The following is a 56,746-nucleotide window of genomic DNA, read 5'->3' as shown; positions in this document are numbered from 1 at the left end:
CTAAGAACGTGCGCGATTGCATTTTGTTACAATCGCCGATTGTTTTCGTCAGCATGGCGTGTTTTTAAACCTCAAACATCTTTACGCAGGTGTTTATTCTCCCTGAATCAAAATTTCCTTCGTCATATACATGTATTGTTCCACAATGACGACGATAATTGCTTTTTCGTTCTCGTGGGGAATTATGAGTTCAATGTGAAAAACATGTAACCATATTATAATCATCGCCGACCAAATGCTAAAAATAATAGTTAATAAAGAGGTAAATCGGCAATTCAAATTTCTTGATTAAAAAGCGGCATTCTGAAATATTAGAACCAAACCCAAAATGGAAGATAGCACTATAAGTTTTGTTTCAGCAGACTCACGTAAGAAAAAAACGCTCTTATAGACATTGTAAATCACAAAATTTGGTGTTATGTTAGGTTTTCTTCGGTTATGCATCGTAGTAACTGCGAAATTGAAACACAGTCAATTAATTATGCGCGCGATGTACCATTTTTCCATTCTGAAACTACCGACGGAGCCGCATGCGCTAAAATAAATTTCAATCGTTCGTATTTTTCCAAGACCTTGTGATTTTTCAAACTGCGATATCTTGCTTAAAAATAATATCGAGTGCGAAAGAAAAAATCAAGTTTAACAAATCCCAAGATCGCAAAAATACGACTCCAATTTATTTGTAGTTGGCAGTTTATCACACAGTTTATGTTATTTTAGAATAGTATTTTTTCATTTTAGTAATCCTAACAGTAATCTCGAATCGAACGTGAGTAACGATGAGCACAACTAAATTATTACGATAAGATACTTCAAATGCTCGCATCGGACATGAATTGAATATTTTACGCAACAGAAATCTCGTTATCCGTTTTTTTTGAATCGCCAAGAATGTTACGCGTAAATTTCCGATTCCAATTTTTAACTTCCTCCCTCTTAAGAATCCTGGCTGCGCTCCTGCCTATAAATAATGTCATTTTTTAATTCCGCCACTTTGCCATATTTCTTGGCTATATTGTTGCCAAATTTTATCAAAGCTGTTACTGCTTCTAGGAATAGTTTTAAATTAGCCAAGTCGGTATTTTAAAAAGTAATAGAATAGCTCGCGGAGCCCTTGGGCTCCGTACGGAGCACTTTGAGAACCTATGCCCTACTGGATTTGAACCTGCGAATCTAAGCGGGGTAATCTTAGGTTAGAAATCAAGCGTAGTCCTAAGGCTTAGCACGATGCGCCACTCATTGCGAACGTAGTCAACTGCAGTGCACTGGCTGACATAGATACTAAACACATTAATATACGTCTATACCCTTACGCTGGATGACGAAATCTCAAGATTGTTCTTTATGGCCGTACATACCTGTATCATGATCGCTTTTTACCAAGAGGTCTACTGCAGAGACAGACTCAAAGTGCTTCATACAGAACTAGAGTCTCCGCGAACTATTAGTTTACTCAAAATGACATTAATAAAATTTAAGAAGCATCAAATACATCCGAGTTATTAAATAGAGTAATTTCAAATCACTCATTAATGTTAATCGGTAAGTAACAATTTGTTTGTGTCACGTTCTTATTACGGGGCTCCGTAAATAACAGTCTACCTCTTCACGAGCTCCATAACACCAAATATGTGAATCAGTCGTTGTCGTCGGTATGCACTTGTCTTGAGCAGTCAATTACCGTATTTACTTCACATAGAACCGTGATTAATGCTGTTGCTGATGTTATGTCTCTGCCGTTTGGTTTGAGAAATTACTTTTAGAGTAGGCATCGAAACAACGTCACATTGTGACTCCACTTTTAAGGACATCGCCGTCACGTTATTGTATGAAAACATTCTTGGCTGCGAAAGTCAATGAGCTAAGATTTGTACGTCAATTTAGAGAATGCATTGATATAACGCTAAACACGTCGTTATTCTTTCATTGAGTGGAAGGAAGATTACATTTTTGATGACATCCACGTGCGCGTTTACTCGACAAACAAAACAGACAAATATAATGGAAATGCTGGATTCTTTGTACTAAGCTCCCGTCACTGATGTAAAAATGTGAGATCTGAGAAAAACGGTTCCATTACATTTGAACCCGTGTACATTTGAACCCACGACAATTGCGTCTGCGTACTATTGCACTTATGGAAGTTTTTTTGTTTTACGGATATTTGAACCCATACTAACCCCGACCCATGAGTTTTAGCACCCGCATATAGATTGAACCCGCGGATATACACATGGGTTCAAATGTACATGGTTCAAATGTACGTGGGTTCAAATGTACGGTCACCGAGATAAACACCCCCAAAAATACTATGAACTAGGTATTATGCAATCAGAAAATGTATGAAGCAAATCCTAACCGACATCTTCATTCTGCAACTTTGAGATCACGCGTTAGAAGCGTGATCGGCAAGTAACGGCAACCTGGAGTAATTAAAGTAATCAGTTAAAAATATTTGATTACAACAATCAGTTAGCTTTTTTCGTCAAATATTTGTGCGCGGGAAGCCACAAGCGGGAAGCCACATCGCAGTCACAAATGTTCGTCGTAGGATAAGGTTTGTTTTTGTGTAGGATGTATGGATAAGCTGACTGTTGGGTTATGACAGCGAGTTCGAAACAATATTCAGGTGAGCTAAATGTTCTTTATACTTATTGTTTTCATTGCTATTCTATTGCTTTCATTTTTCTATTGTATAAGTGGTAAATTAGAGGTCTTCGGGCTCCCATAGTATTCGTACCAAGATGGCGCACAACCTGAACACAGTAAAAGAACCTGGTTAGGGTTCAGGTTGTGCGCCATCTTGGTACGAATACTGCCGGATCGCCGTGTATAGATTGGATCTTTGTACAAAGACCTTTTCAACGTTCAAAATAAGAGAATTAATAATTATCCAGTTTAAGTTAGGAATGCAGATTGCGCTGGAAATTCAAATTTTCAAATTATTCCTAACCCCAAATGGATAATTACTAATAAGTCATTTCAAAACGTGGCGGGAGCTTTGTGCAAAAGATCCGATAGATTCAGTCCCGCTGTTCATTGAATATGCTAACTACAGTTCTGCGACAGTTTATTTATTAATATTTTATCTTTTTTTCAGATGCAAAACTATTAAAGGTTGGAGATTCAAAGGCACAAAGTAAAGAACGAGGAATAATACAAGTAAATATCATGGGTGTATAGAGTGCTCCCATAGTATTCGTACCAAGATGGCGCACAACCTGAACACAGTATGTGAACCTGGTTATGGTTCAGGTTGTGCGCCATCTTGGTACGAATACTACCGGATCGCCGTGTATAGATTGGATTTTTGTACAAAGACTTTATCAACGTTCAAAATAGGAAAATTAATAATTATCCAGTTTAAGTTAGGAATGCAGATTGCGCTGGAAATTCAAATTTTTAAATCATTCCTAACCCCAAATGGATAATTACTAAAATCTCATTTTAAAACGTGGCGGGAGCTTTGTGCACAAGATCCGATGGATTCAGTCCCACTGTTCATTGAATATGCTAACTACAGTTCTGCGACAGTTTATTTATCAATATTTTAACTTTTTTTCAGATGCAAAACTATTAAAGGTTAGAGATTCAAAGGCACAAAGTAAACAACGAGAAATAATACAAGTAAATATCATTTAAACATTTTATTTGAATTTCGACGCCTATTTTATTCCTGTACACCACTGTTTTCGTTTAGAATGCTAAACAATTAGATGCGAGCGCACCGCGTCTCGGGTCTTGCGATCAGAGTCGGCATCGTTATGCCACTTATTTGATCGCGTGTTTTCCCTCGAAATTGTAAGTTTTATATTTTCACAAGTTTTAATAATTGTCTTTCGAATCAAATTTCCAAAAAAGTAAGACCCACGTTCACGTTTAAAATGCTAAATAGTTCGATGCAAGCCAACATTGTTACGCTGCTTATTTGATCCTGTGCATTCTATCGAAATTGAAGATTTAGATTCTGTACAAGTTTTAATAATTGTGTTTTAAAGCAGAAGTCCGAAATAGTACTATAAATATAATACCTTGTATCAAATTGGTGTCCTATTTGCGACCCTTAAAATTCGTTGCTCGCTTCTCTGCTGGATAGTGATCTCCAGTTTGCGATCCCCATCGTGAACAATGTGATAATTCTACAAGTTACTGATCAGAGGTAATTAATTAGTCATATACTCCATGAAACAGTTATAAAAGTTCATTGGGTGTTTTACTGTTATTGTAATATTTGCAACTCAGTTTGAAAACCACACCTGATATGTTATAAAATATTAAGCTGAATTTATGAAATTGAATGATTACATATACCTGTAACTGTAGAGTCGATGAAAAGCAATTTTAATGGTAATCTATAATATTTGAAATTTAATGGCAATCGCTGAATGAATTTTATTCGTCTAAATTTTCTTAGTTCTGTGTATTTAAAAAAAATCGGAGAAAAGTTTGGCTTTTATGAAATCGAATGTCGAAATTTATCTGTTACGTATTTTATTGAAACTAACGTCTATTTTTTGCTTTGCAGTGTCTCTGTCAAATAGCATTTGTCTGAATTAACTACCTAATGACATAGTTGGCTCAACGAAATTTAGTTTAATTCAAATTTAGAATTGGCTTGCACAAAATCCAGACATATATATTGATTTTCAGCTTTTTAAAACACTGCTTGGAAGGTGACAGGACAATTTATTATTGTACCAAAAGAAATTCGTCAAGTGCCAGCTTTTCAACACTGAGTGAGATGGAGGCCTATCAAGTCTGAAGAGCAAGTATGTAACCAAATCATTTGAAATCTTTTCAATTTAAATGTCTATAGTATAAATAAATGATATATTGTATTTTTTCGGAAAATCTACATACAAATATTACTTTCAATATATTGAGTATGAGCTCAGTTTTGGTTTGTGTGTCAAATAACATTTTCTAAAAATTACAACCTCAAAATTTGATCATAACATGATTCGCACAACTACCGTTTTATTCTGGCTGTTGAGTCGGTCCAGTGAATAAGGCAAGGGCCATGTTTTAGAAATAAAAATTAAGCTTTTTTCCGTTCCCGCCCAATAGTCGAGGTACAAGAATGCATTAAATTGATCTTATTTTTGTCAGTTTGAGCACCAATGCGCGCTCATAATTGTTTATGGCAAAATCTGTTAAACCAAACCATGCTCATTTCGTAGAATCGCGGAATTAAAATATTCTGTCCTACGAATTAACTGTAGCAATATCCGGTGAATAATGGCATAGTCAGTACAGCGCAGGGGCTAACTGCTGTGTTGTCCCATCTGCTGTCGTTTCGTTTAATCGTCCAAACCGAAAGGCGAATTACTATGTTGTAATGTCAGTCTATTTAAAGGTTATTAGGCCAGCATAAATAAAAGGCGTTTCACCGCAATAGGGTGTCACGTTGTGATTACGACAAACAGTGAAATTTTTTCATAGTGATACTTTTAGTTCAGCAGTGTATATCTGCAGAGATACTGAAAGAATTTGAACTTTGCCTCGTTAAGTGCAATTCGGTTAAAACACAACCCCAACTTAATAACCATGCAAATAATAAAACTTATTTTTTAACTTGCTGTTTTATCATAGGGTGCCTATATATACTAATATGTTTGACATGTTTGGAAACGTAGTCCTGGCCTTTTTCATTAATCTGATGAGCGTTTTTGCCACAAATGGTAGGACACTAACTACCATACTATATAAAGTAATCAGGCTAATTTTTTAAATGTAACTGTAGCTCATTGTGACCTGTACGCTCTGGTAGTTCACAGTTGATATTCATGCCAATGATGTTCCCAACTAGTTCAAACTGAAGTCGCCCAAAATTTCCAATAATGATATTATAAGAGTGAGTCATACTATGTGAATTAAAATAGCCGTTAATCTTACACCTTAAAGAACTTGTGTTTCAACTAAAATTTCCAAAAACGATACTGTATAAATTATATTCAACCAAGTGTAAACTCCTTTTTGATTCTTATCCTCTTGCTAAAAGTCCTAAGTTATCATACCATTCATGTTCATAACTATTTAAAAATAGAGACATAGAAATATGCGTCATATTTTCCCTATTGTTAGTGCGGGTCACGTCATGTTATGCCTAATCATGTGTATTAAGAATAGCTTAATTAATGTAAACTCTTCTATATAAATTCTACTGAATGGTCTCTTTCATATACGGCACTCACCGTCAATATAAGATATAGTAGTTTCAAAACTCTAGAATTCTTACATTTTAAATTAGATATTAGGAACTTGGGTGTCGCTGCTCGATAGCCAGTTTGGTTCCCCGCGACGTCCCTTCCCCAGTAAAACGGTGTAAACTTTCTTTGTGTCGTATTTTATGGTTGTGATACTTTTTACTGGTTGGAAAAAATAAACTTGACTTGACTTGATTAATCGTGTATCTTACCCCCTTTGGTACTAGTTAACCATGACATTCGTGTTCACATGTGTTTCGAACTAAAATCGCATTAAGTTTCCAATAACGATATTATATATAAGTGAGTAGAATCAAGTGCATCAATATGCATCAATACAACCGGGAATCGTACACCCTTTAGTACTGGTTAACAATGGGATTTGTGTCCCAAACTAAAATTTCGAAGGTTACTATATATATACATGAGATCCCACCAATTGTAAATCTACTATAGTCAGCCTATATCTCTATTGCTAGTAGCCTTATGTTCATAAGTGTTTCAATCTGGGAATATATTCCTTATTTCTTTATCGTTTATGCCCTAGTTATGATCTGTCATGTTCTCATACTTATATATGTCTAAAATGTCTAAAATATCTTTGGCTGAAGTTATTTATAAATGTATATTTTCAGGTCTCTGGGATGGGAAGGAAAGACTATAGAGAACTTGAAGGTAATATATAACACACTAATAAATAATTCACTAGTTAAAATTTAGATAATGAGATACAACATAGCACACTGACAGATCATTCCGAATAAGTAATATTTATAATATTGAAAATCTGCAAATAATTATCAAGTTGTCGTCCTTGCATCTTTAGAATAAGCATAGCTTATCACAAGAACGTGGACAATTTTTGAGGGGCGTAAATGTAATTAGAAACAGAAATATTTGTTAAATTTTATCTTTTCCGCCTTATTTTTGATATTTACATTTCTTAATAGCCGTATTTCAATGAATAAAAATATAATTTATATGATGTGTTGCAATATTATACACTGACAAATCATTTCAAAGTAATGTTAGTAAATAAGGGGCAAATCTGAATAATTTGTCAATGAACTGAAAATTAATATTTTTATTTTATGTATCCAAAGTATAAGCATAGCTTCTCTGTGCTCCTGTCAAATTACATTTTCCGTAACTTATAAATCTAAAACCTAATAATGACTTAGTTCGAACAACTATATTTATTCAAATCAATATTATACAAAATTTACTTACAGTTCATTATCTCGCATAAAGTTCAGCTTTCTGAAACTCTTCTTGAAAGCGGAAAAGACATGCGGAGTTATTTGCCCGATTATGCATCACTGAGAGAGGTAGATGCATCGAGTCTAAAGAGCAAGTATGTTATTAAAATCTTCTGAATCTTTCTAATTTACATTCATCACAAACAAGTTAGAATACTATATTATAAAAATCGGTGAAGAAATAAATGATAAAGAGGTGACTCCGCAACCCAATTTCTTGATTGCGGCATTATAAAATATTAAAATTAAAATATAAAACGGAAGATATCACCATAAGTTTTGTTTTAGCAGTCTCGCAGCAGATTGAAAACGCTTTTTAGACATTGTAAATCACAAAATTTGGTGTTATGTTAGAATTTCTTCAAAATATATACCATAATAGTAACTGAAATCAAAACACAGTAAAATGTTCACGCGATGTACCTTTTGTCTATTTTAGAACTAACTACCTATTGAGCCGCATACGACTTCTTCTCGTTATGTGACGATATATAAAATAATTAATGCAAAATATATCGATCGATTTTTTTTGCAATAATTTAGGTTACAATCGTTCGTATTTTTCCATATCTTGGGATATTTCAAACGGCGAAACCTTAAAAAGCCTGCGGCGGGGCGTCTTCAGTTTTGTTACAATTGGTTTCATTGTTCTTCATTTCAAGTCCGCTGATTGACGCGGTATTTTTGAGTTGTAATGATTTTATATTGTCGTAAGACGTAAGTCGTCGCAACTGCAGGTTTCATTGAACATAATCAAGCCAATAAATACCGCATTTTAAATATTGCCGCATCCAGGGGCACAGTCAGGATTTTCCAGTGGGGGTTACGATAAAATTAAAAGAGTGCGCCAAAAGTGCAATTCACGACGACGTAATGCGTTTAATAAACTAAAATGTATGGTCGTTCACAGCGAAATTCTTCAGTTACGTTGTAGCCCGTCTCTCTTTGCCTGATGGTGTTGGTGAATCTTTCACAAGTCGTATTTTAAACGTCGACTATTAATCCGTAGTCAGCGGGTACCTGCATTTAGAAATAAAACATGAAAAATTCGGGAAAATAATTTCAGAGAGAAGTAAAACTCGCAGATGTCAGTAGTGTCATAATGGTTTATATGTCCAAAAATACTCTCGCATGTAGCGCCGATCAAATGCATGAAATGTGAAACTATTACATGGAATTTATTGTTATGAAGTTGAACTTTTATTTCCATTCAATGATTATTTACTTGCGCCGTGATCAGTGGCGGGCAAAATCGTATTTTTTAATCGAGTTAATCGAATATTTTTAACGGACACCGAATAATAGCTATTGTCATTTTGAACGACATAAATTGGGATGTCGGCCGCCGAAACCCCCGCCGTGACAATATTTTTTTTTCGGATTTCACTAGAACAGTGCGGCGTTTTTTATTTCATAATTTTGTCGTAATCGAAGGCCTCAGTGAATTATTAGTCACCGCGATCGTTTTAGCGGCCGACATTCCAATTAATGTTGTTAGACTATATTAAAGCACTTTTTTTTATTCACTAGTAAATATTATTTATCACGGCGGATATCGTAGTTTTTATATTTCGTACATGATTGTGAGTTCACATCGGCAAAGAGGGACAACAAGTGCATTCACAACACAAATTAATTTTATTATGATTTCTATCTTCTGTGTATGATTTCTATCACAGTTTGTAAATTACAGTCCCAATTTTAGGCGAACAATACCATCATTATTGACCCCGGGGTGCGATATTTTTGAAGCGGATATTTGGACATTTCTATGCATTTAATTTTAGATCGTGTCGGTGTTACTTTCGTGTTAAATAATAATTAAAGAACTTCGCAAATTGGTAATCACTACAATACTTACTGTTGAATGTTCACGTAACTCAACTTTGTTAAAACACTTTTTTATTGATACTAACCACATGAATAAATCGGCAATAATGGAATTTCTACGTGGTCAAAATAATATTGTTTATGTATTTTTAATATAAGCTTACCTTTGATTTACCTCTGTTAATAAGCATTTTTTCTGATTTGTAACTCCAAAACTTGATAATGAAACTATATATTTATTTTTCAGTTTTCTAAATCACTGCTTGAAAGAGTCATTGCATCAAACGGACATTGTTATTAGTCTGGTGCCTCACGGAGTGAGATGGAAGCCTATATAGTGTAAAAAGTAAGGAGCAAGTATGAAATCTTATAAATCTTTCAATTCATATTTTGTCAGATATAAACTGAAATATCATGTTAAATCCCGCTAGTCAGAAAGAACTGCAAATATTTGAATTATCCTCACAAGATGTCCGTAATATTCCGCCCAATTTTATTTATATAATTTCGTAAAGTCATATAATGCAATGGTTTCCACCCGCTAGTTCACGGGAGGTGCAGTTTTTAGCTGGTATGCAATAAATGTTTCTGCTTTGTTAATTTTGTATGCACAATTCCCGAAAACTTCCTTTTCGGGCATTCTCCCATCGTTTGATAAGTATCGAAGTATGCGGCAGTCCGCCAGCAATTGGGTTATAATACTGGTAATGGGACAATTGCGGCTGCATTAATACAATTGGTCGGGCCTCATTTTATAGTATTTATTGTATTCGTACTTTATGGGTTTATTTCACTGCCATAGCGTTTTGTTAGGTTTTCAATAGTCTAGCTAGAATAGTAGTTTTTAACCAGGGTTTAATCGACTTTTTGTTTTTTGTTGGGGTAACAGGGGTTCGACGAGGTTCCTTTAAATTAAAACAGTTTTCTATTATGGGAATTTCTATCACATCGTCTACTAATTATGCAAATATAACAGCAGTTCATCTCAGATATTTAAACTTACACGTTCAACAACCTTAAATTAGCGTTGCTGTTTGTATAGCGTTGCGCAGTTGTAAGTTTGTAAGTTTTAGTGAACCCGTCATCTCCACAGATGTCGCTTTTCATTTTCTATAACCTTGCACGAAATTATGCTTCCCCTTTATAAAGTCTTAATTGGGTTCCTAATTTCAACCATCTGGTACAATGGGGTTTGGCGGGAGCTTTCAGGATAGCGCAGGGGTTTAACAAGCTCGTTAGGGTTTAGAATTGGGAAAATCTACGGTGTATTATTTTATTTGATGTTGCCATGTCGCTAGAGCAGACAGGTACGAATAGATTTGTTTAAATATATATCCAATTCATATCTAATTTATCAAATTACATTTTCGGTCAATCATAAACCCAAAACTTGACATAGTTCATATAGTTCACATAATGTCATTGTTCGAAAAATTATTGGTACATTCAAATTTTAACCCCCAAGCCGAAATTAGATCGAAATAATTAAACATTTTTCTGAAATCAATCATTTTTTGTAAAATTTACCATCTTCCAATACACCATTGTGCACCGCAAGTTTTTGTTGAATTAAGTTTTTGGACACGTCAGTGTACATAACGATTGTTTCAATATTATGTTGTTGTTCTTGGTAGTATTCTTCTCTTTCATCATGATGAAATCGCTTTTCGTTTCGAATACTGGACCAATTGCTTTGAAATTTTCAGTGGTTAAAGATTGATTTTTTTGCCAGAAGGCTATTACTTTTACTTCTTACAAAAATTTCTGTGGACTTCAAAGATTCGCGTTTTTTATGTGGCAGAATAAAAAATAGCGACACCTTGTGACGTGTCCATATATTTGAGCACAGCTCTTTTGTTTGTATTAGTCCTCGATTTAATGGAATATTCAAATACTTCCCCGCTAGATCGGAAAAGTTCGGAATAATTCAATATTTTTGAAAAAACTTATAGTGCAATATAGCAATTATCTAAGTATATTACCACATTTGTGAATGTTTCTTTGAAAAATGAGAGATTTGATTTGAAATTGATGCTTCCATTGAATTGAATTTAAATCCGTCGTTAACTGAAAGCTTTAAGATAACAAGTTAGTGGTTGTCCAGCTTGGGTTAGGAAAAATTAAAAAATTTTCAATCTGCATTCGGGGGTGTTTTTTGAAATAAATGCTTTCGTTGAATTGAATTTAAATCTGTTGTTAACTTAAATGCCCAACCCAAATTTGTGTTTGGTGAATTTTTATGTAAATACAAAAAATTCTGATAAATAATAATTTATTCATTCATAAGTCATTGTCGCGTGAATGTCCTAGCCGTACAAAAATACATTTGTGAATGCTAAATGATGTGGACTGTTTTTTACTTTGAGTAAAACAGTAAAGATGCAAAGTAAGAATGTTAAGCTAAATAGTGGGGAAATGAAAGAAAACGTATTAACAAAAAAGCGCTGGATGTTTCCACGAATTTAAGAAAGAAATGAAATGATCACTTCTAATTCTCCGATGAAGCGAAATAAATTGGTAGATTCGAAAGTACGCAACATGAGGACTTTTCATTAAATTTTCAGAATTTTCTGATTTTGTCACAACAACACTGATCAGTTTGTTCTTCATTAGGGATTGCGAATACTTTAGAATAGTTCTGTTTTATCAGCTGAATTGTTATTTATCCGAAGCTGACACTGAATATTCATAGTTTCTAATATGTGTATTGAAATGGTTTATTTTTGAACAAAAAGTTAAAATGTCTTAAGCAAGCTGACAAGCTAGAAAAATCTTATTTACACTGCACGTATGCCAGGTCATATTTATTAATCCCTCGCTCAATCGTATGTTTTTCTCTTTTTAGCTGATCCTCTGCTAATGAGTGCTAATACAATACAAAGCAGCAATAATCGCGAAAGTCGTTCAGGTTCATTCGTGGGCCGTTTTTCCGGAGTTCCTAACATTTCAAATTTTTCATTTTGTCAAGGCTAGTTTTTTATTTCACATTTTGTTTTGTCTCTGTACAACACATTTCCTATAGTTTATGATTGTTATCAAATTGCTGTGTAGTTCTTTGCGTTTCATACTTTTTCATTTCTTTTTGTTGTCAAGACTTTATGATAGTTTTTGATTTTACAGTTTTTTGCTCTCGGTTTAAAAAAGACCATAATATTATAGTGTGAATTTTTACACGCATTTTCTACTTGAGTCTCTATCTTATCGTTTGTTCTCCTTTTTTCCCCTAATAATAGGTCATCTATAAACTTGTTTTGGTATCATGATGCCATGAAAAGATAATATCATTTGAACTTACGGGTTATGTTCTGATAGTTGCGTTTTTTTACTGTAACTTGGTTCTAATTTTATTGCTCGATTCAAGTTAGAATGATTTTGAGTCGAATCACGTCCAAATAATAACTCTGAGGACAGCTAAACTAACCCGATATGATATGTTCATTTTGCAATAATATTTTTTACCTTGAATAGTTATTTTTTAACAAATGTTCATATTACTATCGTGTATTATTTACTTGTTTTATTTTATCATTAATTGCGGTATATTGACTTTTCACTTATTTCAATTTCGGTTTGGAATGATTAAAATGAGTGTAGTGCTGGTCAAAACTAATTTAAAAAGCTTTCGGTAAAAGGTATCGGGTATCGGTAATATCGGCAATTTTTTGGTATCGGCATTGGTATCGATATCGGCTAAATGTAGACTGATATTTTCGAAATAATCAACTTTTAATCTATTCCATAATGTTTTAAAAAGTAGGTTGAAATACTGACATGAAAATTATTTTTTTCTCGGAGTGATCGTCTTCGCGCTATTAGCCTCGTTAGGTAGGAGCAATGTAGTTTCCCAACCGCGCGAATAGAAACGAGAATATGATTATGACATGATTTTAGCCATTTATCAGCCCAACTAATTTGGCTATTTTTGAAGTTTTTTTATATTGACATTTTTAACATTCCATGGAAATTATGAAGAAATATATCGGAAGAAATTTTTCGATGTGTAAAATGCAAAATACGACGTCATAATGGCATAAAATTCTACGCACGCAACTCAGACAGAATGAGTGAACATTTATTTATTTTACCACCCACAGTAGCCAAACCCGAATAGATAATGACATAGTTCGAACAACTATATCTCTTCTCTGTATTTCTGTCTTGTGAATTAAATACCTTGATAATGTCTTAGGTCAACGAAATTTAGTTCCACCTAAAGTAAGATGGACTCGGTATGCACATAATATGGCATTAAATTGATATTTTTATGTATTTTTAATATAAGATTAGCTTTGCTTTACCTCTGTCAAACAGCATTTTTTGTGATTTATGACTCCAAAACTTGATAATGAAACTATATATTTATTTTCAGTTTTCTGAAACGCTGCTTGAAAAAGTCATTGCATGAAACGAAATCGACAGTGTTAACAGTATGGTGCATCACAGAGTTAGATGGAAGCCTATTTAGTCTAGAGAGTAAAGAGCAAGTATGTAATCTTATAAATCTTTCAATTCATATTTTGTCCGGTATAAACTGATATATGATGTTAAATCCCGCTAGACATAAAGAGCTGCAAATATGTGAATTATTCTCACAAGATGTTCAAAATATTTCGCCCAATTTTATTTTATAATTTCGTAGAGTCATGTAATGCAATGGTTTCCACCCTCTAGTTCACGGGCGAGTGTGCAGTTTTTAGCTGGTATGCGGTAAATTTTGCTAATTTGGTAATTTCGTATACATAATTCCCGAAAAGACGCGGGTTATGTTCCCTTTTGGGCGTTCTCCCATCGTTTGACAAGTATCGAAATATGCGCCAGTCGCCAACAATGGGGTTATAATACAGGCAATGAGGGCATTTGCGTCTGCATTAATACAATTGGTCGGGCTTCATTTTATAGTGTTTATTGTATTCGTACTTTATGGGTTTATTTCGTTGCCATAGCGTTTTGTTAGTTTTTCAATAGGCTAGAACAGTAGTTTTTAACCAGGGTTAAATCGAATTTTTGGTGTTCGTTGGTGTTGTTCTAGAGATTCGACGAGGTTCCTTTAAATTAAAACAGTTTTATATTATAGGACTTTTCTATCACATCGTCTACTAATTATGCAAATTTAACTACAGTTCATCTCAGATATTCAAACTTACACTTTCAACAACTAATAAATTAGCGCTGCTATTTGTATAGCGTTTGCGCAGTTGTAAGTTTTAGTGAACCCGTCATCTCCGCGGATGTCGCGCGCTCTGGTGTTTGTGCTTATATGACAGGGCCCTTTGATGCTTTCTGATTATGACTTTGAAACATCTTGGGTTGTTATGGCAAGCCAAGGATTTTCAACCTAAATCTTTTAATTTTCTATAACCTTGCACGAAATTATGCTCCCCTTTATAAAGTCGGGAATTGGGCTCCTAATTACAACCATTTGGTACAATGGGGGTTGGCGGTAGCTTTCAGGATAGCGCAGGGGTTCGACAGGCTTGGAATGGTTAGAGTTAAGAATTTGGAAAATCTACGGAGTGTTGTTTTATTTGAGGTTGCCTCTTCGCTAGAGCAGACAGGTACGAATAGATTTGTTGAAATATTTATCTAATTCATATCTAATTTATCAAATTAGATTTTCTGTCATTTATAAACTCAAAACTTCACATAGTTCATATAGTTCACATAATGCCATATTTCGAAAAATTATTGGTACATTCAAATTTTAACCCCCAAGCCGAAATTAGATCGAAATAATTAAATTTTTTTCCGAAATCAATCAATTTTTGTAAAATTTATAACTTTCAAATACCACATTGTTCCACTACAACTTTTTTTTGAATTAAGTTATTTATTCAATTTAAATTTTTCCCCGCTGGGTCGGAAAAGTACGAAATAATTCAATGATTTTGAAAAAACTTATAGTGCAATATACTAATTATTTAGGTATATTACCACAGTTGTAAATGTTTCTTTGAAAAATGAGAGATTTGATTTGAAAAAAATGCCTCCATTGAATTGAATTTAAAACTTAAAGCTTCAAAATAACAAATTAGTGGTTGTCCAGCTTGGGTTAGGATTCGGGTTAGGAATAATTAAAAAAATTGAAATCTGCATTCGGTGGTGTTTTTTGAAATAAATGCTTTCGTTGAATTGAATTTAATTTTGATGTTAACTTGAATGCCCGACCCAGATCTGTCTTTGGTAAATTTTTATTCAAATACAAAAAATTCTGATAAATAATAATTTATTTCTAAGTCATTGTCGCGTTAATGTCTCAGCCGTACAAAAATACATTTGTGAATGCTAAATGATGTTTATTGTAAGAGTAAAACAGTAAAGATGCAAAGTAAGAATGTTAAGCTGTATAGTGGGGAAATGAAAGAAAACGTATCAACAAAAAAGCGTTGGACGTTTCCACAAATTTGAGAAAGAAATGAAATGGTCACTTTTAATTCTCTGATGAAGCGTAATAAATTGGTAGATTTGAAAGCACGCAACATGAGGACTTTTAGGTAAATTTTCAGAATTTTCTGAATTTGTCGCAACGACACTGACCAGTTTGTTCTTCATACTTTTGCAGAGCAATGCTGTATTATATAATGATATTTTGCAAAAAGCTTAAGCTATGTAATAAAGAGAGATAAATAAACTGCAAAATTCTTGTTTCTAACACCCTTTTTTTACAAAATTCTTCACACTATATCTCCGCCATAACAAAAACGCTTGATCATATGTTTGAAAGCTGCACAGCAACAGATTCATAAAAAAACGCAAGTTACTTTTCGGATTTTGTCTCCCTTAGTGAATTCATTAGGAAAGACTTAGTAATGTAGATCAAACAGCAGGGTTGTACAAATTATAATACAGGAGGACCAGATACAAATAACTGGGTGAAAAGTAATTACTTAGTATCTCACGAGCCAACATTGAGTTTCTCGTTGAATTTTATCGTATTTTCAACCCTAAATATTAACTTTTTAATATGCTTGTAGGAAGTAAAATGATATTTTCTGTTGTTTGCTATCTAGTTCTGTTTTATTAGCTGAATTGTTATTTATCCGAAGCTGACACTGAATATTCATAGTTTCTAATATGTGTATTGAAATGGTTTATTTTTGAACGAAAAGTTAACATGTTTTAAGCAAACTGAAAAGCTAGAAAAATCTTAGTTACACTGCACGCATGCCAGGTCATATTTATTAATCCCTCGCTCAATCGTATGTTTTTCTTTTTTTAGCTGATCCTCTGCTAATAAGTGCTAATACAATACAATGCAGCAATAATCGCGAAAGTCGTTCAGGTTCATTCGTGGGCCGTTTTTCCGGAGTTCCTAATATTTCAAATTTTTCATTTTGTCAAGGCTAGTTTTTTATTTCACATTTTGTTTTGTCTCTGTACAACACATTTCATATAGCTTATGTTTGATATCAAATTGCTGTGTAGTTTTTTGCGTTTCATACTTTTTCATTTCTTTTTGTTGTCAAGACTTTATGATAGTTTTTGAATTTACAGTTTTTTGCTCTCGGTTTAAAAAAGACCATAATATTATAGTGTGAATTTTTACACGCATTTTCTACTTGAGTCTCTATCTTATCGTTTGTTCTATTTTTTTCCCCTAATAATAGGTCATCTATAAACTTGTTTTGGTATCATGATGCCATGAAAAGATAATATCATTTGAACTTACGGGTTATGTTCTAATAGTTGCGTTTTTTTACTGTAACTTGGTTCTAATTTTATTGCTCGATTCAAATTAGAATGATTTTAAGTCGAATCACGTCCAAATATTAACTGAGGACAGCTAAACTAACCCAATATGATATGTTCATTTTGCAATAACATTTTTTACCTTGAATAGTAATTTTTTAACAAATGTTCATATTACTATCGTGTATTATTTACTTGTTTTATTTTATCATTAATTGCGGTATATTGACTTTTCACTTATTTCAATTTCGGTTTGGAATGATTAAAATGAGTGTTTTACCTTCTGCTCAAAACAAACATCAATGTCGTTATACAGTCAGTGCTGGTCAAAACTAATTTAAAAAACTTTCGGTAAAAGGTATCGGGTATCGGTAATATCGGCAATTTTTTGGTATCGGCATCCGTATCGATATCGGCTAAATGTAGACTGATATTTTCGAGATAATTACCTTTTAATCTATTCCATAATGTTTTAAAAAGTAGGTTGAAATAATGACATGAAAATTATTTTTTGCTTGGAGTGATCGTGTTCGCGCTATTAGCCTCGTTAGGTAGGAGCAATGTAGTTTCCCAACCGCGCGAATAGAAGCGAGAATATGATTATGACATGATTTTAGCCATTTATCAGCCCAACTAATTTGGCTATATTTGAAGTTTTTTTTTTATATTGACATTTTTAACATTGCATGGAAATTATGAAGAAATATATCGAAAGAAATTTTTCGATGTGTAAAATGCAAAATACGACATCATAATGGCATAAAATTCTACGCACGCAACTCGATGTATCAGTTAGACAGAATGAGTGAACATTTATTTATTTTACCACCCACAGTAGCCAAACCCGAATAGATAATGACATAGTTCGAACAACTATATCTCTTCTCTGTATTTCTGTCTTGTGAATTGAATACCTTGATAATGTCTTAGGTCAACGAAATTTAGTTCCACCTAAAGTAAGATGGACTCGGTATGCACATAACATGGCATTAAATTGATATTTTTATGTATTTTTAATATAAGATTAGCTTTGCTTTACCTCTGTCAAACAGCATTTTTTGTGATTTATGACTACAAAACTTGATAATGAAACTATATATTTATTTTCAGTTTTCTAAAACGCTGCTTGAAAAAGTCATTGCATCAAACGAAATCGACAGTGTTAACAGTATGGTGCATCACAGAGTTAGATGGAAGCCTATTTAGTCTAGAGAGTAAAGAGCAAGTATGTAATCTTATAAATCTTTCAATTCATATTTTGTCCGGTATAAACTGATATATGATGTTAAATCCCGCTAGACATAAAGAGCTGCAAATATGTGAATTATTCTCACAAGATGTTCAAAATATTTCGCCCAATTTTATTTTATAATTTCGTAGAGTCATGTAATGCAATGGTTTCCACCCTCTAGTTTACGGGCGAGTGTGCAGTTTTTAGCTGGTATGCGATAAATTTTGCTAATTTGGTAATTTCGTATACATAATTCCCGAAAAGACGCGGGTTATGTTCCCTTTTGGGCGTTCTCCCATCGTTTAACAAGTATCGAAATATGCGCCAGTCGCCAACAATGGGGTTATAATACAGGCAATGAGGGCATTTGCGTCTGCATTAATACAATTGGTCGGGCTTCATTTTATAGTATTTATTGTACTCGTACTTTATGGGTTTATTTTGTTGCCATAGCGTTTTGTTAGTTTTTCAATAGGCTAGAACAGTAGTTTTTAACCAGGGTTAAATCGAATTCTCGGTGTTCGTTGGTGTTGTTCTAGAGATTCGACGAGGTTCCTTTTAATTTAAACAGTTTTATATTATGGGACTTTTCTACCACATCGTCTACTAATTATGCAAATTTAACTACAGTTCATCTCAGATATTCAACCTTACACTTTCAACAACTAATAAATTAGCGCTGCTATTTGTATAGCGTTTGCGCAGTTGTAAGTTTTAGTGAACCCGTCATCTCCGCGGATGTCGCGCGCTCTGGTGTTTGTGCTTATATGACAGGGCCCTTTGATGCTTTCTGATTATGACTTTGAAACATCTTGGGTTGTTATGGCAAGCCAAGGATTTTCAACCTAAGTCTTTTAATTTTCTATAACCTTGCACGAAATTATGCTCCCCTTTATAAAGTCGGGAATTGGGCTCCTAATTACAACCATTTGGTACAATGGGGGTTGGCGGTAGCTTTCAGGATAGCGCAGGGGTTCGACAGGCTTGGAATGGTTAGGGTTAAGAATTTGGAAAATCTACGGAGTGTTGCTTTATTTGAGGTTGCCTCTTCGCTAGAGCAGACAGGTACGAATAGATTTGTTGAAATATTTATCTAATTCATATCTAATTTATCAAATTACATTTTCTGTCATTTATAAACTCAAAACTTCACATAGTTCATATTGTTCACATAATGTCATATTTCGAAAAATTATTGGTACATTCAAATTTTAACCCCCAAGCCGAAATTAGATCGAAATAATTAAATTTTTTTCTGAAATCAATCAATTTTTGTAAAATTTATAACTTTCAAATACCACATTGTTCCACTACAACTTTTTTTTGAATTAAGTTATTTATTCAATTTAAATTTTTCCCCGCTGGGTCGGAAGAGTACGAAATAATTCAATGATTTTGAAAAAACTTATAGTGCAATATACTAATTATTTAGGTATATTACCACAGTTGTAAATGTTTCTTTGAAAAATGAGAGATTTGATTTGAAAAAAATGCCTCCATTGAATTGAATTTAAAACTTAAAGCTTCAAAATAACAAATTAGTGGTTGTCCAGCTTGGGTTAGGATTCCGGTTAGGAATAATTAAAAAAATTGAAATCTGCATTCGGTGGTGTTTTTTGAAATAAATGCTTTCGTTGAATTGAATTTAATTTTGTTGTTAACTTGAATGCCCGACCCAGATCTGTCCTGGTAAATTTTTATTTAAATACAAAAAATTCTGATAAATAATAATTTATTTCTAAGTCATTGTCGCGATGTCTCAGCCGTACAAAAATACATTTGTGAATGCTAAATGATGTTTATTGTAAGAGTAAAACAGTAAAGATGCAAAGTAAGAATGTTAAGCTGTATAGTGGGGAAATGAAAGAAAACGTATCAACAAAAAAGCGTTGGACGTTTCCACAAATTTGAGAAAGAAATGAAATGGTCACTTTTAATTCTCTGATGAAGCGTAATAAATTGGTAGATTTGAAAGCACGCAACATGAGGACTTTTAGGTAAATTTTCAGAATTTTCTGAATTTGTCGCAACGACACTGATCAGTTTGTTCTTCATACTTTTGCAGAGCAATGCTGTATTATATAATGATATTTTGCAAAAAGCTTAAGCTATGTAATAAAGAGAGATAAATAAACTGCAAAATTCTTGTTTCTAACACCCTTTTTTTACAAAATTCTTCACACTATATCTCCGCCATAACAAAAACGCTTGATCATATGTTTGAAAGCTGCACAGCAACAGATTCATAAAAAAACGCAAGTTACTTTTCGGATTTTGTCTCCCTTAGTGAATTCATTAGGAAAGACTTAGTTTTGGTGGTAAAAAATGTAGATCAAACAGCAGGGTTGTACAAATTATAATACAGGAGGACCAGATACAAATAACTGGGTGAAAAGTAATTACTTAGTATCTCACGAGCCAACATTGAGTTTCTCGTTGAATTTTATCGTATTTTCAACCCTAAATATTAACTTTTTAATATGCTTGTAGGAAGTAAAATGATATTTTCTGTTGTTTGCTATCTAGTTCTGTTTCATTAGCTGAATTGTTATTTATCCGAAGCTGACACTGAATATTCATAGTTTCTAATATGTGTATTGAAATGGTTTATTTTTGAACGAAAAGTTAACATGTTTTAAGCAAACTGAAAAGCTAGAAAAATCTTAGTTACACTGCACGCATGCCAGGTCATATTTATTAATCCCTCGCTCAATCGTATGTTTTTCTTTTTTTAGCTGATCCTCTGCTAATAAGTGCTAATACAATACAATGCAGCAATATATGGTTTCCCAACCGCGCGAATAGAAACGAGAATATGATTATGACATGAATTTAGCCATTTATCAGCCCCACTAATTTGGCTATTTTTGAAGCTTTTTTTTTATATTGACATTTATGAAGAAATGTATCAAAAGAAATTTTCCGATGTGTAAAATGCAAAATACGACGTCATAATGGCATAAAATTCTACGCATGCAACTCGATGTATCAGTTAGACAGAATGAGTGAACATTTATTTATTTTACCACCCACAGCTAAACCCGAATAGATAATGACATAGTTCGAACAACTATATCTCTTCTCTGTATTTCTGTCTTGTGAATTAAATACCTTGATAATGTCTTAGGTCAACGAAATTTAGTTCCACCTAAAGTAAGATGGACTCGGTATGCACACAACATGGCATTAAATTGATATTTTTATGTATTTTTAATATAAGATTAGCTTTGCTTTACCTCTGTCAAACAGCATTTTTTGTGATTTATGACTCCAAAACTTGATAATGAAACTATATATTTATTTTCAGTTTTCTAAAACGCTGCTTGAAAAAGTCATTGCATCAAACGAAATCGACAGTGTTAACAGTATGGTGCATCACAGAGTTAGATGGAAGCCTATTTAGTCTAGAGAGTAAAGAGCAAGTATGTAATCTTATAAATCTTTCAATTCATATTTTGTCCGGTATAAATTGATATATGATGTTAAATCCCGCTAGTCATAAGGAGCTGCAAATGTGTGAATTATTCTCACAAGATGTTCAAAATATTTCGCCCAATTTTATTTTATAATTTCGTAGAGTCATGTAATGCAATGGTTTCCACCCTCTAGTTCACGGGCGAGTGTGCAGTTTTTAGCTGGTATGCGATAAATTTTGCTAATTTGGTAATTTCGTATACATAATTCCCGAAAAGACGCGGGTTATGTTCCCTTTTGGGCGTTCTCCCATCGTTTGACAAATATCGAAATATGCGCCAGTCGCCAACAATGGGGTTATAATACAGGCAATGAGGGCATTTGCGGCATGCATTAATATAATTGGTGGGCCCTCATTTTATAGTATTTATTGTATTTCGTTGCCATAGCGTTTTGTTAGTTTTTCAATAGGCTAGAACAGTAGTTTTTACCCAGGGTTAAATCGAGGTATAAGTGGTCATTTTGTACACGAAACTGGAAAGACTAAAATACAATAATATGCAGCAATAATCGCGAAAGTCGTTCGGGTTCATTCGCGGGCTGTTTATCCGGAGTTCCTAACATTTCAAATTCTTCATTTTGTCAAGGCTAGTTTTTTATTTCACATTTTGTTTTGTCTCTGTACAACACATTTCCTATAGTTTATGATTGTTATCAAATTGCTGTGTAGTTCTTTGCGTTTCATACTTTTTCATTTCTTTTTGTTGTCAAGACTTTATGATATTTTTTGATTTTACAGTTTTTTGCTCTTGGTTTAAAAAAGACCATAATATTATAGTGTGAATTTTTACACGCATTTTCCACTTGAGTCTCTCTCTTGTTGTTTGTTCTCCTTTTCCCCCTAATAATAGCTCATCTATAAACTTGTTTTGGTATCATGATGCCATGAAAAGATAATATCATTTGAACTTACGGGTTATGTTCTGATAGTCGCGTTTTTTTTTACTATAACTTGGTTCTAATTTTATTGCTCGATTCAAATTAGAATGATTTTAAGTCGAATCACGTCCAAATATTAACTGAGAACAGCCAAACAAACCCAATATGATATGTTCATTTTGCAATAATATTTTTTGCCTTGAATAGTAATTTTTTAACAAATGTTCATATTACTATCGTGTATTATTTACTTGTTTTATTTTATCATTAATTGCGGTATATTGACTTTTCACTTATTTCAATTTTGGTTTGGAATGATTGAAATGAGTGTTTTACCTTCTGCTTAAAACAAACATCAATGTCGTTATACAGTTAGTGCTGGTCAAAACTAATGTAAAAAGTGTTCGGTAAAAGGTATCGGGTATCGGTAATATCGGAAATTTTTTGGTATCGGCATTCGTATCGATATCGGCTAAATGTAGACTGATATTTTCAAGATAATTAACTTTTAATCTATTCCATAATGTTTTAAAAAGTAGGTTGAAATACTGACATGAAAATTATTTTTTGCTTGGAGTGATCGTGTTCGCGGTATTAGCCTCGTTAGGTAGAAGCAATGTAGTTTCCCAACCGCGCGAATAGAAACGGGAATATGATTATGACATGATTTTAGCCATTTATCAGCCCAACTAATTTGGCTATTTTTGCAGCCAATTTTTTATATTGACATTTTTAACATTGCATGGAAATTATGAAGAAATATATCGAATGGGAATTTTTCGATGTGTAAAATGCAAAATACGACGTCATAATGGCATAAAATTCTACGCACGCAACTCGATGTATCAGTTAGACAGAATGAGTGAACATTTATTTATTTTACCACCCACAGTAGCCAAACCCGAATAGATAATGACATAGTTCGAACAACTATATCTCTTCTCTGTATTTCTGTCTTGTGAATTAAATACCTTGATAATGTCTTAGGTCAACGAAATTTAGTTCCACCTAAAGTAAGATGGACTCGGTATGCACATAATATGGCATTAAATTGATATTTTTATGTATTTTTAATATAAGATTAGCTTTGCTTTACCTCTGTCAAACAGAATTTTGTGATTTATGACTACAAAACTTGATAATGAAACTATATATTTATTTTCAGTTTTCTGAAACGCTGCTTGAAAAAGTCATTGCATCAAACGAAATCGACAGTGTTAACAGTATGGTGCATCACAGAGTTAGATGGAAGCCTATTTAGTCTAGAGAGCAAAGAGCAAGTATGTAATCTTATAAATCTTTCAATTCATATTTTGTCCGGTATAAACTGATATATGATGTTAAATCCCGCTAGACATAAAGAGCTGCAAATATGTGAATTATTCTCACAAGATGTTCAAAATATTTCGCCCAATTTTATTTTATAATTTCGTAGAGTCGTTCGTTATAATACAGGCAATGAGGGCATTTGCGGCTGCAATAATACAATTGGTCGGGCATCATTTTATAGTATTTATTGTATTCGTACTTTATGGGTTTATTTCGTTGCTATAGCGTTTTGTTAGTTTTCTACTTTGCTAGAACAGTAGTTTTTAACCAGGGTTAAATCGAATTTTTGGTGTTCGTTGGTGTTGTTTCAGGGATTCGACGAGGTTCCTTTAAATTAAAACAGTTTTATATTATGGGACTTTTCTATCACATCGTCTACTAATTATGCAAATTTAACTACAGTTCATCTCAGATATTCAAACTTACACTTTCAACAACTAATAAATTAGCGTTGCTGTTTGTATAGCGTTGCGCAGTTGTAAGTTTTAGTGAACCCGTCATCTCCACGGATGTTGCGCGCTCTGGTGTTTGTGCTTATATGATAGTGCCCTTTGATGCTTTCTGATTACGAATTTGAAACATCTTGAGTTGGTATGGCAAGCCAAGCATTTTCAACCTGAATCTTTTAATTTTCTATAACCTTGCACGAAATTATGCTTCCCCTTTTTAAAGTCGGGAATTGGGCTCCTAATTACAACCATTTGGTACAATGGGGGTTGGCGGTAGCTTTCGGGATAGCGCATGGGTTCGACAGGCTTGGTATGGTTAGAGTTTAGAAATTGCAAAATCTACGGAGTGTTGTTTTATTTGAGGTTGCCTGTTCGCTAGAGCAGACAGGTACGAATAGATTTGTTGGAATATTTATCCAATTCATATCTAATTTATCAAATTACATTTTCTGTCATTTATAAACTCCAAACTTCACATAGTTCATATAGTTCACATAATGTCATAGTTCGAAAAATTATTGGTACATTCAAATTTTAACCCCCAAGTCGAAATTAGATCGAAATATTTAAATTTTTTTCTGAAATCAATCATTTTTTGTAAAATTTATCATTTTCGAATACCACATTGTCCCACCACAGCTTTTTGTTGAATTAAGTTATTTATTCAATCCTCGATTTAATGGAATATTCAATTTTTTCCCCACTGGGTCGGAAAAGTACGAAATAATTCAATGTTTTTGAAAAAACTCATAGTGCAATATACTAATTATTTAGGTATATTACTACAGTTGTAAATGTTTCTTTGAAAATTGAGAGATTTGATTTGAAAAAAAATGCCTCCATTGAATTGAATTTAAAACTTAAAGCTTCAAAATAACAAATTAGTGGTTGTCCAGCTTGGGTTAGGATTCGGGTTAGGAATAATTAAAAAAATTGAAATCTGCATTCGGTGGTGTTTTTTGAAATAATTGCTTTCGTTGAATTGAATTTAATTTTGTTGTTAACTTGAATGCCCGACCCAGATTTGTCATTGGTAAATTTTTATTTAAATACAAAAAATTCTGATAAATAATAATTTATTTCTAAGTCATTGTCGCGTTAATGTCTTAGCCGTACAAAAATACATTTGTGAATGCTAAATGATGTTTATTGTAAGAGTAAAATAGTAAAGATGCAAAGTAAGAATGTTAAGCTGAATAGTGGGGAAATGAAAGAAAACGTATCAACAAAAAAGCGTTGAACGTTTCCACAAATTTAAAAAAGAAATGAAATGGTCACTTCTAATTTTCTGATGAAGCGTAATAAATTGGTAGATTTGAAAGCACGCAACATGAGGACTTTTAGGTAAATTTTCAGAATTTTCTGAATTTGTCGGAACGACACTAATCAGTTTGTTCTTCATTAGGGATTGCGAATACTTTTGCAGAGCAATGCTGTATTATATAATGATATTTTGCAAAAATCTTAAGCTATGTAATGAAGAGAGATAAATGAACTGCAAAATTCTTGTTTCTAACACCCTTTTTTATACAAATTTCTCACACTATATCTCCGCCATAACAAAAACGCTTGATCATATGTTTGAAAGCTGCACAGCAACAGATTCATAAAAAAACGCAAGTTACTTTTCGGATTTTGTCTCCCTTAGTGAATTCATTAGACACGACTTAGTTTTGGTGGTAAAAAATGTAGATCAAACAGCAGGGTTGTACAAATTATAATACAGGAGGACCAGATACAAATAACTGGGTGAAAAGGTATTACTTAGTATCTCACAAGCAAACATTGAGTTTCTCGTGGAATTTTATCGTATTTTCAACCCTAAATATTAACTTTTTAATATGCTTGTAGGAATTAAAATGATATTTTCTGTTGTTTGCTGTCTAGTTCTGTTTTATTAGCTGAATTGTTATTTATCCGAAGCTAACACTGAATATTCATAGTTTCTAATATGTGTATTGAAATGGTTTATTTTTGAACGAAAAGTTAACATGTTTTAAGCAAGCTGACAAGCTAGAAAAATCTTAGTTACACTGCACGCATGCCAGGTCATATTTATTAATCCCTCGCTCAATCGTATGTTTTTTTAGCTGATCCTCTGCTAATAAGTGGTCATTTTTACACGAAACTGGAAATAATAAAATACAATAATATGCAGCAATAATCGCGAAAGTCGTTCGGGTTCATTCGCGGGCCGTTTTTCCGGAGTTCCTAACATTTCAAATTTTTCATTTTGTCAGGCTAGTTTTTTATTTCACATTTTGTTTTGTCTCTGTACAACACATTTTCTATAGTTTATGATTGTTATCAAATTGCTGTGTAGTTCTTTGCGTTTCATACTTTTTCATTTCTTTTTGTTGTCAAGACTTTATGATAGTTTTTGATTTTACAGTTTTTTACTCTTGGTTTAAAAAAGACCATAATATTATAGTGTGAATTTTTACACGCATTTTCTACTTGAGTCTCTCTCTTGTTGTTTGTTCTCCTTTTCCCCCTAAAAATAGGTCATCTATAAACTTGTTTTGGTATCATGATGCCATGAAAAGATAATATCATTTGAACTTACGGGTTATGTTCTGATAGTCGCGTTTTTTTTTACTATAACTAGGTTCTAATTTTATTGCTCGATTCAAATTAGAATGATTTTAAGTCGAATCACGTCCAAATATTAACTGAGGACAGCTAAACTAACCAAATATGATATGTTCATTTTGCAATAATATTTTTTGCCTTGAATAGTAATTTTTTAAAAAATGTTCATATTACTATCGTGTATTATTTACATGTTTTATTTTATCATTAATTGCGGTATATTGACTTTTCACTTATTTCAATTTTGGTTTGGAATGATTGAAATGAGTGTTTTACCTTCTGCTTAAAACAAACATCAATGTCGTTATACAGTTAGTGCTGGTCAAAACTAATGTAAAAAGTGTTCGGTAAAAGGTATCGGGTATCGGTAATATCGGAAATTTTTTGGTATCGGCATTCGTATCGATATCGGCTAAATGTAGACTGATATTTTCAAGATAATTAACTTTTAATCTATTCCATAATGTTTTAAAAAGTAGGTTGAAATAATGACATGAAAATTATTTTTTGCTTGGAGTGATCGTGTTCGCGGTATTAGCCTCGTTAGGTAGGAGCAATGTAGTTTCCCAACCGCGCGAATAGAAACGGGAATATGATTATGACATGATTTTAGCCATTTATCAGCCCAACTAATTTGGCTATTTTTGCAGCCAATTTTTTATATTGACATTTTTAACATTGCATGGAAATTATGAAGAAATATATCGAATGGGAAGTTTTCGATGTGTAAAATGCAAAATACGACGTCATAATGGCATAAAATTCTACGCACGCAACTCGATGTATCAGTTAGACAGAATGAGTGAACATTTATTTATTTTACCACCCACAGTAGCCAAACCCGAATAGATAATGACATAGTTCGAACAACTATATCTCTTCTCTGTATTTCTGTCTTGTGAATTAAATACCTTGATAATGTCTTAGGTCAACGAAATTTAGTTCCACCTAAAGTAAGATGGACTCGGTATGCACATAACATGGCATTAAATTGATATTTTCATGTATTTTTAATATAAGATTAGCTTTGCTTTACCTCTGTCAAACAGCATTTTTGTGATTTATTACACCAAAACTTGATAATGAAACTATATATTTATTTTCAGTTTTCGAAAACACTGATTGAAAAAGTCATTGCATCAAACGGAATCGACAGTGTTAACAGTATGGTGCATCACAGAGTTAGATGGAAGCCTATTTAGTCTAAAGAGTAAAGAGCAAGTATGTAATCTTATAAATCTTTCAATTCATATTTTGTCCGGTATAAACTGATATATGATGTTAAATCCCGCTAGTCATGAAGAGCTGCAAATATATGAATTATTCTCACAAGATGTCCAAAATATTTCGCCCAATTTTATTTTATAATTTCGTAGAGCCATGTAATGCAATGGTTTCCACCCTCTAGTTCACGGGCGAGTGTGCAGTTCTTAGCTGGTATGCGATAAATTTTGCTAATTTGGTAATTTCGTATACATAATTCCCAAAAAGACGCGGGTTATGTTTCCTTTTGGGCGTTCTCCCATCGTTTGACAAGTATCGAAGTATGCGCCAGTAGCCAACAATGGGGTTATAATACAGGCAATGAGGGCATTTGCGGCTGCATTAATACAATTGGTCGGGCATCATTTTATAGTATTTATTGTATTCGTACTTTATGGGTTTATTTCGTTGCCATAGCGTTTTGTTAGTTTTCCAATATGCTAGAACAGTAGTTTTTAACCAGGGTTAAATTTTTGGTGTTCGTTGGTGTTGTTTCAGGGATTCGACGAGGTTCCTTCAAATCAAAACAGTTTTATATTATGGGACTTTTCTATCACATCGTCTACTAATTATGCAAATTTAACTACAGTTCATCTCAGATATTCAAACTTACACTTTCAACAACTAATATATTAGCGTTGCTGTTTGTATAGCGTTGCGCAGTTGTAAGTTTTAGTGAACCCGTCATCTCCACGGATGTCGCGCGCTCTGGTGTTTGTGCTTATATGATAGTGCCCTTTGATGCTTTCTGATTATGAATTTGAAACATCTGGAGTTGGTATGGCAAGCCAAGGATTTTCAACCTAAATCTTTTAATTTTCTATAACCTTGCACGAAATTATGCTTCCCCTTTTTAAAGTCGGGAATTGGGGTCCTAATTACAACCATTTGGTACAATGGGGGTTGGCGGTAGCTTTCAGGATAGCGCAGGGGTTCGACAGGCTTGGAATGGTTAGGGTTTAGAAATTGGAAAATCTACGGAGTGTTGTTTTATTTGAGGTTGCCTGTTCGCTAGAGCAGACAGGTACGAATAGATTTGTTGGAATATTTATCCAATTCATATCTAATTTATCAAATTACATTTTCTGTCATTTATAAACTCCAAACTTAACATAGTTCATATAGTTCACATAATGTCATAGTTCGAAAAATTATTGGTACATTCAAATTTTAACCCCCAAGTCGAAATTAGATCGAAATAATTAAATTTTTTTCTGAAATCAATCAATTTTTGTAAAATTTATCCTTTTCGAATACCACATTGTCCCACCACAGCTTTTTGTTGAATAAAGTTATTTATTCAATCCTCGATTTAATGAAATATTCAATTTTTTCCCCGCTGGGTCGGAAAAGTTTGAAATAATTCAATGTTTTTGAAAAAACTTATAGTGCAATATACTAATTATTTAGGTATATTACTACAGTTGTAAATGTTTCTTTGAAATTTGAGAGATTTGATTTGAAAAAAATGCCTCCATTGAATTGAATTTAAAACTTAAAGCTTCAAAATAACAAATTAGTGGTTGTCTAGTTTGGGTTAGGATTCGGGTTAGGAATAATTAAAAAAATTGAAATCTGCATTCGATGGTGTTTCTTTGAAATAAATGCTTTTGTTGAATTGAATTTGATTTTGTTGTTAACTTGAATGCCCGATCCAGATTTGTCTTTGGTAAATTTTTATTTAAATACAAAAAATTCTGATAAATAATAATTTATTTCTAAGTCATTGTCGCATTAATGTCTCAGCCGTACAAAAATACATTTGTGAATGCTAAATGATGTTTATTGTAAGAGTAAAATAGTAAAGATGCAAAGTAAGAATGTTAAGCTGAATAGTGGGGAAATAAAAGAAAACGTATCAACAAAAAAGCGTTGGACGTTTCCACAAATTTAAGAAAGAAATGAAATGGTCACTTCTAATTTTCTGATGAAGCGTAATAAATTGGTAGATTTGAAAGCACGCAACATGAGGACTTTTAGGTAAATTTTCAGAATTTTCTGAATTTGTCGCAACGACACTGATCAGTTTGTTCTTCATTAGAGATTGCGAATACTTTTGCAGAGCAATGCTGTATTATATAATGATATTTTGCGAAAATCTTAAGCTATGTAATGAAGAGAGATAAATGAACTGCAAAATTCTTGTTTCTAACACCCTTTTTTATACAAATTTCTCACACTATATCCCCGCCATAACAAAAACGCTTGATCTTATGTTTGAAAGTTGCACAGCAACAGATTCATAAAAAAACGCAAGTTACTTTTCGGATTTTGTCTTCTTAGTGAATTCATTAGACACGACTTAGTTTTGGTGGTAAAAAATGTAGATCAAACAGCAGGGTTGTACAAATTATATTACAGAAGGACCAGATACAAATAACTGGGTGAAAAGTAATTACTTAGTATCTCACGAGCCAACATTGAGTTTCTCGTGGAACTTTATCGTATTTTCAACCCTAAATATTAACTTTTTAATATGCTTGTAGGACGTAAAATGATATTTTCTGTTATTTGCTGTCTAGTTCTGTTTTATTAGCTAAATTGTTATTTATCCAACGCTGACACTGAATATTCATGGTTCTTAATATGTGTATTGAAATGGTTTATTTTTGAACGAAAAGTTAACATGTTTTAAGCAAGCTGACAAGCTAGAAAAATCTTAGTTACACTGCTCGCATGCCAGGTCATATTTATTAATCCCTCGCTCAATCGTATGTTTTTCTTTTTTAGCTTATCTTCTGCTAATAAGTGGCCATTTTGTACACGAAACTGTAAATAATAAAATACAATAATATGCAGCAATAATCGCGAAAGTCGTTCGGGTTCATTCGCGGGCCGTTTTTCCGGAGTTCCTAACATTTCAAATTTTTCATTTTGTCAAGGCTAGTTTTTCTTTTCACATTTAGTTTTGTCTCTGTACAAAATATTTTATATAGTTTTTGATTGTGATTTAATTGATGTGTTTGATTATTGCTCGATCTGTTTATCCTCGGTTTGTGCGCTCAATATTCCAACGGTTGTTGTTCCGACTTCTTTGTCCTCCTCTGGCTGTCGGGTATCCAATGTAGTAAAAAAAATGATTTCTAGTGATTGGTTGCTAAATTGGTTGTAGGCTGCATTGTTTTATACTTGACGCTTACATTGGATATTCATATTTTCCAGCGCATAGAAAACAGTCCCAAACAGGCTGGCAAGGCAGAAAATATCCAATTTACATTGCACACATGCCGAGCTATATTATTTAGGCCTTTGCCTAATCGTTTGTTCTTCTATTTTAGCTGATCCTCTGCTAATCCTTTAATGTTGGAGAGTGTTAGAATATTTTAGAATAAAACACGTCCAACTAACTGTTAACTGACGGCGCGTGTTGGATGTAATTGTGCCAAATCATATCAGTTTAAGATTTAAAAAAATAAAAATGTGGGTTCTACTGGCTTCCATGTAGGTACATCCTAAAACTCTTATTCGTAGTGCGATTGTTTTAAAATCATATTCTAAAATATGTTAACGTGACTATAAATATTAAAGAAAACAAATCTCCCAAATCAAATAAACTCTCCTTGGGTTTAGTACAAAATATAGAACGCCGTTAACAATATAAAGAGAAAAATATGGGATACCTGTAAAGAAGAAAAATGTCTGTCAATTACATACTTCTACGAACATTTGTTTCTGTAGTTCTTTACGTTTCATAGTTTTTCATTTTTTTTTGTTGTCAAGACTTTATGATAGTTTTTGACTTACAGTTTTTTGCTCTTGGTTTAAAAAAGAACATAATATTATAGTGGGAATTTTTACACGCAATTTCTACCTGTTGTACTTGTTTCTACTACACGTTCAAATATTAACTGATTCCAAATATTAACAGCCTAATAACCCAATATGATATGTTCATTTTGCAATAATATTGTCTGCCTTGAATAGTGATTTTTTAACAAATGTTCATATTACTATCGTGTATTATTTACTAGTTTTATTTTATCATTAATTGCGGTATATTGACTTTTCTTGTATTTCAATTTCGGTTTGGAATGCTGAAATGAGTGCTTTACCTTCTGCTTAAAACAAACATCAATGTCGTTATACATGCAGTCAGTGCTGGTCAAAACTAATATATAAGAATTTCGGTAAAAGATATCGGGTATCGGTGATATCGACAATATTTTGGTATCGGTATTCGTATCGATATCGGCTAAATGTAGACTGATATTTTCAAGATAATTAACTTTTAATCTATTCCATAATGTTTTAAAAAGTAGGTTGAAATACTGACATGAAAATTATTTTTTGCTTGGAGTGATCGTGTTCGCGGTATTAGCCTCGTTAGGTAGGAGCAATGTAGTTTCCCAACCGCGCGAATAGAAACGGGAATATGATTATGACATGATTTTAGCCATTTATCAGCCCAACTAATTTGGCTATTTTTGCAGCCAATTTTTTATATTGACATTTTTAACATTGCATGGAAATCATGACGAAATATATCGAATGTGAATGTTTCGATGTGCAAAATACAAAATACGACGTTGTCATGGCATAAAATTCTACGCACACAACTCGATTGGCGACAAAAGGTATCGGTAAATCTCTTAGTTGGAATCTCTAGTATAATGTAATGAACGTTAATGGAATGTTTAAAATAGATATACACTTCATGCGTTATTGTATCAAATATATGTTGTAAAACAATGTACTCTTTTACTGCAAACCTAAAAAACTGGTAAGATATCAAATAGCATATTTTTTAAGCCATCTCAAGCATATAATAGTATGTTTCACATACTACTACTAAGATTTATTTCCTCAGCAACAGATTTAATTGTTTTCTTCCGTATATATATCTGACCCGGGGTTATTTCGAAAGTTATCGGGCATTGTACTTTCGAATGACCGCTCATAGACTTCTCTCCTTAAGGCAATTTCATCTTCTGTTTGTGGGAAGAAAAGAGGCATATTGACTTCAACAAAATCTTGTATCGGTCTTGTCTCCTCATATTCTTATTTGTTCATAGTTATTTCGGATCATTGCAGGTCGGCTATTTAAAAGTTAATTTGCATTAGAAGTTTGTCGTTCAAGTAGTGTTAATTTAATTGCTGTAATAATCGGATTGTTTGCTTGTTTTATATTTTGTTTAAATGATAGGGTTTATTTATATTACATAAATTAATGTTGCTATTGTTTGCATCTTTTTGAATTAAGTATGTTGTCGACATACTTAGGTTGGTCGTAAACGTTAGCAACCCAATACATTATGACCAAGTATGACAGATGTCCCAGTATATTGGCATATGTGAAAAGTAGGGTTAATAGTTTTGGCTTCTACATTATGCGTTTCGACCTCTACAATAATCATTTTTATCAGCATACTATTTGACATTTCTCATCACATATTATTCGTTTCTCGTACTTTGTTCATGTAGACTGGATATTTCATTGCCAGTAATAGACTTCAATCATATTCAAAGATGTGGAGTTGTTAATATCGAGAAAACTGGCAGGTTATAAGTCTTAAGGGAGTTGATGTCGCGCAGCGTCACCGCCCAACACGTTATAGGCGTCTTGTAGAGCCTCATCATACAAAATAAGTTGCTAATAATTCACTTCCTCTACTATAAAAGTGCATAATAACTAAATGTATATATATTTTTACAGGATTCTTCAATTATGGAACATGACGAATCTTTCTGTTTTTCAAAAGAAAATACAACTCAATTATTTGAATATGAAGAAGAGTTTTGTTAAAGATAACTGAGATGCGCTAGCCAACAAATGCATCGAGTCCACACACAAGACTTTGATACAGAAAAATAGACTGTTGTTTAAGACTGTATTTCATTGCCATACGTACTTTAAGCTCGTATGTAAGTGCACTGATTACTAATATGTGATCGCAAACAAATGCATTGGGCAGCACATACACATGTCTTTTATATCAAATAAGACTGTTGTTTAAAACTATAACAAAATGTCATGCACACTGTAAAAGGATTATATGCGGATGTTTATAACATGGGTCGACCCGTGAGGAACTAACTATTTATGTAATTTGAATAATTGCAAAAGGATTTTCGATTGTATATTTATTAATGAATTGAATCATAGCTCAGAAAACTATATGCAATTGTTATTTGTATTCTAACAACCTGCAATGCAATCCTGTATTTGATGTCCTGGTAGGATAAGTTTAAAATGGTTCTTTCGTTTTACGTTATTCTTATATTTTTATTACTGTTATTGTATATTACTGATTTATTAATTATATTGTCGTTTATTACTGATATTGTATATTTTTTAATAAGCTTTTTTTGTAATATGCTGTTTCTATATTAAGCTATCTTATTTGTCATATTCATTATTTTCTATTGTATTTTTGGAGATATTTTCAACAGGAAAACAAGATATCGTGACACCGACAACAGAAGAAAAGTATTAACAGATCTTGCCATGGCCTTTTTGTTTTTAATACTTTATTTGGTATAGATAGATTTAGAATCAGACCCATTCCCGCCATTAGGAATAATAGGGTTTTTATTAGGCTTAGATACTTTTAATGTTATTCTAGCTTCTCAGGCACAGAACTATAAAGAAACTGGGAAAATTAGGAAAAGACTGATGCAAGGAAAATCTACAAATTACATGTAAATATTTTTACGAATTTTATTAGGCTTAGATATTGTTATTATTATCTTAGCTTCTCAGGCTCAGAATTTTGAAGGCACTGGAGAAATTGGAAAAAGACAAAATCAGAGACAAATCTGAAATTCCGGTAAGTATGTTACAAGTGTTTCATTAGTCAGGCTTACTTCTTCTATCTAGTGTTTATTTAGATTTTAGTTCGATATAACACTTTTTTTATCATATTAATTCTGATACAGTAATGCGCGAAGTATTATGTTCATTGCTGATATTGAATATTTGATAATAAAGCTTTTTTTTAGTAATATGCTCTATTCATATTTGCCTATCTTATTTATCTTAATCATTATTTTCTCTTCTATTTTTGAGGTATTTTCAACAGGAAACAGAATGTCGTGACACCGACCAAAGAAGAAAAGTATTAACAGGGATTGCCATGGCATTTTTGTTTTTAATATTTTCTTTTGTTAGAGATAGATTTAGACCCATTCCCACCGTTAGAAATACCCGCCATTAGGATTAATAGGGTTTTTATTAGGCTTAGATATTTTTAATGGTATTCTAGACTTTCAGGCAAAGAATTATGAAGGCAATGGGGAAATTAGGAAAAGACTGATACAAGGAAAATCTACAAATTGAATGTAAATATTCTTACGAATTTTATTAGGCTTAGATATTGTTAATGTTATCTCAGCTTCACAGGCAAAAAATTTTGAAGACACGGAAGAAATTGAAAAAAGACGGAATTAGAGACAAATCTGAAATTCCAGTAAGTATGTTAAAAGTGTTTCATTAGTCAGGCTTACTTTTTCTATCTAGTGTTCATTTAGATTTTAGTTCGATATAATACTTTTTTGATCATATTAATTCTGATACAGTAATGCGCGAAGTAATATGTTCATTGCTGATATTGAATATTTGATAATAAAGCTTTTTTAGTAATATGCTCCATTTATATTTGCCCATCTTATTTATCTTAATCATTATTTTCTCTTCTATTTTTGAGGTATTTTCAACAGGAAACAGAATGTCGTGACACCGACCAAAGAAGAAAAGTATTAACAGGGATTGCCATGTTTCATTTCTTTTTAATACTTTATTTGGTATAGATTGATTTAGAATTAGACCCATTCCCGCCATTAGGAATAATAGGGTTTTTATTAGGCTTAGATACTTTTAATGTTATTCTAGCTTCTCAGGCACGGAACTATAAAGGAACTGGAAAAATTAGAAAAAGACTGATGCAAGGAAAATCTACAAATTACATGTAAATATTTTTACGAATTTTATTAGGCTTAGATATTGTTATTATTATCTTAGCTTCTCAGGCTCAGAATTTTAAAGGCACTGGAGAAATTGGAAAAAGACAAAATCAGAGACAAATCTGAAATTCCGGTAAGTATGTTACAAGTGTTTCATTAGTCAGGCTTACTTCTTCTATCTAGTGTTTATTTAGATTTTAGTTCGATATATTACTTTTTTTATCATATTAATTCTGATACAGTTCTGATAAAGTATTATGTTCATTGCTGATATTGAATATTTGATATTAAAGCTTTTTTGAGTAATATGCTCTATTCATATTTGCCTATCTTATTTATCTTAATCATTATTTTCTCTTCTATTTTTGAGGTATTTTCAACAGGAAACAGAATGTCGTGACACCGACCACTAAAGAAAAGAATTAACAGGGATTGCCATGGCATTTTTGTTTTTAATATTTTCTTTTGTTAGAGATAGATTTAGACCCATACCCACCGTTAGAATTACCCGCCATTAGGATTAATAGGGTTTTTATTAGGCTTAGATATTTTTAATGGTATTCTAGACTTTTAGGCAAAGAATTATGAAGGTAATGGGGAAATTAGGAAAAGACTGATACAAGGAAACAATGAAGAAAATAGGAAAAGACTGATACAAGGAAAATCTACAAATTGAATGTAAATATTCTTACGAATTTTATTAGGCTTACATATTGTTAATGTTATCTCAGCTTCACAGGCATAAAATTTTGAAGACACGGAAGAAAATGAAAAAAGACGGAATTAGAGACACATCTGGAATTCCAGTAAGTATGTTAAAAGTGTTTCATTAGTCAGGCTTACTTTTTCTATCTAGTGTTCATTTAGATTTTAGTTGGATATAATAATTTTTTGATCATATTAATTCTGATACAGTAATGCGCTAAGTATTATGTTCATTGCTGATATTGAATATTTGATAATAAAGCTTTTTTAGTAATATGCTCTATTTATATTTGCCCATCTTATTTATCTTAATCATTATTTTCTCTTCTATTATTGAGGTATTTTTAACAGGAAACAGAATGTCGTGACACCGACGAAAGAAGAAAAGTATTAACAGGGATTGCCATGTTTTTTTTGTTTTTAATACTTTATTTGGTATAGATATATTTAGAATTAGACCCATTCCCGCCATTAGGAATAATAGGGTTTTTATTAGGCTTAGATACTTTTAATGTTGTTCTAGCTTCTCAGGCACAGAACTATAAAGGAACTGGGAAAATTAGGAAAAGACTGATGCAAGGAAAATCTACAAATTACATGTAAATATTTTTACAAATTTTATTAGGCTTAGATATTGTTATTATTATCTTAGCTTCTCAGGCTCAGAATTTTGAAGGCACTGGAGAAATTGGAAAAAGAAAAAATCAGAGACAAATCTGAAATTCCGGTAAGTATGTTACAAGTGTTTCATTACTCAGGCTTACTTCCTCTATCTAGTGTTTATTTAGATTTTAGTTCGATATAATACTTTTTTTATCATATAAATTCTGATACAGTAATGCGCGAAGTATTATGTTCATTGCTGATATTGAATATTTGATAATAAAGTTTTTTTTAGTAATATGCTCTATTCATATTTGCCTATCTTATTTATCTTAATCATTATTTTTTCTTCTATTTTTGAGGTATTTTCAACAGGAAACAGAATGTCGTGACACCGACCACTAAAGAAAAGAATTAACAGAGATTGCCATGGCATTTTTGTTTTTAATATTTTCTTTTGTTAGAGATAGATTTAGACCCATTCCCACCGTTAGAAATACCCGCCATTAGGATTAATAGGGTTTTTATTAGGCTTAGATATTTTTAATGGTATGCTAGACTTTCAGGTAAAGAATTATGAAGGCAATGGGGAAATTAGGAAAAGACTGATACAAGGAAATAATGAAAAAAATAGGAAAAGGCTGATACAAGGAAAATCTACAAATCGAATGTAAATATTCTTACGAATTTTATTAGGCTTAGATATTGTTAATGTTATCTCAGATTCACAGGCAAAAAATTTTGAAGACACGGAAGAAATTGAAAAAAGACGGAATTAGAGACAAATCTGAAATTCCAGTAAGTATGTTAAAAGTGTTTCATTAGTCAGGCTTACTTTTTCTATCTAGTGTTCATTTAGATTTTAGTTCGATATAATACTTTTTTGATCATATTAATTCTGATACAGTAATGCGCTAAGTATTATGTTCATTGCTGATATTGAATATTTGATAATAAAGCTTTTTTAGTAATATGCTCTATTTATATTTGCCCATCTTATTTATCTTAATCATTATTTTCTCTTCTATTTTTGAGGTATTTTCAACAGGAAACAGAATGTCGTGACACCGACGAAAGAAGAAAAGTATTAACACGGATTGCCATGTTTTTTTTGTTTTTAATACTTTATTTGGTATAGATAGATTTAGAATTAGACCCATTCCCGCCATTAGGAATAATAGGGTTTTTATTAGGCTCAGATACTTTTAATGTTATTCTAGCTTCTCAGGCACAGAACTATAAAGGAACTGGGAAAATTAGGAAAAGACTGATGCAAGGAAAATCTACAAATTACATGTAAATATTTTTACGAATTTTATTAGGCTTAGATATTGTTATTATTATCTTAGCTTCTCAGGCTCAGAATTTTGAAGGCACTGGAGAAATTGGAAAAAGAAAAAATCAGAGACAAATCTGAAATTCCGGTAAGTATGTTACAAGTGTTTCATTACTCAGGTTTACTTCCTCTATCTAGTGTTTATTTAGATTTTAGTTCGATATAATACTTTTTTTATCATATTAATTCTGATACAGTAATGCGCGAAGTATTATGTTCATTGCTGATATTGAATATTTGATAATAAAGCTTTTTTTAGTAATATGCTCTATTCATATTTGCCTATCTTATTTATCTTAATCATTATTTTCTCTTTTATTTTTGAGGTATTTTCAACAGGAAACAGAATGTCGTGACACCGACCACTAAAGAAAAGAATTAACAGAGATTGCCATGGCATTTTTGTTTTTAATATTTTCTTTTGTTAGAGATAGATTTAGACCCATTCCCACCGTTAGAAATACCCGCCATTAGGATTAATAGGGTTTTTATTAGGCTTAGATATTTTTAATGGTAGGCTAGACTTTCAGGTAAAGAATTATGAAGGCAATGGGGAAATTAGGAAAAGACTGATACAAGGAAACAATGAAGAAAATAGGAAAAGACTGATACAAGGAAAATCTACAAATTGAATGTAAATATTCTTACGAATTTTATTAGGCTCAGATATTGTTAATGTTATCTCAGCTTCACAGGCAAAAAATTTTGAAGACACAGAAGAAATTGAAAAAAGACGGAATTAGAGACAAATCTGAAATTCCAGTAAGTATGTTAAAAGTGTTTTATTAGTCAGGCTTACTTTTTCTATCTAGTGTTCATTTAGATTTTAGTTCGATATAATACTTTTTTGATCATATTAATTCTGATACAGTAATGCGCTAAGTATTATGTTCATTGCTGATATTGAATATTTGATAATAAGTTTTTTAGTGATATGCTCTATTTATATTTGCCCATCTTATTTATCTTAATCATTATTTTCTCTTCTATTTTTGAGGTATTTTAAACAGGAAACAGAATGTCGTGACACTGACGAAAGAAGAAAAGTATTAACAGGGATTGCCATGTTTTTTTTGTTTTTAATACCTCATTTGGTATAGATTGATTTAGAATTAGACCCATTCCCGCCATTAGGAATAATAGGGATTTTATTAGGCTTAGATACTTTTAATGTTATTCTAGCTTCTCAGGCACAGAACTATAAAGAAACTGGGAAAATTAGGAAAAGACTGATGCAAGGAAAATCTACAAATTACATGTAAATATTTTTACGAATTTTATTAGGCTTAGATATTGTTATTATTATTTCAGCTTCTCAGGCTCAGAATTTTGAAGGCACTGGAGAAATTGGAAAAGGACAAAATCAGAGACAAATCTGAAATTCCGGTAAGTATGTTACAAGTGTTTCATTAGTCAGGCTTACTTCTTCTATCTAGTGTTTATTTAGATTTTAGTTCGATATAATACTTTTTTTATCATATTAATTCTGATACAGTAAAGCGCGAAGTATTATGTTCATTGCTGATATTGAATATTTGATAATAAAGCTTTTTTTAGTAATATGCTCTATTCACATTTTCCTATCTTATTTATCTTAATCATTATTTTCTCTTCTATTTTTGAGGTATTTTCAACAGGAAACAGAATGTCGTGACACCGACCAAAGAAGAAAAGTATTAACAGGGATTGCCATGGCATTTTTGTTTTTAATATTTTCTTTTGTTAGAGATAGATTTAGACCCATTCCCACCGTTAGAAATACCCGCCATTAGGATTAATAGGGTTTTTATTAAGCTTAGATATTTTTAATGGTATGCTAGACTTTCAGGTAAAGAAATATGAAGGCAATGGGGAAATTAGGAAAAGACTGAGACAAGGAAACAATGAAGAAAAAGGAAAAGGCTGATACAAGGAAAATCTACAAATCGAATGTAAATATTCTTACGAATTTTATTAGGCTTAGATATTGTTAATATTATCTCAGATTCACAGGCAAAAAATTTTGAAGACACGGAAGAAATTGAAAAAAGACGGAATTAGAGACAAATCTGAAATTCCAGTAAGTATGTTAAAAGTGTTTTATTAGTCAGGCTTACTTTTTCTATCTAGTGTTCATTTAGATTTTAGTTCGATATAATACTTTTTTTATCATATTAATTCTGATACAGTAATGCGCGAAGTATTATGTTCATTGCTGATATTGAATATTAGATAATAAAGCTTTTTTTAGTAATATGCTCTATTCATATTTGCCTATCTTATTTATCTTAATCATTATTTTCTCTTCTATTTTTGAGGTATTTTCAACAGGAAACAGAATGTCGTGACACCGACCAAAGAAGAAAAGTGTTAACAGGGATCGCCATGGCATTTTTGTTTTTAATATTTTCTTTTGTTAGAGATAGATTTAGACCCATTCCCACCGTTGGAAATACCCGCCATTAGGATTAATAGGGTTTTTATTAGGCTTAGATATTTTTAATGGTATTCTAGACTTTCAGGCAAAAAATTATGAAGGCAATGGGGAAATTAGGAAAAGACTGATACAAAGAAACAATGAAGAAAATAGGAAAAGACTGATACAAGGAAACAATGAAGAAAATAGGAAAAGACTGATACAAGGAAAATCTACAAATTGAATGTAAATATTCTTACGAATTTTATTAGGCTTAGATATTGTTAATGTTATCTCAGCTTCACAGGCAAAAAATTTTGAAGACACGGAAGAAATTGAAAATTGACGGAATTAGAGACAAATCTGAAATTCCAGTAAGTATGTTAAAAGTGTTTCATTAGTCAGGCTTACTTTTTCTATCTAGTGTTCATTTACATTTTAGTTCGATATAATACTTTTTTGATTATATTAATTCTGATACAGTAATGCGCTAAGTATTATGTTCATTGCTGATATTGAATATTTGATAATAAAGCTTTTTTAGTAATATGCTCTAGTTATATTTGCCCATCTTATTTATCTTAATCATTATTTTCTCTTCTATTTTTGAGGTATTTTCAACAGGAAACAGAATGTCGTGACACCGACGAAAGAAGAAAAGTATTAACAGGGATTGGCATGTTTTTTTTGTTTTTAATACTTTATTTGGTATAGATAGATTTAGAATTAGACCCATTCCCGCCATTAGGAATAATAGGGTTTTTATTAGGCTTAGATACTTTTAATGTTATTCTAGTTTCTCAGGCACAGAACTATAAAGGAACTGGGAAAATTAGGAAAAGACTGATGCAAGGAAAATCTACAAATTACATGTAAACATTTTTACGAATTTTATTAGGCTTAGATATTGTTATTATTATCTTAGCTTCTCAGGCTCAGAATTTTGAAGGCACTGGAGAAATTGGAAAAAGACAAAATCAGAGACAAATCTGAAATTCCGGTAAGTATGTTACAAGTGTTTCATTAGTCAGGCTTACTTCTTCTATCTTGTGTTTATTTAGATTTTAGTTCGATATAATACTTTTTTTATCATATTAATTCTGATACAGTAATGCGCGGAGTATTATGTTCATTGCTGATATTGAATATTTGATAATAAAGCTTTTTTTAGTAATATGCTCTATTCATATTTGCCTATCTTATTTATCTTAATCATTATTTTCTCTTCTATTTTTGAGGTATTTTCAACAGGAAACAGAATGTCGTGACACCGACCAAAGAAGAAAAGTGTTAACAGGGATCGCCATGGCATTTTTGTTTTTAATATTTTCTTTTGTTAGAGATAGATTTAGACCCATTCCCACCGTTAGAAATACCCGCCATTAGGATTAATAGGGTTTTTATTAGGCTTAGATATTTTTAATGGTATTCTAGACTTTCAGGCAAAGAATTATGAAGGCAATGGGGAAATTAGGAAAAGACTGATACAAAGAAACAATGAAGAAAATAGGAAGAGACTGATACAAGGAAACAATGAAGAAAATAGGAAAAGACTGATACAAGGAAAATCTACAAATTGAATGTAAATATTCTTACGAATTTTATTAGGCTTACATATTGTTAATGTTAACTCAGCTTCACAGGCAAAAAATTTTGAAGACACGGAAGAAATTGAAAAAAGACGGAATTAGAGACAAATCTGAAATTCCAGTAAGTATGTTAAAAGTGTTTACTTAGTCAGGCTTACTTTTTCTATCTAGTGTTCATTTAGATTTTAGTTCGATATAATACTTTTTTGATCATATTAATTCTGATACAGTAATGCGCTAAGTATTATGTTCATTGCTGATATTGAATATTTGATAATAAAGCTTTTTTAGTAATATGCTCTATTTATATTTGCCCATCTTATTTATCTTAATCATTATTTTCTCTTCTATTTTCGAGGTATTTTCAACAGGAAACAGAATGTCGTGACACCGACGAAAGAAGAAAAGAACTAACAGGAATTGCCATGTTTTTTTTGTTTTTAATACTTTATTTGGTATAGATAGATTTAGAATTAGACCCATTCCCGCCATTAGGAATAATAGGGTTTTTATTAGGCTCAGATACTTTTAATGTTATTCTAGTTTCTCAGGCACAGAACTATAAAGGAACTGGGAAAATTAGGAAAAGACTGATGCAAGGAAAATCTACAAATTACATGTAAACATTTTTACGAATTTTATTAGGCTTAGATATTGTTATTATTATCTTAGCTTCTCAGGCTCAGAATTTTGAAGGCACTGGAGAAATTGAAAAAAGACAAAATCAGAGACAAATCTGAAATTCCGGTAAGTATGTTACAAGTGTTTCATTAGTCAGGCTTACTTCTTCTATCTTGTGTTTATTTAGATTTTAGTTTGAAATAATACTTTTTTTATCATATTAATTCTGATACAGTAATGCGCGAAGTATTATGTTCATTGCTGATATTGAATATTTGATAACGAAGCTTTTTTTAGTAATATGCTCTATTCATATTTGCCTATCTTATTTATCTTAATCATTATTTTCTCTTTTATTTTTGAGGTATTTTCAACAGGAAACAGAATGTCGTGACACCGACCACTAAAGAAAAGAATTAACAGAGATTGCCATGGCATTTTTGTTTTTAATATTTTCTTTTGTTAGAGATAGATTTGATTTAGACCCATTCCCACCGTTAGAAATACCCGCCATTAGGATTAATAGGGTTTTTATTAGGCTTAGATATTTTTAATGGTATGCTAGACTTTCAGGTAAAGAATTATGAAGGCAATGGGGAAATTAGGAAAAGACTGATACAAGGAAACAATGAAGAAAATAGGAAAAGACTGATACAAGGAAAATCTACAAATTGAATGTAAATATTCTTACGAATTTTATTAGGCTCAGATATTGTTAATGTTATCTCAGCTTCACAGGCAAAAAATTTTGAAGACACAGAAGAAATTGAAAAAAGACGGAATTAGAGACAAATCTGAAATTCCAGTAAGTATGTTAAAAGTGTTTTATTAGTCAGGCTTACTTTTTCTATCTAGTGTTCATTTAGATTTTAGTTCGATATAATACTTTTTTGATCATATTAATTCTGATACAGTAATGCGCTAAGTATTATGTTCATTGCTGATATTGAATATTTGATAATAAGTTTTTTAGTGATATGCTCTATTTATATTTGCCCATCTTATTTATCTTAATCATTATTTTCTCTTCTATTTTTGAGGTATTTTAAACAGGAAACAGAATGTCGTGACACCGACGAAAGAAGAAAAGTATTAACAGGGATTGCCATGTTTTTTTTTGTTTTTAATACCTCATTTGGTATAGATTGATTTAGAATTAGACCCATTCCCGCCATTAGGAATAATAGGGATTTTATTAGGCTTAGATACTTTTAATGTTATTCTAGCTTCTCAGGCACAGAACTATAAAGAAACTGGGAAAATTAGGAAAAGACTGATGCAAGGAAAATCTACAAATTACATGTAAATATTTTTACGAATTTTATTAGGCTTAGATATTGTTATTATTATTTTAGCTTCTCAGGCTCAGAATTTTGAAGGCACTGGAGAAATTGGAAAAGGACAAAATCAGAGACAAATCTGAAATTCCGGTAAGTATGTTACAAGTGTTTCATTAGTCAGGCTTACTTCTTCTATCTAGTGTTTATTTAGATTTTAGTTCGATATAATACTTTTTTTATCATATTAATTCTGATACAGTAATGCGCGAAGTATTATGTTCATTGCTGATATTGAATATTTGATAATAAAGCTTTTTTTAGTAATATGCTCTATTCATATTTCCCTATCTTATTTATCTTAATCATTATTTTCTCTTCTATTTTTGAGGTATTTTCAACAGGAAACAGAATGTCGTGACACCGACCAAAGAAGAAAAGTATTAACAGGGATTGCCATGGCATTTTTGTTTTTAATATTTTCTTTTGTTAGAGATAGATTTAGACCCATTCCCACCGTTAGAAATACCCGCCATTAGGATTAATAGGGTTTTTATTAGGCTTAGATATTTTTAATGGTATGCTAGACTTTCAGGTAAAGAAATATGAAGGCAATGGGGAAATTAGGAAAAGACTGAGACAAGGAAACAATGAAGAAAAAGGAAAAGGCTGATACAAGGAAAATCTACAAATCGAATGTAAATATTCTTACGAATTTTATTAGGCTTAGATATTGTTAATATTATCTCAGATTCACAGGCAAAAAATTTTGAAGACACGGAAGAAATTGAAAAAAGACGGAATTAGAGACAAATCTGAAATTCCAGTAAGTATGTTAAAAGAGTTTTATTAGTCAGGCTTACTTTTTCTATCTAGTGTTCATTTAGATTTTAGTTCGATATAATACTTTTTTTATCATATTAATTCTGATACAGTAATGCGCGAAGTATTATGTTCATTGCTGATATTGAATATTTGATAACGAAGCTTTTTTTAGTAATATGCTCTATTCATATTTGCCTATCTTATTTATCTTAATCATTATTTTCTCTTCTATTTTTGAGGTATTTTCAACAGGAAACAGAATGTCGTGACACCGACCAAAGAAGAAAAGTGTTAACAGGGATCGCCATGGCATTTTTGTTTTTAATATTTTCTTTTGTTAGAGATAGATTTAGACCCATTCCCACCGTTGGAAATACCCGCCATTAGGATTAATAGGGTTTTTATTAGGCTTAGATATTTTTAATGGTATTCTAGACTTTCAGGCAAAAAATTATGAAGGCAATGGGGAAATTAGGAAAAGACTGATACAAAGAAACAATGAAGAAAATAGGAAAAGACTGATACAAGGAAACAATGAAGAAAATAGGAAAAGACTGATACAAGGAAAATCTACAAATTGAATGTAAATATTCTTACGAATTTTATTAGGCTCAGATATTGTTAATGTTATCTCAGCTTCACAGGCAAAAAATTTTGAAGACACGGAAGAAATTGAAAATTGACGGAATTAGAGACAAATCTGAAATTCCAGTAAGTATGTTAAAAGTGTTTCATTAGTCAGGCTTACTTTTTCTATCTAGTGTTCATTTACATTTTAGTTCGATATAATACTTTTTTGATTATATTAATTCTGATACAGTAATGCGCTAAGTATTATGTTCATTGCTGATATTGAATATTTGATAATAAAGCTTTTTTAGTAATATGCTCTAGTTATATTTGCCCATCTTATTTATCTTAATCATTATTTTCTCTTCTATTTTTGAGGTATTTTCAACAGGAAACAGAATGTCGTGACACCGACGAAAGAAGAAAAGTATTAACAGGGATTGGCATGTTTTTTTGTTTTTAATACTTTATTTGGTATAGATAGATTTAGAATTAGACCCATTCCCGCCATTAGGAATAATAGGGTTTTTATTAGGCTTAGATACTTTTAATGTTATTCTAGTTTCTCAGGCACAGAACTATAAAGGAACTGGGAAAATTAGGAAAAGACTGATGCAAGGAAAATCTACAAATTACATGTAAACATTTTTACGAATTTTATTAGGCTTAGATATTGTTATTATTATCTTAGCTTCTCAGGCTCAGAATTTTGAAGGCACTGGAGAAATTGGAAAAAGACAAAATCAGAGACAAATCTGAAATTCCGGTAAGTATGTTACAAGTGTTTCATTAGTCAGGCTTACTTCTTCTATCTTGTGTTTATTTAGATTTTAGTTCGATATAATACTTTTTTTATCATATTAATTCTGATACAGTAATGCGCGGAGTATTATGTTCATTGCTGATATTGAATATTTGATCATAAAGCTTTTTTTAGTAATATGCTCTATTCATATTTGCCTATCTTATTTATCTTAATCATTATTTTCTCTTCTATTTTTGAGGTATTTTCAACAGGAAACAGAATGTCGTGACACCGACCAAAGAAGAAAAGTGTTAACAGGGATCGCCATGGCATTTTTGTTTTTAATATTTTCTTTTGTTAGAGATAGATTTAGACCCATTCCCACCGTTAGAAATACCCGCCATTAGGATTAATAGGGTTTTTATTAGGCTTAGATATTTTTAATGGTATTCTAGACTTTCAGGCAAAGAATTATGAAGGCAATGGGGAAATTAGGAAAAGACTGATACAAAGAAACAATGAAGAAAATAGGAAGAGACTGATACAAGGAAACAATGAAGAAAATAGGAAAAGACTGATACAAGGAAAATCTACAAATTGAATGTAAATATTCTTACGAATTTTATTAGGCTTACATATTGTTAATGTTAACTCAGCTTCACAGGCAAAAAATTTTGAAGACACGGAAGAAATTGAAAAAAGACGGAATTAGAGACAAATCTGAAATTCCAGTAAGTATGTTAAAAGTGTTTACTTAGTCAGGCTTACTTTTTCTATCTAGTGTTCATTTAGATTTTAGTTCGATATAATACTTTTTTGATCATATTAATTCTGATACAGTAATGCGCTAAGTATTATGTTCATTGCTGATATTGAATATTTGATAATAAAGCTTTTTTAGTAATAAGCTCTATTTATATTTGCCCATCTTATTTATCTTAATCATTATTTTCTCTTCTATTTTTGAGGTATTTTCAACAGGAAACAGAATGTCGTGACACCGACGAAAGAAGAAAAGAACTAACAGGAATTGCCATGTTTTTTTTGTTTTTAATACTTTATTTGGTATAGATAGATTTAGAATTAGACCCATTCCCGCCATTAGGAATAATAGGGTTTTTATTAGGCTTAGATACTTTTAATGTTATTCTAGTTTCTCAGGCACAGAACTATAAAGGAACTGGGAAAATTAGGAAAAGACTGATGCAAGGAAAATCTACAAATTACATGTAAACATTTTTACGAATTTTATTAGGCTTAGATATTGTTATTATTATCTTAGCTTCTCAGGCTCAGAATTTTGAAGGCACTGGAGAAATTGAAAAAAGACAAAATCAGAGACAAATCTGAAATTCCGGTAAGTATGTTACAAGTGTTTCATTAGTCAGGCTTACTTCTTCTATCTTGTGTTTATTTAGATTTTAGTTTGATATAATACTTTTTTTATCATATTAATTCTGATACAGTAATGCGCGAAGTATTATGTTCATTGCTGATATTGAATATTTGATAATAAAGCTTTTTTTAGTAATATGCTCTATTCATATTTGCCTATCTTATTTATCTTAATCATTATTTTCTCTTCTATTTTCGAGGTATTTTCAACAGGAAACAGAATGTCGTGACACCGACGAAAGAAGAAAAGTATTAACAGGAATTGCCATGTTTTTTTTGTTTTTAATACTTTATTTGATATAGATAGATTTAGAATTAGACCCATTCCCGCCATTAGGAATAATAGGGTTTTTATTAGGCTTAGATACTTTTAATGTTATTCTAGTTTCTCAGGCACAGAACTATAAAGGAACTGGGAAAATTAGGAAAAGACTGATGCAAGGAAAATCTACAAATTACATGTAAACATTTTTACGAATTTTATTAGGCTTAGATATTGTTATTATTATCTTAGCTTCTCAGGCTCAGAATTTTGAAGGCACTGGAGAAATTGAAAAAAGACAAAATCAGAGACAAATCTGAAATTCCGGTAAGTATGTTACAAGTGTTTCATTAGTCAGGCTTACTTCTTCTATCTTGTGTTTATTTAGATTTTAGTTTGATATAATACTTTTTTTATCATATTAATTCTGATACAGTAATGCGCGAAGTATTATGTTCATTGCTGATATTGAATATTTGATAACGAAGCTTTTTTTAGTAATATGCTCTATTCATATTTGCCTATTTTATTTATCTTAATCATTATTTTCTTTTCTATTTTTGAGGTATTTTCAACAGGAAACAGAATGTCGTGACACCGACCACTAAAGAAAAGAATTAACAGGGATTGCCATGGCATTTTTGTTTTTAATATTTTCTTTTGTTAGAGATAGATTTAGACCCATTCCCACCGTTAGAAATACCTGCCATTAGGATTAATAGGGTTTTTATTAGGCTTAGATATTTTTAATGGTATTCTAGACTTTCAGGCAAAGAATTATGAAGGCAATGGGGAAATTAGGAAAAGACTGATACAAAGAAACAATGAAGAAAATAGGAAAAGACTGATACAAGGAAACAATGAAGAAAATAGGAAAAGACTGATACAAGGAAAATCTACAAATTGAATGTAAATATTCTTACGAATTTTATTAGGCTTACATATTGTTAATGTTATCTCAGCTTCACAGGCAAAAAGTTTTGAAGACACGGAAGAAATTGAAAAAAGACGGAATTAGAGACAAATCTGAAATTCCAGTAAGTATGTTAAAAGTGTTTACTTAGTCAGGCTTACTTTTTCTATCTAGTGTTCATTTAGATTTTAGTTCGATATAATACTTTTTTGATCATATTAATTCTGATACAGTAATGCGCTAAGTATTATGTTCATTGCTGATATTGAATATTTGATAATAAAGCTTTTTTAGTAATAAGCTCTATTTATATTTGCCCATCTTATTTATCTTAATCATTATTTTCTCTTCTATTTTTGAGGTATTTTCAACAGGAAACAGAATGTCGTGACACCGACGAAAGAAGAAAAGAACTAACAGGAATTGCCATGTTTTTTTTGTTTTTAATACTTTATTTGGTATAGATAGATTTAGAATTAGACCCATTCCCGCCATTAGGAATAATAGGGTTTTTATTAGGCTTAGATACTTTTAATGTTATTCTAGTTTCTCAGGCACAGAACTATAAAGGAACTGGGAAAATTAGGAAAAGACTGATGCAAGGAAAATCTACAAATTACATGTAAACATTTTTACGAATTTTATTAGGCTTAGATATTGTTATTATTATCTTAGCTTCTCAGGCTCAGAATTTTGAAGGCACTGGAGAAATTGAAAAAAGACAAAATCAGAGACAAATCTGAAATTCCGGTAAGTATGTTACAAGTGTTTCATTAGTCAGGCTTACTTCTTCTATCTTGTGTTTATTTAGATTTTAGTTTGATATAATACTTTTTTTATCATATTAATTCTGATACAGTAATGCGCGAAGTATTATGTTCATTGCTGATATTGAATATTTGATAATAAAGCTTTTTTTAGTAATATGCTCTATTCATATTTGCCTATCTTATTTATCTTAATCATTATTTTCTCTTCTATTTTCGAGGTATTTTCAACAGGAAACAGAATGTCGTGACACCGACGAAAGAAGAAAAGTATTAACAGGAATTGCCATGTTTTTTTTGTTTTTAATACTTTATTTGATATAGATAGATTTAGAATTAGACCCATTCCCGCCATTAGGAATAATAGGGTTTTTATTAGGCTTAGATACTTTTAATGTTATTCTAGTTTCTCAGGCACAGAACTATAAAGGAACTGGGAAAATTAGGAAAAGACTGATGCAAGGAAAATCTACAAATTACATGTAAACATTTTTACGAATTTTATTAGGCTTAGATATTGTTATTATTATCTTAGCTTCTCAGGCTCAGAATTTTGAAGGCACTGGAGAAATTGAAAAAAGACAAAATCAGAGACAAATCTGAAATTCCGGTAAGTATGTTACAAGTGTTTCATTAGTCAGGCTTACTTCTTCTATCTTGTGTTTATTTAGATTTTAGTTTGATATAATACTTTTTTTATCATATTAATTCTGATACAGTAATGCGCGAAGTATTATGTTCATTGCTGATATTGAATATTTGATAACGAAGCTTTTTTTAGTAATATGCTCTATTCATATTTGCCTATTTTATTTATCTTAATCATTATTTTCTTTTCTATTTTTGAGGTATTTTCAACAGGAAACAGAATGTCGTGACACCGACCACTAAAGAAAAGAATTAACAGGGATTGCCATGGCATTTTTGTTTTTAATATTTTCTTTTGTTAGAGATAGATTTAGACCCATTCCCACCGTTAGAAATACCTGCCATTAGGATTAATAGGGTTTTTATTAGGCTTAGATATTTTTAATGGTATTCTAGACTTTCAGGCAAAGAATTATGAAGGCAATGGGGAAATTAGGAAAAGACTGATACAAAGAAACAATGAAGAAAATAGGAAAAGACTGATACAAGGAAACAATGAAGAAAATAGGAAAAGACTGATACAAGGAAAATCTACAAATTGAATGTAAATATTCTTACGAATTTTATTAGGCTTACATATTGTTAATGTTATCTCAGCTTCACATGCAAAAAGTTTTGAAGACACGGAAGAAATTGAAAAAAGACGGAATTAGAGACAAATCTGAAATTCCAGTAAGTATGTTAAAAGTGTTTACTTAGTCAGGCTTACTTTTTCTATCTAGTGTTCATTTAGATTTTAGTTCGATATAATACTTTTTTGATCATATTAATTCTGATACAGTAATGCGCTAAGTATTATGTTCATTGCTGATATTGAATATTTGATAATAAAGCTTTTTTAGTAATAAGCTCTATTTATATTTGCCCATCTTATTTATCTTAATCATTATTTTCTCTTCTATTTTTGAGGTATTTTCAACAGGAAACAGAATGTCGTGACACCGACGAAAGAAGAAAAGAACTAACAGGAATTGCCATGTTTTTTTTGTTTTTAATACTTTATTTGGTATAGATAGATTTAGAATTAGACCCATTCCCGCCATTAGGAATAATAGGGTTTTTATTAGGCTTAGATACTTTTAATGTTATTCTAGTTTCTCAGGCACAGAACTATAAAGGAACTGGGAAAATTAGGAAAAGACTGATGCAAGGAAAATCTACAAATTACATGTAAACATTTTTACGAATTTTATTAGGCTTAGATATTGTTATTATTATCTTAGCTTCTCAGGCTCAGAATTTTGAAGGCACTGGAGAAATTGAAAAAAGACAAAATCAGAGACAAATCTGAAATTCCGGTAAGTATGTTACAAGTGTTTCATTAGTCAGGCTTACTTCTTCTATCTTGTGTTTATTTAGATTTTAGTTTGATATAATACTTTTTTTATCATATTAATTCTGATACAGTAATGCGCGAAGTATTATGTTCATTGCTGATATTGAATATTTGATAATAAAGCTTTTTTTAGTAATATGCTCTATTCATATTTGCCTATCTTATTTATCTTAATCATTATTTTCTCTTCTATTTTCGAGGTATTTTCAACAGGAAACAGAATGTCGTGACACCGACGAAAGAAGAAAAGTATTAACAGGAATTGCCATGTTTTTTTTGTTTTTAATACTTTATTTGATATAGATAGATTTAGAATTAGACCCATTCCCGCCATTAGGAATAATAGGGTTTTTATTAGGCTTAGATACTTTTAATGTTATTCTAGTTTCTCAGGCACAGAACTATAAAGGAACTGGGAAAATTAGGAAAAGACTGATGCAAGGAAAATCTACAAATTACATGTAAACATTTTTACGAATTTTATTAGGCTTAGATATTGTTATTATTATCTTAGCTTCTCAGGCTCAGAATTTTGAAGGCACTGGAGAAATTGAAAAAAGACAAAATCAGAGACAAATCTGAAATTCCGGTAAGTATGTTACAAGTGTTTCATTAGTCAGGCTTACTTCTTCTATCTTGTGTTTATTTAGATTTTAGTTTGATATAATACTTTTTTTATCATATTAATTCTGATACAGTAATGCGCGAAGTATTATGTTCATTGCTGATATTGAATATTTGATAACGAAGCTTTTTTTAGTAATATGCTCTATTCATATTTGCCTATTTTATTTATCTTAATCATTATTTTCTTTTCTATTTTTGAGGTATTTTCAACAGGAAACAGAATGTCGTGACACCGACCACTAAAGAAAAGAATTAACAGGGATTGCCATGGCATTTTTGTTTTTAATATTTTCTTTTGTTAGAGATAGATTTAGACCCATTCCCACCGTTAGAAATACCTGCCATTAGGATTAATAGGGTTTTTATTAGGCTTAGATATTTTTAATGGTATTCTAGACTTTCAGGCAAAGAATTATGAAGGCAATGGGGAAATTAGGAAAAGACTGATACAAAGAAACAATGAAGAAAATAGGAAAAGACTGATACAAGGAAACAATGAAGAAAATAGGAAAAGACTGATACAAGGAAAATCTACAAATTGAATGTAAATATTCTTACGAATTTTATTAGGCTTACATATTGTTAATGTTATCTCAGCTTCACATGCAAAAAGTTTTGAAGACACGGAAGAAATTGAAAAAAGACGGAATTAGAGACAAATCTGAAATTCCAGTAAGTATGTTAAAAGTGTTTACTTAGTCAGGCTTACTTTTTCTATCTAGTGTTCATTTAGATTTTAGTTCGATATAATACTTTTTTGATCATATTAATTCTGATACAGTAATGCGCTAAGTATTATGTTCATTGCTGATATTGAATATTTGATAATAAAGCTTTTTTAGTAATAAGCTCTATTTATATTTGCCCATCTTATTTATCTTAATCATTATTTTCTCTTCTATTTTTGAGGTATTTTCAACAGGAAACAGAATGTCGTGACACCGACGAAAGAAGAAAAGAACTAACAGGAATTGCCATGTTTTTTTTGTTTTTAATACTTTATTTGGTATAGATAGATTTAGAATTAGACCCATTCCCGCCATTAGGAATAATAGGGTTTTTATTAGGCTTAGATACTTTTAATGTTATTCTAGTTTCTCAGGCACAGAACTATAAAGGAACTGGGAAAATTAGGAAAAGACTGATGCAAGGAAAATCTACAAATTACATGTAAACATTTTTACGAATTTTATTAGGCTTAGATATTGTTATTATTATCTTAGCTTCTCAGGCTCAGAATTTTGAAGGCACTGGAGAAATTGAAAAAAGACAAAATCAGAGACAAATCTGAAATTCCGGTAAGTATGTTACAAGTGTTTCATTAGTCAGGCTTACTTCTTCTATCTTGTGTTTATTTAGATTTTAGTTTGATATAATACTTTTTTTATCATATTAATTCTGATACAGTAATGCGCGAAGTATTATGTTCATTGCTGATATTGAATATTTGATAATAAAGCTTTTTTTAGTAATATGCTCTATTCATATTTGCCTATCTTATTTATCTTAATCATTATTTTCTCTTCTATTTTTGAGGTATTTTCAACAGGAAACAGAATGTCGTTACACCGACCAAAGAAGAAAAGTGTTAACAGGGATCGCCATGGCATTTTTGTTTTTAATATTTTCTTTTGTTAGAGATAGATTTAGACCCATTCCCACCGTTAGAAATACCTGCCATTAGGATTAATAGGGTTTTTATTAGGCTTAGATATTTTTAATGGTATTCTAGACTTTCAGGCAAAGAATTATGAAGGCAATGGGGAAATTAGGAAAAGACTGATACAAAGAAACAATGAAGAAAATAGGAAAAGACTGATACAAGGAAACAATGAAGAAAATAGGAAAAGACTGATACAAGGAAAATCTACAAATTGAATGTAAATATTCTTACGAATTTTATTAGGCTTAGATATTGTTAATGTTATCTCAGCTTCACAGGCAAAAAATTTTGAAGACACGGAAGAAATTGAAAAAAGACGGAATTAGAGACAAATCTGAAATTCCAGTAAGTATGTTAAAAGTGTTTCATTAGTCAGGCTTACTTTTTCTATCTAGTGTTCATTTAGATTTTAGTTCGATATAATACTTTTTTGATCATATTAATTCTGATACAGTAATGCGCTAAGTATTATGTTCATTGCTGATATTGAATATTTGATAATAAAGCTTTTTTAGTAATATGCTCTATTTATATTTGCCCATCTTATTTATCTTAATCATTATTTTCTCTTCTATTTTCGAGGTATTTTCAACAGGAAACAGAATGTCGTGACACCGACGAGAGAAGAAAAGTATTAACAGGAATTGCCATGTTTTTTTTTGTTTTTAATACTTTATTTGGTATAGATAGATTTAGAATTAGACCTATTCCCGCCATTAGGAATAATAGGGTTTTTATTAGGCTTAGATACTTTTAATGTTATTCTAGTTTCTCAGGCACAGAACTATAAAGGAACTGGGAAAATTAGGAAAAGACTGATGCAAGGAAAATCTACAAATTACATGTAAACATTTTTACGAATTTTATTAGGCTTAGATATTGTTATTATTATCTTAGCTTCTCAGGCTCAGAATTTTGAAGGCACTGGAGAAATTGAAAAAAGACAAAATCAGAGACAAATCTGAAATTCCGGTAAGTATGTTACAAGTGTTTCATTAGTCAGGCTTACTTCTTCTATCTTGTGTTTATTTAGATTTTTGTTTGATATAATACTTTTTTTATCATATTAATTCTGATACAGTAATGCGCGAAGTATTATGTTCATTGCTGATATTGAATATTTGATAACGAAGCTTTTTTTAGTAATATGCTCTATTCATATTTGCCTATTTTATTTATCTTAATCATTATTTTCTTTTCTATTTTTGAGGTATTTTCAACAGGAAACAGAATGTCGTGACACCGACCACTAAAGAAAAGAATTAACAGGGATTGCCATGGCATTTTTGTTTTTAATATTTTCTTTTGTTAGAGATAGATTTAGACCCATTCCCACCGTTAGAAATACCTGCCATTAGGATTAATAGGGTTTTTATTAGGCTTAGATATTTTTAATGGTATTCTAGACTTTCAGGCAAAGAATTATGAAGGCAATGGGGAAATTAGGAAAAGACTGATACAAAGAAACAATGAAGAAAATAGGAAAAGACTGATACAAGGAAACAATGAAGAAAATAGGAAAAGACTGATACAAGGAAAATCTACAAATTAATGTAAATATTCTTACGAATTTTATTAGGCTTACATATTGTTAATGTTATCTCAGCTTCACAGGCAAAAAATTTTGAAGACACGGAAGAAATTGAAAAAAGACGGAATTAGAGACAAATCTGAAATTCCAGTAAGTATGTTAAAAGTGTTTACTTAGTCAGGCTTACTTTTTCTATCTAGTGTTCATTTAGATTTTAGTTCGATATAATACTTTTTTGATCATATTAATTCTGATACAGTAATGCGCTAAGTATTATGTTCATTGCTGATATTGAATATTTGATAATAAAGCTTTTTTAGTAATAAGCTCTATTTATATTTGCCCATCTTATTTATCTTAATCATTATTTTCTCTTCTATTTTTGAGGTATTTTCAACAGGAAACAGAATGTCGTGACACCGACGAAAGAAGAAAAGAACTAACAGGAATTGCCATGTTTTTTTTGTTTTTAATACTTTATTTGGTATAGATAGATTTAGAATTAGACCCATTCCCGCCATTAGGAATAATAGGGTTTTTATTAGGCTTAGATACTTTTAATGTTATTCTAGTTTCTCAGGCACAGAACTATAAAGGAACTGGGAAAATTAGGAAAATACTGATGCAAGGAAAATCTACAAATTACATGTAAACATTTTTACGAATTTTATTAGGCTTAGATATTGTTATTATTATCTTAGCTTCTCAGGCTCAGAATTTTGAAGGCACTGGAGAAATTGAAAAAAGACAAAATCAGAGACAAATCTGAAATTCCGGTAAGTATGTTACAAGTGTTTCATTAGTCAGGCTTACTTCTTCTATCTTGTGTTTATTTAGATTT

At 31.5% G+C, this 56,746-nt stretch overlaps 1 long non-coding RNA gene across 2 annotated transcripts; it reads left to right on the top strand.

Annotated features, from left to right (window-relative positions):
* Positions 1 to 2,514: 2,514 nt before the first annotated feature.
* Positions 2,515 to 13,605, top strand: LOC144422901 (uncharacterized). Of its 2 annotated transcripts, none has more exons than XR_013475433.1 (8): positions 2,515 to 2,629; positions 3,101 to 3,162; positions 3,566 to 3,627; positions 4,651 to 4,769; positions 6,842 to 6,881; positions 7,439 to 7,560; positions 9,543 to 9,641; positions 12,141 to 13,605. It is a non-coding gene; the product is annotated as an uncharacterized LOC144422901 (long non-coding RNA). The 2 variants fall into 2 exon arrangements; XR_013475432.1 differs by having other exon boundaries at positions 9,543 to 9,652.
* The last annotated feature ends 43,141 nt before the right edge of the window (positions 13,606 to 56,746 follow it).

Source organism: Styela clava, chromosome 5 (assembly GCF_964204865.1).
Source record: "Styela clava chromosome 5, kaStyClav1.hap1.2, whole genome shotgun sequence".
NCBI classification, from domain to species: Eukaryota; Metazoa; Chordata; class Ascidiacea; order Stolidobranchia; family Styelidae; genus Styela; species Styela clava.
This window is presented reverse-complemented; position numbering and strand designations above follow the sequence as displayed.